This window comes from Mauremys reevesii, linkage group 17 (genome assembly GCF_016161935.1).
Source record: "Mauremys reevesii isolate NIE-2019 linkage group 17, ASM1616193v1, whole genome shotgun sequence".
NCBI classification, from domain to species: domain Eukaryota; kingdom Metazoa; phylum Chordata; order Testudines; family Geoemydidae; genus Mauremys; species Mauremys reevesii.
This window is the reverse complement of record NC_052639.1, coordinates 28,142,313-28,214,092: the sequence shown is the minus strand read 5'-3', so window position 1 is coordinate 28,214,092 and position 71,780 is coordinate 28,142,313. Positions and strand designations below refer to the sequence as shown.

The window sequence follows — 71,780 nt, the reverse complement described above, 5'->3', positions numbered from 1 at the left end:
TTTGAAACTACTTGTCTGATAATTCAGCACTAGCCATGCTACAGCATGTTCTAATTTACCATTTGGTATATGCTTTTTGAAAATACTGAAAGTACATGCCAGTGGTCAACTAAATCATAGAAAATCCAAGCCCTATTTTACATGATGGGTGAGACATTGAAAACTGCATGACTTAGAAATGCCAGTCCCATTAAAAGTTAATGAGACTTATGTTCCTAAATCACTTACTCTCTTTTGAAAATCTCACCCATTTTCGTTTCCAGGGCTACTGCTGCCAATCACCAGTATTTTTAAGATAGTACATTTTTTTAATTATCTGGCATAATAAAAGCACCAAAATTGTTTCCTGGAGAAAAACAAATCCAGAAACCCTAAAATACTGCAGCACTTCTGTTTCACTTTCTGTACCAATGATGAGAGGATTCTGCGAAGACAGACTTTTTTTAACAGGATCTGAAAAATTTCTATAGTAATCAAACATATATGCCCATATTAAGCACCATAGACTGCCAAATTCCAGAGAAACAGAAAACACTCTAGACTTGTGCATGGAATTGCTATTATGTGTTATTTCAAATGCCCTTCCTGAAGTTCTTATGGTGATCTGTGGAGGGAGGGGGGAAGAATTCTGAAGATAAAAGTCAATTCCAGTGCCATTTCTATGATTGTGGAACCATGGGAAGCCAGGGGCACTGAATTTATCACAGTATTTACATTACTGTTACAAATCCAAATGTTTCACCTATTTTCTAGGAATACTTCACCTTGGTTAACAAGAACCAAGCAAAATCACGGTGCAACGGTAATACAATTAGGGCATTACCGATGCACCCAAACTTGTAGATTGTGCAAGGAATATCAGGTTGCAACCTGTATAAGTGCAGGTAACTGTGCAAAAAGGGGCTAAAACTGTTTTTCTTTAATAATTGTATTCTCTACCATGCATTGTCAGGGACTGAAGAAAGCACATGCCCAGCTTTCATTATCTGAAGATAACCTTCCAAATGTAAACCAGTGCAGACCTGTCTTCCTGAGTCTGCAAACTGGCAGTTCCAGAGCTTCTATTCCGCCTCACAATGCTGCCAAGCACTAGCAGCTTTGGTCAGTTTCACTGCTGTTATTCAGAACACCCGGGGTGACGGTAAAACTGAGAAAAATGGTGCCTCTTTCAGGAAAAGTAAGTTCAAGCAGAATCAGGCACTGGAGCTATTCATAGAGAAGCTCAATGCCCGCTTCCCTCCTCCCATGGAGTAGGAGGAGGGAGGGGATTTCTCCCTTTGGGTCTTGAAAAAACAAGAGTGAAAAACAGGGTGCAGGGCTATGGGGGAGATCTGTGTGTGTCAGGGCACTGTGGGTCTGTGTGGGGCATTGTGCAGTTATGGTGTGGGGCTGTGGGGAAGGGCACTGGGATGGAGGAAGGAAGGGAGGGGAAATCTGTGTGTATTGGGAAACTAGAGAGTGGGGGTTTCTGTGTGGGGTGCTGGGCAGCTGTGGTGGGGCTGTGGGCAGGGGTGTGCTGGGCGAGGTGTGTGTGCACAGCACTGTGCATTTGTGGTGGAAGAGTTGTAGGGGGGTGCTGGGCAGGGGAGCTCTGTGGCACAGCATGGGCGCACCCCAATAGGAAAGGGCACGCTGGTAGCACAGGGCCAGACGGACCAGTGTGCCTCTGGCTCCCAACGGGGCTGCGCACCTGTGTCTGTCAGTCTCCCCCCCAGCTCCACCAACGTGGCCTGATAGTTCACGCTTGCGATCTGGTCACCCTCCCCCTCCGTCCATCCTTCACTCCCTTCCCTGCGTCCCCCCAGCCCTGTCCTCTGTCCCGTCCCCTTTCTCCATCCGTCCCTGCCCCCTTCGTCCCCTCCGCCCCATCCCTGCATCCCCAGCCCTGTCCTCCGTCCCGTCCCCTGTCTCCATCCGTCCCTGCCCCCTCCGTCCCGTCCCTGCATCCCCCCAGCCCTGTCCTCCGTCCCGTCCCCTGTCTCCATTCGTCCCTGCCTCCTTCATCCCCTCCGTCCCGTCCCTGCATCCCCCCAGCCCTGTCCTCCGTCCCGTCCTGTCTCCATCTGTCCCTGCCCCCTCCGTCCCCTTCGTCCCCTCCCTGCATCCCCCCAGCCCTGTCCTCTGTCCCGTCCCCTGTCTCCATCCGTCCCCTCCAGTTCATTTGCAGCCCAGCTCAGCCCCGGTCACTCTCGCCAGGTGGGGCCGGGCAGCTCCCCTGCGCTGCGATCCAGCACCGGGCACCGCGGAGCACCGGGCAGGCTGTGCAGGGTGGGGAGGGATACTCGCATTGCTGACACCTGCCTGCCTCAGGGCTTTCTCCCTGCCCGCCGCGAGGATCGCGAGGGAGGGGAGCAGCGTGCCGCTGAGAGCCGTGTCCAATTGGCCGGGTGGCTGCCTGCAGACAGCACGGGGAGAGAACCAGACAGCCCGGTAACGCCCCCGCTGCTCGGGACCCGGATCCACGCTCCTGTGCCACCGAGACCCATCAAGTGCCACGGGAGCGGGGACACCCCACCCCATGGAAGTGTCAGGGGCTGCTCGGGCTGGGAGCCCGGCGGAGAGTCCAGCTGGGGAGAGGCTCAAAGGGGGGGGGGGTTAAAAACGTTGCACCAAAAATATGAAAAAGTTGCCAGACAAAAACCCTTTAATTACAGCTCGGACGGGCCCCTCCGGAGCAGGGGGGGCGGGGCCAGCCGCGGTCCCGCCGCCGGGCAGCAGCAGCAGCAGCAGGAGCGGGCGGCGCGAGACGGCTCCCGGGGATTCCCTGCTCGCGCCGCTGCCGGGGGGAGCCGCTGGTGCGCGGGGGGTCCTCGCGGGCGGGGCTCGCGCCCAGAGCGCTGACAGTGTCCGTTCGGAACTGGGACGCCGCGCGACCGGGCCGCCCCACTTGTGACGTCACCGCCCTCTCCCCCCCCGCCCAACCAGCGTGGTCACCCGGGCTCCGCCCACTGTCGCCGCGGCAACCACTAAAACAAACGTTCTCCGCACACGTGGGGCAGGGAGGGGGGTAAGGATGGGCCGTGACGCAAACAAAGCAGCTGGCTGGAAGCGAGCGGCAATGACGTCACCGAGGAGGAGTCCGCCCCCCCCGCTCAGCGGCGGATGCAGGGACGGGACGGAGGGGACGAAGGGGGCAGGGACGGATGGAGACAGGACGGGACGGAGGACAGGGCTGGGGGGATACAGGGATGGGACGGAGGGGACGAAGGGGGCAGGGACGGATGGACAGAGGGGACGGGACAGAGGACAAGGATGGAGAGACGCAGGGAAGGGAGTGAAGGATGGACGGAGGGGGAGGGTGACCAGATCGCAAGCGTGAACTATCAGGCCACGTTGGTGGAGCTGGGGGGGAGACAGGCAGACACAGGTGCGCAGCCCCGTTGGGAGGCAGAGGCACACTGGTCCGCCTGGCCGTGTGCTACCAGCGTGCCCTTTCCTATGTGCCCTAAGGCATTCCTATGTTATTCCATAACATTCCTATGTGCCATAACATTCTTATGTGCTGAATAAGAGCACATAACATTCCTATGTTCCCCTCCCAACACCAGGAGGGGTGTGTGTGTGCCCTTTCCTATTCTTATGTGCTGATCAGTACTGTGGTAGCAGAACTGAAACTGAAAAGGGAGCAGGCAGGACTATGCACAAAGAGAAAGGGATGTAGACCTGCCCTTTGTACCCTGCAGGACCTGTGGTCACAGGCCCTTCCTAATTTGGGGGGAACCAAGGAATATAAAAAGTAATCTCTTGTAAATTGAACCAATGTTGTCTGACTGCTAGAGTTGGAATCTTGATACTAATTTTTCCTAATGATTGTAAGTTATTTACAGTCACCTGGCTGGCCTTTGAGGACTGACAAATCACAGCCAGAAGCTCTTTGATTTTTGGGAAGGCCCCAGATCATTTTGCAGCTGGAGTGGGCAGCACCACTCAGGCTACCGTTGATACACTAGGACCATCACAAGTTCTTCTGCTGAGCATCCAGCATGACGTTTGACCACAAAAAGGGCAGACAAATAGAAGAGGCAACATGGTATGTAGTGGGCTCAGGGATGAAAACAAGGGACTAATCCTAGCGTTGACACTGGCTCCCACTGTGGCCCTGGTCAAGTCACATAGGCCAAAATTTCCATACTTGAGTGTCTATAGTTATGTACATAAATCATTGACTTTAATAGGGTATTAGAGCAGTGGAAGCTACTCCAGCCATTGATCTTTTCCCATTTTGCATACTGAGGAGGGAGAGTGCTTCCTTGTGTCCCCCCTTGCAAGGATTCCTAGCACCCACGAGTTACTCATGTGGGTATTGAACATAAAATTTTCTACCATGCAAAAATACATTTTGTTTTCAAACAATCCAAGGACTTAGTTGACACAGAGAATTTTTTTAGAAAAAGGGCAAAATAGCTTGACATTTCAAAAGAAATCACTGTTTAATTTTCTTTATAGTTCAAACATTATTTTAAAGGGGTTGAACTCAGATGTTCCTGAGGTTTAACAATGACTTGTATACATAGCTCCCAGAATGGAACCTGTGCAAACAAAAAATAAACAATAATAGTGTCTTTTAAATTCACTGTATTTTTAAAGACACACAGAGGAGAATCAGCCAGGCTGATTCATTGTATTTTCCCAGTGCTGATGAAGGAATTAGAGACAATAACAGAGCTTGACAAAACCAGCTAAAGCCACCAAACCAACTGGAGGGTTAAATCTATCAATCAGCAGTAAATATGAAATATAGGGGGGTGGGATCAGGGCGATGCCCTGGGGAGAAGCCCAGAGAACTCCTCTTCCCCAAATGTCAGAAGAGGGAAGGTGCTGGGATTTTTATCCGAATGCCCTCCCTGAGTCGTATTTAGAGATTCAGGTTCTTTAACATTATAGCTGTCCCAAGTTTGCATAGTGCAATGCTTGAATAAACATGAAGAGAAAGTAGAGAGTAAGTAGTAAAGTTCTTCCAATTTTAAACTAGATGTATATTAAATTAAATCTGTGCTAATTAATCAGAGGCATAAAGAGTATTTAAGACAACAGCTCAGCCCCTCTCACCCACCCTCTCTCCATCACCATTGTCAACTTTCTCTGGATGTGTTTTTATGGATAAACTGAACTGATCTGACTGGCTGAATCAAACAATAAGTTGTTCTAAACGAATCACGATGCTTCAGGTCAATAACTGTTTGGGGAACATCTGTTACGTTACTGCTTCAACATTCAGCTGAGAAAATTATTAGATATATATTCTGATAATTTGAACAGAAACAAAGTCATCGTAACAGAACATTGAGAGAGGATCAAAGCCTTAGGTTTTGAAAATAAATATCACACGTCAACATTTTTTCCATAAATGCTTCGGCAGCGGGAGACCATTATCCTAAGATAACATTCTCCAGCAGAGAGATGATCTCTTAATTAGAGCAATATGTAAACTACTTTAGGATGCTTGATATAAATCCTGCAAACTGATTCATTGATACTTTTACTAAGATGAATTTTGATATCATGGGATGAAATCCTGGCCCTATTGTAGTTTATAGAACGAGGAGTACTCGTGTCACCTTAGAGACTAACACATTTATTTGGGCATAAGCTTTCATGGGCTAAAACCCACTTCATCAGATGCATGCAGTGGAAAATACAGTAAGAAGATATATATACAGAGAACATGAAAAAATGGGGTTTGCCATACCAACTCTAACAAGATTAATCAATTAAGGTGGGATATTATCAGCAGGAGAAAAAAAAAACTTTTTGTAGTGATAATCAGGATAGCAAACAGTTGACAAGAAGGTGTGAGTAACACTAGGGGAAAAATTAGCATGGGGAACTTTATTTGGAAAAGTTATTTTGTTGAAGAATTGCGACTTTTGGGTCTGTAATCAAGCGTCTAGGGAGGTTGAAGTGTTCTCCGACTGGTTTTTGAATGTTATAATTCTTGACGTCTGATTTGTGTCCTTTTATTCTTTTATGTAGAGACTGTCTGGGTTGGCCAATGTATATGGCAGAGGGGCATTGCTGGCACATGATGGCATATATCACGTTGGTAGATGTGCAGGTGAAGGAGCCCTGATGGTGGGGCTGATGTGATTAGGTCCTATGATGGTGTCCCCTGAATAGATATGTGGACTGAGTTGGCAACTGGCTTTGTTGCAAGGATAGGTTCCTTGGTTATTATTGTTGTTGTGTGGTGTGTGCTTGCTTCAGGTTGGGGGGCTGTCTGTAAGCGAGGACTGTCCTGTCTCCCAAGGTCTGCGAGTGAGGATCATCCTTCAGGATAGGTTGTAGATCCTTGATGATGCGCTGGAGAGGTTTTAGTTGGGGCTGAAGGTGACGGCTAGTGGCGTTCTGTTATTTTCTTTGTTGGGCCTGTCCTGTGGTAGGTCACTTCAGGGTACTCTTCTGGCTCTGGAACACCTGGCATTGGCCACTGTCGGTAGACAGATACTGGGCTAGATGGACCTTTGGTCTGAGCCGGTACGGCCGTTCTTATGTTCTTATACTTGGGGAAAATGACTAGCAACCTGGCTACCATGGCATGAGCTACCTTTGACAACTGATTGCCTCCTTATTACCAGAACATCATTACAGAAAGGAAGCTTGTAATGAAACAGGGCCAGATGTGGATAGCCGGATAGCCTCCTGCTGTGCTCATTTGGGTTTGTACTGTAGTACGGTGCAGTGTTTCTTTACAAAGGGCAATTGTTTGCTACTTTCCTTATTAGGGACTAGGTGAAAATAAGATGAAAAATTCCAGCTTTTTGTTGGATATTGTTTATCTGCTCCTTGCACATTCAGGGTAATAGCTTAGAACTTTCACTGAAACTGAAGTTGCATAAAATGAGTTTTGTTTTAATACAGTTTAATTTAATTACTTTCAATTCTCTGATAAACACAGCATTGAGTGGTGAAAAGGGACTGTCACAAAGATAAGAATGGCAATAAAATATATACTGAAAACAACAGATGAGTAAGAGCTTCATTGTTTAAACAGTACATAGAAAGAAAAAACTATTATATATTAAGAAAAAAATAGGGAAATTAACAAACCAAAAAAACCTTCATTTAACGTTACTTACGTTTGCTTTCATCAATAAAATAAACCATAAAATAATTAGGAAATACAAAGTCAAAATTTTCAAAAACGATTAAAAGGTTACGAAATTTTACGTTCTCTTGTTAGCAAATGTCCAAATAAGTGTTACCCTGGGCACCCTTAATTCAGTCCTGTTGTGCATTTCCATGATGATGCAGACTTTCATTACCTGATCCCAGAAAGAAGATCAGCAGGAAGAAATGGAATAAGAGGAAAGAGAAGATGAGAAAAGAGGAAAGGAGGAAGAGGGAAGCCCAAAAGGACAAATTTCAAACACCCGCAGCGAGTCACAGATTCATAAATTCCAAGGCCGAAAGGAACCACTCTGGTCTGACTTTCTATTTAACATCGGCCATTGAATTTCCCTGAAAATAATTCCCACAGAAATTAAAGCAGATTGTTTAGAAAATCACACAATCTTGATTTTTTTTAAAAAAGGCCAGTTGTGGAGGATCCAGCACAAACCTCGGTGAATGGCTCCAAACCCTGAGGTTAAAAATGCGCGCTTTCTCTCTAGTGTGAATTGGTCTAGGCTTCAACGTTCAGCCATTGTCTGCTCTTAACCTTTATCTGCTAAAGTGAAGAGCTCATTAGTAAATATTTCTTCCCTTAGGCTCACCGCTTAACCTTCTCTTTGAATGAGCTCCTGTATTCTGTCAGCACAAGGAGGGTTTGCTAATCCTTTCATCATTCATGTGGCTCTTCTGTGAACCCTGTCCAATGTGAGAGCATCTGTCTCAAACTGTGGACACCAGAAGTGGACACAATTTTCCAGGAGTGGTTGCACCAGTGCTCAGTACACAAATATGGAACCTCTCTATTTCTACTTGAGATTCTGCTCTTTGTATGGCTCCAAGAGTCACATTTGCCCCTTTGGCCACTGGGAACTCATGGGGAGCTGATTATCCCCCATGACCCCAAGTCTTTTTCAGAGCTGGTGGTTCCCAGGTTTGAATCCTCTATCTTGTACACAGAGCCTATATTTTGTCTTACTTTCTACACAGGTGATGACTTCTTTCGACAAAATCTAAACACAGAAATGAAAAAAACTCACAAAGAATCTCCTCCCCACCAATCCCCTTGGTCCTCACAGAGAGACAGCAAAGATGGAGGCTTGCTGCAACCAGGCTACAGGGGTCTCCGAGCTTCCCCCTGCCCCATCCCTGTCCTGCCTGGCTGTTGTCAAGGGAGCTCTGTGAGGTCACATCCGCCTCATCGTCTTTGCCCAATAGGCTGAATTCCTGCCAAAGGCCTCTGTGAAGTCACTGCCACACTCACCTTTCCCTTGCAGGCCTGATGTCTGCCCCTGGCCAGCCCGGTTCGATGTTTGAGTTGCACCCCAAGATCTCCCCACTTGGTCATTATTGATTCTGGGGAGCAAGCAGGCTACCCAGTAAAACAGCAGAGTCTGTTCCTCACCCCACAATGAGTTTTTCACAGAGGTGTCAGTTGAGAAACAATTTGATGGCCTAATCCGGCCTCTATTTCTCAGGCTATGAAATTTCACACACTTAGCACCATATTAAGCCCAATCGCTTGTAGGAATTCACTAAAAGGCACTTTCCAGAATGACAACAAGTTGTGATGTGAGGATAGCTGGAATGTGTGTGGCATCATCATTAATGCGTGTTCTATGTAGTTAGGTTATTGTCTTCTTTAGGAAATTTGGGGAAACAGGAGCCCTGGGAAACCCTGTTCCCCTCCTCCCCTCATACACACTGCACATTTGCTGCTACCTGGTGCTGGCTGAGCAGTAGCATTGTGACATCAGAGAGGATCCACCACTCAGCACCCGTCCCTCCAGTTCATTTGCATACTTGCGGAGAATGATTAGCAACCTGGCTACCATGGCAAGAGATACCTTTGATGACTGATTGCCCCCTTATTACCAGAGCATCATTACAGAAAGGAAGTTTGTAAAGAAACAGGGCCAGATGTGGATAGCCGCGATAGCCTCCTGCTGTGCTCATTTGAGTTTGTACTGTAGTAGGGTGCAGTGTTTCTTTACAAAGGGCAATTGTTTGCTACTTTCCTTAGTAAGGACTAGGTGAAAATAAGATGAAAAATTTCAGCTCTTTTTCTTGGATATTGTTTATCTGCTCCTTGCACATTCAGGGTTATAGCTTAGAACTTTAGCGGAAACTGAAGTTGCATAAAATGAGTTTTGTTTTAATACAGTTTAATTTAATTACTTTCAATTCTCTGATAAACACAGGATTGAGTGGTGAAAAAGGGACCTTCACAAAGATAAGAATGGCAATAAAATATATATTGAAAAGAACAGATGAGTAAGAGCTTCATTGTTTAAACAGTACATAGAAAGAAAAAACTATTATATATTAAGAAAAAAATAAGGAAAGTAACAAACCAAAAACCCCTTCATTTAACATTACTTAAGTTTGCTTTCATTAATAAAATAAACCAAAACATAATTAGGAAAAGAAAGTCAGGATTTTCAAAAATGATTAAAAGCTTACGAAATTTTTACACTTCAGCTGACAGCCATTGGTTCTTGTTGTGCCATTTTTGGCTAGATCGAATTAGCCCTTCCCCGTGAAATCCGATCAACCTGTCCTGCTGGACCCCCCAGCCAGGAGAACCCAGTAGGGGCCTCCTAGCTGTTTCTCTGCTCGGCTGGGGACAGGACTTCCTCTCCGTGGGGATATCAGACGCACTTGCAGAGGCAATGCAGAAGTGAGTGTGCTGCATGAGCCCGGTGTTGGGCTCAGGGCTTTGGCCTTGGCAGCTTCTGCTCCAGTCACATCTCTGGGTGCCCGGACTCAGAGCTTCTGACCCCCTGTGGCTGCAGCCAGGGCTGGGGCACTGGGCTCAGGACTTTCATGCCCTTCCCAACTCCTGACGGCACTCTGGGTACCTGGGCTCAGGGCTTCTGCCTGGCATCTGAAGTGAGAGCTCTGGGCTTCCCTTGCAGTTCCTTCTGGGGCTCAGGGGTCCATTTCTCTGAATGCCCCGAAAATGGTAGGAGCCGAGCTGTTCCCAAGTAATAGGTAGGAGCTGAGGTGCTACAACATGAAACCTCTCTGAGGCTCTTATCTGCTCCACAGGGACGTCTGTCTTCTCACTCAATTAGCAGTGGGAAAGGGGAAAACCCCAAGGAGGCTCCTCGTCGCGCTCACAGGATGTCGGGGGCAGAGAATTCACCCCAAGGCCACGCTTATGAGTCTGTATCATAACACGCATGCACAACAGCACTGCACAAAGTTTATAAACGTCACCTTAACTCTGATGGTTCCTAACGTTTAAAGGCCCCCCGGGGTGCAACTTGGAGCTGGGGTACCGCTGAGCTCTCTGTCTCCCCAGCCTGGGCTCCCTCTCACACTGCTGCTGGGAGAAGATGCAGCTCGCTCCCGTCCCTGCACTCACACAAACCTTTGCACAGGCAGGGACACACCCAGCTGCAGGGACCAGGAAGCTTCTCCCCAGCTCCCCAGCCTAGGTCCCCAGTGCTGCAGCGACTTGCCCTGGCCAAAAGCCTGACGGGATCAGTTTATTACCCAGTCTGCTCCTCCCTCCAAGTGGAGAGGATCATGCACCAGTCTCTGGTCCTGAGCAGGTGCCCCAACCACATCTAGCAAAACGAAGAGTTTTAGGGGGAAATAGAACACACATTGATTAACTATGCAAAGATAGGCTTGAAGGGATTGTAAGCAATGAGCGCACAGCTCAATGCAGGTTACCCAAGAACTGAACCAAAAGAACCCTCTGCTTTGGCCTCAGCGGCAGATCTGGGGTGGTGAGAGCTGAATTCCAAACTCACTTTCCTGCTCAGCCGCAGCTCTTTCCCCCAGGTCTCTCCCCTTGCCGGCAGGCTCCGGCTCAGCGGCTGGCTCCAGCCACCGCAAAGAGTCCGAACCCTCCCTGCCCCCCAGAGCTGGGCACAAGGGGCTAATGCAGATCTCTCCCCATACAGACCCGTCTGGGGCAGCAGCAGCAGCCCAGGCACCCACCGGCCCCCCAGCAGCCCCCACACTCCAAATGCCCTGCACCGCACACACCTGCCGGCCTCACAGCTCCTCCCCACCCTCCCATGGTCTCATGGGCTCATAGACTCGAAGGTCAGAAGGGACCATAATGATCATCTAGTCCCACCTCCTTCACAACGCAGGCCACACAATCTCACCCATCCACTTCTATAGCAAACCCCTAACCTATGTCTGACTTACTGAACTCCTCAAATTGTGCTTTGAAGACCTCAAGCTGCAGAGAATCCTCTAGCAAGTGACCAGTGCCCCATGCTGCAGAGGAAGGCGAGTAACCTCCAGGGCCTCTGCCAATCTGCCCTGGAGGAAAATTCCTTCCCGACCCCAAAGATGCTGATCACTTAAACCCTTAGCATGTGGGCAAGACTCACCAGCCAGCACCCACGAGAGAATTCTCTGCAGTAACTCACATCCCAACCCATCTAACATCCCATCCAGACCACTGGGCATACTTACCTGCTGAGAATCAAAGATCAATTGCCAAATTCATTGCCAAAATTAGGCTAGCCCATCATACCATCCCCTCTATAAATGTATTAAGCGTAGTCTTGAAGCCAGATATGTCTTTTGCCCCCAATACTCCCCTTGGAAGGCAAGTCTAAACTCCCTAGTGTCCACTTGATAGCCACTGGTTCTTCTTCTTCTGCACAGCATCGCTCGTGGAGAACAAGGACCTGCACATCTACAGTCGTACTCTATCTTTGTTTCAAGAATGAAAACAAACTACCGCCTCAGAGGACCGGAATGGATTTCAGCTGATGGACAGCTTTGCTCAGTGTTTGTACATTTTAACAGGAAGATATTGAATGATTAAATTCATTTCACGTCCCCGTTCAGCGGAACTCCTGAACATACAGGAGATGGATATGAAAATATAGATCAATTAAAAAAGAGGACATGTAAGAGAGCAGCTGGACTTGAACCAGAAACCTCTCGATCCGCCCTCAAATGCACCACCACTGAGTTCCCTGAGGCAGCTGAGTGTTGGAGCCAGTGATCTTGAAGAGTATGAAGGGGACACTTATTTCAAAGAGCTTCTCTTCCATTCCCAGACATGAGTGGTTTTAAAAATGGAGTTTCATTACATTTTCTATGTGCATGTAAACACCACAGCTTGAACAATCCCCACAACTCCTCAGTCTCACCAGAGCACAATAACTTTGGAGGCCCCACACCCAGCTACCCAGCTCTGCGGCCTTTAACCTCTTCAGCAGTTCTCCAATGCCTTAAAGCCACAGGGCACAGCATGGAATTTTACCCCATTAATCCTAAATCAATTTGGATGAAAAATCTTTGCAAAAATATTTCGTTTTCCAAACCAAAAGCATCTCCCGTTTGTGGCGTCCCCTTAAACTGTCTCTTCGGACACAAAGAGGAGACACTTCAATTTGGAAACGAGATAAGATGCTTCAGTCAGGGTAAGCAGTTGCTCCCCTTCATGATTGAAAGATCATAAAATGCCAGTAAAATTGACTTTCAGCCCTTACTCAGCAGACCCCACTGACGGCATCTCCCCGGGGCCGGGTGGAGCCAGGTCACCTTATCAAACCTTCCCATACCCGGGGGAACGGGAAAGTGCGAGGCTGCAGCGCCACCTAGCGGCCACAGGACAAATCGCCGGCTGCTGCACCTGTGGGCACTGGGAGTTCGCTTAACATGGAAAGCTGCCTAATGCAAGGTTGGCAAAACGGGGGTCTGCTGCACTACATCATCATCTGCAATGACTCAACCCGATAGGACACCTCCTGTGCTACGCTGCTACTAGTGACCCTCTCAAACAGCAACAAAGAATCCTGTGGCACCTTATAGACTAACAGACGTTTTGCAGCATGAGCTTTCGTGGGTGAATACCCACTTCTTCAGATGCAGTGTCTTGCATCTGAAGAAGTGGGTATTCACCCACGAAAGCTCATGCTGCAAAACGTCTGTTAGTCTATAAGGTGCCACAGGATTCTTTGTTGCTTTTACAGATCCAGACTAACACGGCTACCCCTCTGATACTTGACACCTCTCAAACAGGTCCCCATAGCTCCCCAGCCTCCCCCCACCAGGAGGCAGCTAGGAGAGGCTTGTTACACTGCTCTACAGCCAAAATGCTTCTGAAATAAATGGAGTCCAACTTTACTAATTCTGGGTCACTGAGAACGAAAATGATGCTTAAAATTCTTGATTGGCTCTAGTTTTCAAGATATGCTATTGAGTCAGTATTTATGACCCTTGACTTGGGAATGGGGGAGGATAAGTGAGTTATAAAGGGACGGGATCTCAATTTAAACCAGTAATGACTAAACTACATCTTTGACTGGATCTATGAATAAATCTATGAATGGCTTTGGACAGTACTTGCTTTTTAGGCAAAACAATGAAGGATACAATCTGAAGCTGGTATTGCCTCATACATGATATGAATTGCATCATGTTATTCCTAGAAGTCATGGATGATGCAATCATAATGAAGCTGAACCAATTGCCCTATATCAGCTCTAGAAATCATACAGTGTCTTGCTCTCTTATTTGTCAGTGTTTGATTTTGCAAAGGGACCCATTTCTCTTTAGCCAAAGTGAGCAGAGATGCCTCGTACTTGTGTGAACAGTGCAGATAACTTGTGCTATGTTTGTGGTGAGGTGACTTTTACATCACAAAAGTGCAGTATAAACACTATGGTTAAGAAAGCCTATCACTTTTCTTTTGGCTGCAAAATTGGAGATCAGGTGTGTGTTGGAAGCAATGAGTGTGGCAATCTCAGTGAGCCGACGGAGGGTGACGGTGGTCAGAGAGAGACAACGGAAGGTTAAAGGGGCAATGATGGGCATAACGGTGATGATTGTGTTGTATTTCATTCCTTAGATCTGGTGCCACGGCCGGCCCTTTAGCCTTGTAGTTTACCAAGAGTAAAACTAAATATCTGTTGAGATACAAGGGAGAGTCTGTGTCCATTCCTGCTAGCTGCACAGGGGTTTGACGTTGCTGCTTTCAATCCTCCGGCTCTGCCGAGACAAGGAACAATTCAGGCGGTCACTGAACTGAAGGAGGGAGACGATCTTCTGACAGGGAGGGACGGCTCCTCTTAAAGGTGTTTGGCAGGCAGCCTCCTTCCCAGGTCTGTCCCGACAACACCCAGTTGAAAGGGGACTCTCCTCAGCCCTCCTCAGCCCGGTGAAAAGGAGTGAGTGAGCGTGGGGGAGAGCGAGCGACGGAGGGAGATGGATTGAGTGGGCCGGGACCTCGGTGAAGGGGCAGGATGAGGGTGTTCAGTTTTGTTGGGTCAGAAAGTTGGCAACCTCAGATCCAGGGGAAACAACTCAAACACTCAACGAGTCTGGCCAGGGGCAGGACATCAGCTTTGAGGGGAGGGGTGGGTGTGGCAGTGACATCACAAAGGCCTTTTGCAGGAACTCGGCCTATTGGGCAAAGGTGGTGGGGAGGGGGTGACCTCACAGAGAGACCCCGACATCAGCCGGGCAGGACAGAGGTGCAGGGCCAGGCCAGTCTCTGAGACCTCCCGGCTTTGCTGCCGCAAGTCACCTTCGCGAGGTCTCTCCTCGAGGGCTGAGAGAGAATTAGGATTCAGAGTTGTGAGCATGAGGAGGAACCTCTGTGGAGTTTTCTCCTTTCCTACCACTGATTGTGCCGAAAACAAACTTCCCTTTGAGAAGGTAAGAGGCTCAGAGAGGTTTGGAACCTGTTCCGTCTGATCCACCTGGCGCAGGCAGCATTCTAGGCACAGACAGCGCTGGCTTCAGGTGGCAGAATTGATTTCCTCCCTAGGTTTTGATGATTGGAATCCCTGGGGACATTGGGGTGTATCCTTTTTGGTTCATCTTTTCCTCTTTCCTCCTATCTTTCTCCTCTTCTCTTGCTTCTTTTTTCCCTTTTCCAGCTTCCCTCCCTCTACCTAGGAGGGACGGGTCTGGAGTGCGGGCAGGGGAGGGGTATTGCTCTCATTGCGGGAGGTCCTCACCAAGAGGTGGGTCTGGGTCTGAGAGTGATCCCCTCTGATGGTGTCCTGGGCCGTCCTTTGGGACATCTGGTGAGATCCCTCAGCCTCCTGCCACTCAGAGTCTCAGTGCTGATTGGCTGAGCAGGGGCTATCGACACCAAGGAGACTCAGGTCAATTTGGTCTCTTTTCAAATCAGGCAAATAAGTCACAACCAATCCAATGTATGGAATTAATCTTGCTGCTTCTCTCCATTAATTGTCTCTTGGCAGGTCATGATTTTCAGTACTGTCCTAGGTCTTCTAAAATACTTGCTGAATAATTACTATGAACCACTGTTGGTCTCTAGCTCACTTGAGGGCACTTTATTCTGATCACTCAGTGTGTGAAATTCAAGATGTGAGAGAGAGGCTGAAAGTCAGGAGCAGTGTTTCCTCTAATTTGTTATGTCCATGTGTGGAATGAATTTTGTTTTGGGCACAAATATGGAGGTGAGGTGTGACACATCACCTGCATATTGCGCTCCTTACAAAATTCATTCTGCCCCCTCCAGCCCTCTCTCCCCACAGCAGCTCAGGGCCAGATGAGAGGGCTCCTGTCTCCAAGCCGCAGCAGCGCCGGTGGGGCTGGGTTGGGACTGAGGGAGGCGACAGGATTTATTTTTCCAAAGTCAAAAGGAGGAAGGGATGGAGTTATGCTTCAGTTTTTACCTCATAACCTTATTCCTGTCTAACCTACAGGACACTATGGGAATAAGACACTATGTCATGTGGTGACATCACAAGAGCAGAGGATGTGAGAACTACAGCAACTGAGAGGGTGGGGATTTAGAGTCGGATAGTTTCAAATGCCGCATTTGTGGGCTGACATTTAACAGCAACGCTTAGCTAACACAATGGAGAAAGGAATTCTCTGCTAAAGATTCAACCTGCCCCTTTGGCCAACTCCACCCCTTCCCTGACCGGAGTGTGCTCAGAACACCTCTCCCGCCAGCCTCCCCCCGCCACACACACACACAAGCCCACAGCTGGGCACCCAGCACAAAGCAAGGGAGGGGATTGCTTGGCTTGTTTTACTTTTTACTTTTCAAAAGGCTTTTTAAAAAGCATTTTCTGCCCCTGTTCCCCATGGTGAGGAAGCAGATGATTAGTTAAACAAAAGTTAAACAAAAGTTAAAAGGTAGAGTGACTAAAATGTAATCCCTGCAAGTTGCATGGGCCCTTTTTAAAGACACCATAATAGAGGCCCAACTTCAATGTATACCCCAAATTAAGAAACACAGTAAAAGAACTAAAAAAGAGCCATCGTGGCTTAACAACCATGTAAAAGAAGCAGTGAGAGATAAAAAGACTTCCTTTAAAAAGTGGACATCAAATCCTAGTGAGGCAAATAGAAAGGAGCATAAACACTGCCAACTTAAGTGCAAGAGTGTAATAAGAAAAGCCAAAGAGGAGTTTGAAGAACGGCTAGCCAAAAACTCCAAAGGTAATAACAAAATGTTTTTTAAGTACATTAGAAGCAGGAAGCCTGCTAAACAACCAGTGGGGCCCCTTGACGATCAAAATAGAAAAGGAGCGCTTAAAGACGATAAAGTTATTGCGGAGAAACTAAATGAATTCTTTGCTTCAGTCTTCACGGCTGAGGATGTCAGGGAGATTCCCAAACCTGAGCTGGCTTTTGTAGGTGACAAATCTGAGGAACTGTCACAGATTGAAGTGTCACTAGAGGAGGTTTTGGAATTAATTGATAAACTCAACATTAACAAGTCACCGGGACCGGATGGCATTCACCCAAGAGTTCTGAAAGAACTCAAATGTGAAGTTGCGGAACTATTAACTAAGGTTTGTAACCTGTCCTTTAAATCGGCTTCGGTACCCAATGATTGGAAGTTAGCTAATGTAATGCCAATATTTAAAAAGGGCTCTAGAGGTGATCCTGGCAATTACAGACCGGTAAGTCTAACGTCGGTACGGGGCAAATTAGTTGAAACAATAGTTAAGAATAAAATTGTCAGACACATAGAAAAACATAAATTATTGAGCAGTAGTCAACATGGTTTCTGTAAAGGGAAATCGTGTCTTACTAATCTATTAGAGTTCTTTGAAGGGTCAACAAACATGTGGACAAGGGGATCCGTGGACATAGTGTACTTGGATTTCCTGAAAGCCTTTGACGAGGTCCCTCACCAAAGGCTCTTACGTAAAGTAAGTTGTCATGGGATAAATGGGAAGGCCCTTTCATGGATTGAGAACTGGTTAAAAGACAGGGAACAAAGGGTAGGAATTAATGGTAAATTCTCAGAATGGAGAGGGGAAACTAGTGGTGTTCCCCAAAGGTCAGTCCTAGGACCAATCCTATTCAATTTATTCATAAATGATCTGGAGAAAGGGGTAAACAGTGAGGTGGCAAAGTTTACAGATGATACTAAACTACTCAAGATAGTTAAGGAGATTGTGAAGAACTTCAAAAAGCTTTCACAAAACTAAGTGATTGGGCAACAAAATGGCAAATGAAATTTAATGTGGATAAATAATGCACATTGGGAAAAATAACCCCAAATATACATACAATATGATGGGGGATAATTTAGCTACAACGCGTCAGGAAAAAGATCTTGGAGTCATTGTGGATAGTTCTCTGAAGATGTCCACGCAGTGTGCAAAGGCGATCAAAAAAGCAAACAGGATGTTAGGAATCATTAAAAAGGGGATAGAGAACAAGACAGAGAATATAGTATTGCCCTTATATAAATCCATGGTACGCCCACATCTCGAATACTGTGTACAGATGTGGTCTCCTCACCTCAAAAAAGATATTCTAGCACTAGAAAAGGTTAAAAAAAGGGCAACTAATATGATTAGGGGTTTGGAGAGGGTCCCATACGAGGAAAGATTAAAGAGGCTAGGACTCTTCAGCTTGGAAAAGAGGAGACTAAGGGGGGATATGACAGACGTATATAAAGTCATGAGTGACATTGAGAAAGTGGATAAGGAAAAGTTATTTACTTATTCCCATAATACAAGAACTAGAGGTCACCAAATGAAATTAATAGGCAGCAGGTTTAAAACAAATAAAAGGAAGTTCTTCTTCATGCAGCGCACAGTCAACTTGTGGAACTCCTTACCTGAGGAGGTTGTGAAGGCTAGGACTATAACAATGTTTAAAAGGGAACTGGATAAATTCATGGTGGCTAAGTCCATAAATGGCTATTAGCGAGGATGGGTAAGAATGGTGTCCCTAGCCTCTGTTTGTCAGAGGATGGAGATGGATGGCAGGAGGAAGATCACTTGATCATTGCCTGTTAGGTTCACTCCCTCTGGGGCACCTGGCATTGGCCACTGTCGGTAGACAGATACTGGGCTAGATGGACCTTTGGTCTGACCCGGTACGGCCTTTCTTATGTTCTTATGTTTTCCATTGCCCAGGAGACCCAGCCAGGGACTGATGTACTGGAAATATGTTGGGAAAAGGAACTGTCTGAATTGCAAAGGCAGGAAGCCAACAATCTACAGCAACATCATTAACCACAAACTCACTCTAAGCATGCTCCAGCCAGAAGGGAAATGGGCAGGAATTCTTGCTGTTCAGCCATGGCCACACATACAGAGATGCACAGCAGTGAGGGTGCTGGGCAAGCTGGTCTGAGCGAACAATTGGAAATGATCCTTCCGTTAGAACAGAACCAGAGTGTAGAAAGGCCCCTGTGTTAAGTGGTTGAGGCTGAGGCCTTAGGAAGCTGGCCTACGATACCATAGGGATCTTTCTGTGGAGGTTTGATTCTTGCCAGCTAGGGGAAGCTGGTGTGTGGTGTCTTTGTGGCTGCACTGTCAGTGATGCAGGTTTCTCTATCCCATTGTTCCTGGGTCATCCTACTAGATTGCCAGCTGCTTTTCAGCTGCAGTGTGGAGACTGTTTTTGTGTGTGGAGAGACAGTGTTTGTGTGTGTTGGGGAAGAGTGAGTGTGTTGAGGTAGGTAGGAGCGGATCATTATTATCCCTACTTGAAAGAGGGAGACGCTCAGGCTGAGAAAGGAGAATTGACTTGTCTTAGGTCACAAAGCCAGTCAATGGCTGAATTGGGAATAGGACCCCCAGAGCCCTGATTTTCAAATTAACCGTCGGATCTTGAATTTCATACATTGAATGACCTCAATAAAGTGCTCTTAGATGAGCTCCAGTCCAACAAGTGTGCACAGTAATTATTCAGCCAGTATTTGAGGAGAACTGAAATGTTAGAGAGAATCATGAACTGCTCAGAGACAATTAATGCAGAGAAGCAGCAAAATCCATCAAACATATAAGTGGTTATGGCTTATTTACTTGGTCTTAAAAGAGAACAAAAAGGCCTTGAGTCTCCTCCCTGTCAATAACCCCCTGCTCAGCCAATCAGGGTAGAGACTGAGGAGGGGAGGCTGAGGGGTCTCACCAGAGAGCTAAAAGGATGGCCCAGGTCACTGGCGGGGATCACTGCCCCAGCACTACTGCAGCTCCACAGTTTTGGGTGGACCTCCCACAGTGAGAGCTGCCGAGCACTCCCCCGCAACACACACACACACACACACACGCACACACCTCCTGGTGTTGGGAGGGGAACAGGAGAAAGGACAAAAGAAGCAAGAGAGGAAGAGAAAGGAGGGATGGATGGATGGAGGAAAAGTTGAAACAAAAAGGACAAACCCTAATGTCCCCAGTGATTCTAAGGGACAAGATCCCAGGTGTGGAATAAAATTCTGCCTCCTTAAGATCATGTTTTCCATGAATTCAACTGTCACCAGAATGATCAGACCGAACAGTTTCAAACCTCGAAGAGGCTCTAACCCTCTAAACAGGGACATCTGTTTTATAGTATAATCACTAAAACTGAAGGAGAAAACTCAAAAGAGGTTCCTCCTGGCGCTCACGTCCGTGAACCCGAATACTCTCACTCCTCAAAGAGAGACCTGGAGAGGGAGACTTGCTGAAGCAAAGCCACAGGGTCTCTGAGGTTTCCCTGGCCCCTCGCCCCTGTCCTGCCTGGCTGACGTCAGCATCTCTCTGTGAGGTCACCACCTCCCCACCACCTTTGGCCAATAGTCTGAGCCCCTGCAAAAGGCCTTTGTGATGTCACTGCCACACCCCTCCCTTGCTGGGCTAATGTCCTGCCCCTGGCCAGGCACTTTGGAGGTTTGAGCTACTCCCTGTGGATCACCCCACTCAAGGAGCGCTCGTTCTAGGAAGCAAGCCAGCTAGACAGTAAAACATCAGACGCTGCTCCCAATGCTACACTTAGTTTTTCAGAAATTAGTTGACTTTATGGCCAGAAGAGACCATTAGAGCATCTAATCTGACCCCTGCGTATCACAGGCCTCCTGTATGACACAAGAGCTACTTTGGGGGTAAAAACATTCCAGAAAGGCATCTAGTCTTCATGAAATGACGTCACGAGATGGAGAATGCACCAATTTCCTTGGTAGCTTGTTCCTGTGGTGAATGATCCTCACTGTTCAATATTTGTGCCTTAATTGTAATATGAATTTGTCTCTTTTCACCTTCCAGCCATTGGGTTTTTTAATGCCTTTCTCTGCTACATTAAAGAGCCCTTTAATAGCCAATCTTTTCTCTCCATTAAGGCACTTCAACGTTTCAATGAAGTCACCTTTCAATCTTCTTTTGAGAAGCTAAACAGGTTGAGCTCTTTCAATAGCTCACTAGAAGGCATTTTCTCCAGCCCTCAGAATATTTGGTGGCTCTTTGCTGCCTCAACTCCAATTTCACACCATCTTTTCAAATGAGGACACCAAAACTGGAGGCAGTATTCCAGTATCAGTATGAGTTTGTGGTTAATGATGTTGCTGTAGATTGTTAGCTTCCTGTCTTGGCAATTCAGACAGTTCCTTTTCCCAACATATCTGCAGCACATCAGTCCCTGGCTGGGTCTCCTGGGCAGTGGAAAACATAAGAACATAAGAAAGGCCGTGCAGGTCAGACCAAAGGTCCATCTAGCCCAGTATCTGTCTACCGATAGTGGCCAATGCCACGTGCCCCAGATGGAGTGAACCTAACAGGCAATGATCAAGTGATCTTCCTCTTGCCATCCATCTCCATCCTCTGACAAACAGAGGCTAGGGACACCATTCTTACCCATCCTGGCTAATAGCCATTTTTGGACTTAGCCACCATGAATTTATCCAGTTCCCTTTAAACATTGTTATAGTCCTAGCCTTCACAACCTCCTCAGGCAAGGAGTTCCACAAGTTGACTGTGCGCTGCATGAAGAAGAACTTCCTTTTATTTGTTTTAAACCTACTAATTTCATTTGGTGAACCCTAGTTCTTGTATTATGGGAACAAGTAAATAACTTTTCCTTATCCACTTTCTCAACATCACTCATGATTTTATAGACCTCTATCATATCCCCCCTTAGTCTCCTCTTTTCCACCTAGAGGAGAAGGTGCCATTGTTAGAGGGCTTTCCTTCCCCTGCCCACTTCCTGGTTCTTGTCACGCAGGCAGCAAAAGACCAGAAGTCGGAAGCACAGACAAAGTGAAGTTTACTGGGGTTAATTTCCAAGCAAGCAGATTCCGAAGCCCTTCACACCAGTCAGGCTTATCTCTATACAGTGATAGAGTCTGTTCCACATTGTTCCCTTCCCAGCTCTGACACTGCAGAGCGTTTACCCCACATCCCTACAGACAATTCTTCCCTGGGTGCTGGCTGGTGAGTCTTGCCCACATGCTCAGGGTTTAGCTGATCACCACATTTGGGGTCAGGAAGGAATTTTCCTCCAGGGCAGATTGGCAGAGACCCTGGGGGGTTTTCACCTGCACCCTGAAGTCTTTAAAAGTCGAGTTGAGGACTTCAGTAGCTCAGACATAGGTCAGGGGTTTGTTACAGGAGTGGGTGGGTGACAGTTTGTGGCCTGCGTTGTATAGGAGGTCAGACTAGACGATTATAATGGTCCCTTCTGACCTTAAAGTCTATGAGTCTATGAACTCTGACACTGCAGAGTGTTCACCCCACGTCCCACTTCCCAGCTCTGACACCACAGAGCCTTGCCTGTGTCCCCGTTCCCTAGTCCCATCCCCCCCGTTAGCACCCCCGTCCCCCAGCCCGAGCTGACAGAGTGGAGCAGGCTGGGGCCAGGTCACTCCACTTCCCGCCGCCCGGGAATTGCAGGGCAGGCCCGACCCCACACTCACAGGGAGGAGGGAAGTGGAGTGATCCGGCCCCAGCCCGCTGCACTCTGCTCCCAGCTGGAACTTGGGGGTGGGGTGAACCCCCAACAATCACCAGCGGTGCAGCTGGGAGCTGGTGGAGCAGAGCGGGCTGGGGCCAGGTCGTTCCACTTCCCACCGCCCGGTGAGTGCAGGGTGCACCTGATCCCTCCTGCAGTCCACCGGGATGTAGCTCAGGGGAAGGGGCGGAGTGGGGATATGGGATGGAGCTGGGGTGGGACGCGGCCGGGTCGGGGCTTTGGGGAAGAGGCAGAGCAGGGGCAGCTTTCCTGGCCGGCTCAGCCAGTCGGGGGATCGGGCTGGCCGCTGGAGCAGTACGGAGCTGCATAGGGCACCAGGAAAAATGGGGCAATTTGGTGCCTCCACATCCCTTCACCAGGCAGTGTCCCTGTTGTGTGGGCTGTCTTCATAGGTCCTTTCTCGATCTTTCTCACCCTCTTGTCTTGAGTCTCCTGTGTCTCTCTTTTCAAGCACAGACTAACTCTGGTTGTTCAGAGGAGGAGGACCATGCCTATGCATGGCCAGCAGACAGCGACAAAGACCCTGGCCAGCCTGCTCCCTGCCATGCCAAACCCCACTGAAGGCCACCCACAGATCAGCATGCGCAGCGGCTGCTGATGGTCTGTGGCCAACATCAGAAGACGGTAGGAAAGCAGGGCCAGCCACCGGTGGGGCCTCTAACCGTTCCCACTCTCCGTGCTCACTTTTGCAGTGGGGCAGGAGATTTTATCCAAAGAGGCTTTTCCCAGCTGGCGAGAAGCAGAGAAACACCCAAGCTCCCACGGTGCTATTTAGCAAACCCCTCAAGCACAGGGACAGATGCACATTTGGAAGAGGGAAACTGCTCTACATGCTAGCCTGGGCAGATGCCCATTTACTTTGGCAAGTCAGGAATGGCAAAGGCGAGACTGGAAGCACCTGGGGCTCATGCCCCAGCCTTTGTGACGCCCACCCCCCAACTCCTTCCCGGGGCTCTAGCTGAAGCCAGAGCATTGGCCTGAGTGGCCAAGAAGAGGTTCCAGCCCTGAAGGGAGCAGGACTTTCAGCATGAAGGTAAAACTGCACAAGCACAACGGGACTTGACCCCTCAATCACCTGATCCAAAGTCAGATACTTTATCCATTAGGCCACATGGTCACATAAGAAAACTCTCCAAGTACTTCTTTGGAGAAGACAGACACTATGTTTCTCAGACTAAGATCATCTACTGAGGGGGCTGAGACTCTCTGGGCACAAGAAGTTGAGATCCCAAAGACATATGAGACTTAATTCTATGGGGTCAGGAGCAGGACTTTGGCAGGGAGGCTTAGGTAAGGGGGACTGACATCACGGAATCTCCCTCCCACGTCAGAAAGTAGGAGCCCTTCCCCACATGAGGAGGAAGCTAGTGAGTTTCTTGGGGGTCTCTGGCAGAGGTGACAGCACCCACCAGACACCCACTGAGGGCTGCAAGGAGACCCCCCTACACAGCCCCCTGCTACGAGGGGCTGCGGGGTGCCCAGCCAGGGTCAGGAGGTGAGATGGGGTCGCAGTGGCAGGAAGGGGGCAGAGCTGGGGGTGGTGCCAGGTCGTTGCTGGCTACACAAGGAAAAACCACACCGCTCCATTACGTATTTCCCAAGGTGATAGCTGAATACAGGATTTGGAATGACTTCAGGGAAATATTTTGTTTCCAAACAGACTCCATATACCAAATGATGGTGCTAATATGCTCCCCCTGAACCCTCCCCCATGACTCCAGGATCCCAGCATCTTCCTAATTTGTAGGGTAGTTCTCCTCCCAGGCTCGTGCGAAGGCGGGAAGCACCACATAGCCCCATTTCCCGCACGGGAGAACTGAGGCCCAGAGAGGCTGAGTGATGTGCCCAAGGACACTTGGAAGTCTGTGGCAGAGCAAAGCAGGTTTATGCCTCCCCCGTCCCGGGTCTGGCCTGCTCCTGGGTCACTGGGTGGTGCAGGGGCGGGAGCTTGGGGGAAGGGGCAATGTGAGGGCAGAGGAGGGGTGTATTGGGGAGGGGCAGTGCGGGAGTGGGGATTCGGGGGAAGGGGCAGAGTGAGGGTGGGGCATTGGAGGAAGGGACAGGTGATGTGAGGCAGGGACCTCGGGGGCAGGGGCAGCGTGAGGGCAGGACCTCGAGGGCAGGGGCAGGGCTTTGGGGGAACGGGCGGAGCGAGGGGGGGCTCGGGGATGAGGAGGGTTAATTCAGTTCAGTGGCAGCTTTGTCTGTGGGTGACACTGTTACTGCCGGGGGGGTCCAACGCCGGGCCCGCCCGCGGGCGGCGGACGGGGGGGGGGCTGGGGAGGGACAGCGGGAGTGAGGGGCGCTGACCAGTAGCCGGGTACAAGGCTCCTCAGACACGCACAGAAACCAGCTCACCCCGGGTTAGCCCCAGCAAACAAGGGGCGCTGGGACCATCCCCGCGGTGCAGACACAAGTGTAAAGTCACCGGACGGAGACAGACCCGGCACTCACCTGCCCGCACAGACCTGCCCCCGCCAGGTTTGGGGGCGGGAGCTGGCCGCCCGGTCCTCGCCCCTCCCCGCCCCGCTCAGCTGCTCTGTGCAGGGGCGAAGCAGCGCGCACGTTCCTACGCGGGCAGGTCAATACACTGCACGGGGTGGGGGAGAGGTGTCAGGTTGACCCAGGACCCGCCCTTCCCTGGGCTCGAGAGGATGGGGCGCCCGGGGCAGGCTGGGAGTTGTAGTTCCTGGCTCTTCTCAGAGCGGCAGGGACGGCCTGGTTGCTCAGACAACGCTCCTCCCAGTGCACACTGGGTAGTGTAGTTCTCCTCTGGCAGGCGGCCTCTAGTGGAGGAGGGGCCCTATCCCGTCACTTCGCCGCACCCTCCCGCTCCCGGATTGGCGGAGAGAGCGCGGGACAGAGACTCGGCGCGAGGGGTAATGCCCGCTTCCTCGCCCGAGGCCGCCGCCCGCCCGCCGCCCCGGGCGCGCTGCGGCCGTTGGGATTTGAATCCCGCTCGCGGCCAGGGGCGGCCCCAGCCCCGGGGAGCCGCTCGGGGGGGGGCGGAGTTGCGCGGCTCAGTCCCCGCGGGCGGCACCAGTGGGACTCCCGCCCCGGCGCTGCTGGGGGCTCAGCGGGGCGGGGCAGCCGGCGGCCGGGGCGGGGCAGGTCCGAGGAGCGCTGAGGCGGGATGGTGAGTGGCGGCTCCGCACGGGCTGGGGGCTCAGACTCCCAGTGCCAGGCGCCAGGCCCAGCCCGTGCCGCGCCCCTGCCCCGGGAGCCGGGCTGGGGCGGGGGGGGGCCATAGGGCAGAGGCAGCGCGGAGTGAAAGGGCTTCACCCCCCCCCCGCGGGGCTTGGGGGGCAGCAGCAGGTGGGGCAGGGGCTGAGCTGCCGGGGAGCAGCCCAACGAGCGGCGGCCTGGGGCCGCGGGGCCGGGCGAGGTCCCGTCCCGTGTGCGCAGGGACCGAGGGGCAGAGTCAAGCTGTGCGTTGTCCGGCAGTTCCGGGGCTGCAGCCTCTTCGAGCCCACGGGCACTTTGTGACCCTCAGAGCAGCCCCGGATCTGCCGTGGCCCCTCCCCGAGGCCCTGCCCTGCTCACGCCGGCCCCCTCCCTCCCCTACCCACACTCACTGTCACCAGGCGGGGGGGGGCAGGCTCTGGGCTGGATTAACATGGGGGCAAATAAAATCAGGACATGCCTCTGTGGGGAGGGGGTTTCAGTTGTTGCTAAAGGTGGGGGAAGCCCTCAGTCTCTGTCTGATTGTGTGTGTCTCTCTCTCTCCTCAGGAGATTGGCGTTGAGTTTCCTGGGTGAGACGCTGCTGATTCAGAAAAGGATTAGACATTTATATGGACCATATCATCCAAACTTCGCTGGTATACAAAATGTAGAAGGGATATAAATCCTTATGCTTCAGGATATAAGCCTACCACCAACTGATAGGGGTCAGGAAGAAACTTCTCCTATGGGCAGGTTAATCCATAATTGTTTGATATTGTGTTTCTCAGACTTTCCTCTGAGGCAGCTGGGCCTGTGACTTGCCCTGAAAACTAGATCATTGGTGGGCCTTTATATTCTGCGGCTGAGCATTTTTTGTTTTATGGTAGTGTTTAGATGTCCCAACCAAAATTCAGGGTCCCATTACAAAAACATAGTAAGAGATTGTCCCGTGCCTCAAATACAATCTAAACAAATAGACAAGATAGGCAAACAGTAGGATAAAGTATTATTAACCTCCATTTATAGATGGGGAACTGAGGCAGAGATGAAGGACCAGTGTTTCAAAGATATTTAGGTGCTTAAGATGCAAACAGATGCTTAAAGGTGCTTTTGAAAATTGCACCAGCAGATTAGGTGCATAACACCCACTGATTTCAATAGGAGTTAGGCGCCAAACCTAACTTAAGCATGACTGGTCTATTTCCCATTCCAATTTTCACCAAAACCAATACAGTTCTGCTCACTGATGCCTAGAACATTCCTGGAATTTTGGAATTGCTTGGATGTGGTGTTCACAAGTTCATGTTACAAGCAGAGAAACGCTATCAAGTAGAGTGAAGAACTCACATTACCCAGTAAACAAGTTTTCAAATGTTTTCCTCATACAGATCACTTCTTCAGATAAAGAATATTTCTTCTCCCAACCCGCCCTGCCTCACACCTACAGTACCCCACAGCAAGAAGAGAGCTTAGTGACATGAAAAGGTAATTTTAGGACAGGATTAAGGGCATGGGTGCAAACCAAGTGGTTTAAAAGTGGTGGGTGCAGTCAGTCATTACATGATGATGTACACAGTCTGTGACATCACACTCCATTGCCAATGAAACAATAGTGACATCTCGTGCAGAGAAGTGTAAACAAGAAGCAGGCAGCATTATCTTCTGCAGATATAAACAACTTCTTTGTCTGAGTGATTGGCTGAATAAGATATTATATTAGGCCCATAACATCACAGGCCATAGGTGGTCAAAACACCTGACTTTATGGTCACCGCTGTGGTGATGGCACTTCCATATCACTGCTACCTGATGGCCATAGATGGTCAGACCTTTTGGGATTTTTCCTTATATGCATATTCAGAGCCACAAGTAACAGGTCACCCATCTCAGGCGAGTAATAAAGAGATTGTGTGACACACCAGCCAGCCTCTGCCTATAAAAAGGCTGGAGCTGCCAGCAGGGCCAGCTTTAGGCCAATTCAACCAATTCCCTGAATCGGGCCCCACCCCTAGAGGGCCCTGTGCCCAAGCCCCAGTACAGTGTACTGGCAAGAGCTGCGCTGTACCGGGTGGCCCGGCTGTAGGGATATTAAAGAAGGTTTATATTAAACATGGTTTATAAAAGAAATGATTTATTAATTTATTGTTAATTAATACTTTATAACTTAAGGTTTATGTTAGAAGTAAATTTGTGATTCCCAACATTTAGCCTCTAACCTGCAAGCCACCAGCTGTATCTGTGTGAAGCCTGCTCAAAGAGATACTTGGTATAAAACTTGTTAAGCTCAAAGAAATACTTTGTATAAAACTTGTTAAACATTAATTATCTCTAAGTAAGCCAAAACAGTAGCTGTTATAGTGTATAAATAGAGATCCCCACCCTCTGTAAGTTTTCATCTCACTTTATCTTTGCTTGTTAAAAGACAGGAGGGTCACATAAATTGGTAACACCCTAAAGGTAAAAAGACAGTGAACTAGATGTAATTAAGATAGAGAATGTATGTGAATGCATGCCTAGTTTAAACAATGAATGAATGGTTAGGGAGTTACCAGCCTGAAGAATTCAGTGTCGCTGAAGAAGGTGTCAAGTGGGATCAACCAGATGACCCCCAGTACCTCAAAGGAAGGAAAAACAAGCATCTGACAGAATGGAGCCAGCCACCTGCTGATTGATTTAGCAACAGCAAAATGAACAGTCTCATGGACTGACATAGGAATAAATTCCTATCAAACTGGACTCTAAAGACTGAGGACTTTGAGGGCTTGGCTACACTTACAAATTTGCAGCGCTGCAGCAGGGTGTGAAAACACACCCTCTCCAGCGCTGCAAATTGCGGCGCTGCAAAGCGCCAGTGTGGTCAAAGCCCCAGCGCTGGGAGCGCGGCTCCCAGCGCTGTCCATTATTCCCCACAGGGAGGTGGAGTATGGACAGCGCAGGGAGAGCTTTCTCCCAGCGCTGGTGCTTTGACTACACTTAGCGCTTCAAAGCGCTGCCACAACAGCGCTACCGCGGCAGCGCTTTGAAGTGCTAAGTGTAGCCACAGCCTGAGTCTATGGTTCTGCTGCCAGCCTCCAGGAGCATCAAATGCATCTGACACAGACTTGGCTCCATCCTCATGACCAAGATACCTGGCCAGTAACTTGGCATGAGCAATATCTAGGCTGGTAACTATAACATCTGTACAGAACCTGAATGAATGATTGTGTGAATGAATATGTGTGTGTGTGTGTGTGTGTGTGTGTGTGTGTGTGTGTGTGTGTGTGTATAAGGAATAAGTAGTGATAGAAATAAGTAGTAAAACAACGTTGTTTACTGTTGTCTTTTGTTTTGTTATGGTATTTACAATAAATGTGGCATCTTTGCCTTATCCCTCTTAATTAGATCCTGTTGGTTTTTATTATATTGGTATAACACGGCTTCCCCCGGGCGGGGGGTATTTAAAGGGCCTGGGGAGATCTGGGGAAGTGGTGCAGCTTTGGCGGCTATTTAAAGGGCTGGGGCGGTAGAAGCAGGGGAGCCCTGGGCCCTTTAAATAGCCCCTGAGCCTGAGCTGCTGCTGCTGCTACCCTGGTGGGGGAGGGAGGAAGAGGGGGCAACCACCGTACAGGGTGGGCTGCACCCCCTGTCCGCAGCCAGCCCCTGTCCGCAGCCAGCCCCTGCCTGCACCAGCCCTGCCTGACCGGCCCGTCTCCAGCCAGCCCCGCATTCCCTGCCCTGCCTCCAGCCCCGGTCTCCAGCCAGCCCCGCACTCCCTGCCCTCAGCCAGCCTGTCTCCTGCCCGCCCCTGCCGCACACCCTGTCCTGCCCGCACCAGCCCTGCACCTGTTGCCCTGCCTGCAGCCAGACCCTACCTCCAGTCAGCCCCTGCCCTGCCTCCAGCCAGCCCCATGTCCACTGATGCCCTGCAGTTCCCAGGGCAGTAACCCTGCACACCTGCTTCAGTGAGGGGAGCAGGAGCAGCTGGGACCCACACATGTGGGTGACCAGATGGCAAGTGTGAAAATCAGGACAGGGCGTGGGGCGTAATAGGAGCCTATATAAGAAAAAGCCCCAAATATTGGGACTGTCCCTATAAAATGGGGACATCTGGTCACCTTAGCTGGAACATTTTTACAGTTCTTGGTAATAGCAACACATTAGTTACAAAAATTACCATTAGCGATAACAACAAATTCATTCCAAGGGTCCACCTACAATCATTTTTGTCATCATGCCACACCTTTGGCTCAATACCATTGGGGTTTGCGCCTTTTAGGGTTAACCCGTGCATAGGCGGCAGGTTATATACACCTGCATTGCCCGGGCTCCAGGAATATTCAGGGGCCGGGTGCCCTGCTCCAGCAATATTTGGAGCTGGGTCTCTCCCCCGGCCCTGCCTGGATAGGGCCCCGGCCCTTACCCTGAGCCTCTCCAAAGCCCCAAACCCTCCGCCCCAGACAGAGCCCTCATCCCCCTGCACCCTAATCCTCAGCCCGAGCCGGAGCCCTCATCCCCCCGCACCCTAATCCTCAGCCCGAGCCGGAGCCCTCATCCCCCTGCACCCTAATCCTCAGCCCGAGCCGGAGCCCTCATCCCCCCGCACCCTAATCCTCAACCCCAGCCAGAGCCCTCATCCCCCCACACCCTAATCCTGAGCCCCAACCCTCATCCCCCTGCACCCTAATCCTCAGCCCCATCCCTGAGCGCCCCTGCAGCATGAACTCCTCATCCTCAGCCCCAAACCTCATCCCCCTGCACCCTAATCCTCTGACCCAGTCCTGAGCCCCCCCACATCATGAATCCCTCATCCTCAGCTCCACAGCCCTCACCCCTGTACTCCCTCCTATCCCCAAACTCCCTTCCCAGAAGGTGCACCCCCCCTTCCCACACACCCCTTCCCAACCCCAAACTCCGTCCCAAAGCCTGCACCCTTCACCCCCTCCTGCACACCCACCCCCTGCCCCAGCCCAGAGCCTGAACCCAGCACCCAAACTCCATCCCAAAGCCTGCACCCTGGACCCTAATCCCCAGCCCAGGATCTGCACCCCAGACCTCCCCCGCCGAGACCCCTCTCAGAGCCTTAGGCAGGTGGGGGCAGAGTTGGGGGCGGGTTCTGAGCACCACCAAAATTTCTACAGACTTGCCACCCATGAACCTGTGGCTTCCTTTGCAAACTTCCTCCTTGTTCTGAAGGATCAAACCCTGATTTTTCTTGCTTAACAGAATTTACTGGCTGATGGGGTGGGCTCTCTTTGCTAACAGCCATTAGCAAGTCTTCTCCTGCCAGCCAAGTAATTTGCATCAACACAGAAGCACAGACTGCTCACTTAAAGAATCAGAATGGAGACATTCCTGTTCCAACACCATTGTCTTCCCAACCAGCTGGCCAAACACAGCCACTTGCTTATAGAGCTGCTCAACTTTCTTAACAGCCCTTACTCCATCTGAGACCTTTTCAAAGCTATCCACACGGGCTCTTTCAAAAGGAAAGTGGGTGGATTTTTACATATCTTCCTAACCAGTCTTTAAAGGGTTAAGTCAGTCTGTGAGTTAATTAACTCTTTCTGGCCCTGTCGCCTTCCAATGAGAGATTATATTACACCCATAACGTCACAGGCCATATATGGTCAAAACAGCCGTGGCCAGGCTGGGACCGGGCTGGGCCTGGGGTACTCAGCTGGGGCCAGGCAGGGGCGGACGAAGCCAGGCCGAAGGGAGCCGCTCAGTCGGGAACGGACTGGAGGGAGCCACTCGGCTGGGCTGGGCTGGGCCTTGCCATGCCTCCCTGGAGCCCTCCTCACACTCCTTTCCCCTGGTCCAGCCTTTGTTCCAGCTCAGGTGGTAGCTAGTGGATTTCTCACGATGGCTGCCCCATTTGTTCCCTTCCACTCAGATACAGATAAAAAAGTGATACATTTATACAAATAGGATGACCACACTCAGTAGATTATAAGCCTTGTAATGATACCTTACAAGAGACCTTTTGCATGAAGCATACTGCAGTTACATTATATTCACACTCATTAGCATATTTTTATAAACTCCTATAGAATGGAACATGACAACAGCAAAGACGACGACAGCGGCGAAACCTCTGAAGAAATGCCCTAGAGCCCTTGGGCCGTCACGCTTCAGGAATGTGCGTGAGGTGCTAGGAGACCTGGAGATGGGGGGTGTCCTGCTGGCCGTAGGTGAGTGTTGTGAACCCCAGTTGCTAGGCTGAATTTATCCATTCCTGGCAATAAAACATTGTCTTGTTTTCACAGCCACTTTCGGTCTCCTGGCTTCTACCCTCTACCCTACTGGCAGGGCATTGTGCAGCACCCTTTCCAGCCCACCTGGGTGGAGGAGATTGAGGAAGAGAGCATCTGCCATCCAGCTCCATCTCATCTAGAGCAAGTGAGTGGAGGTCTCCAGAGCCATCGCCAGTGTGGTGGGAATGGCCCAGCAATAGGGCTCCCAGCCTTTCCCTTGCAGGAGATTGTTCCCAACGTCGAGAGTCTTTCGGGAGGGCAGAACCTGCCAGGTGCTGAACACCCACAATGGCAAGCAGTGAAATCAGTGGGAACTGAGGGCGACTCCTCCCTCCTGGGATTGGCACCGTGTGAACGAACTTTCATTTAGGACTATCCGGGTTCCGCTCTTTCTCTGGCCTGGGAGGGAGCGGGGTCTACTGGGGTGGAGGGAGCGGCTTGTCCAAACTAACGGAGAGCCCCATTGCTCTGAAAGAATGAGACTCTCCCAGTTTCACAGGGCCCTATTGGGTGAGGGGGAACATTGGGAGCAGCCTGTGCTGTGAGCTGCTGCCAGTGCGTGTGGACGGCAGCCCCCCTGCCCTGGGGTGGGGTATGTGGTGAGGAGGAATTGCCTCAGCAGAGGGGACGTAGGCAGGGGAGCAGGCAGGCCCATTAATGAGAGCTGCCTTGAGCCCAGACTCATGGCTGCTCCCCACTCAGTTCCAGGATGGAGCGGTGGAAGCGGATGCTGAGGAGGAAGGCTGGGCAGGTGGCTCTGGAGCCAGTAGGGAGCAGTGTCCGTCTTGCCCAGGAGGAGAGTGGCCCCTCTGTCCCCGCGGGCGAGGAAGAGGCCAGTGGGCAGGCAAAGTGGAGAAGCTCCCTGACCTTCTGGAGGAAGAGGAAAAGACCAGCTCCCTTAGCAGGCCCTGAGGCACCTTCTGGTCCCAAATGGAGATGGCCCCGGGTGATGCTATGTAGGAGGGACCCAGGCGAGGGCAGGAGCCGGGCAAGGTGGCTCTGCGGCTTCCTTTCCAGGAAGCAGAGGAGCCAGGAGCCCAGCCCCAGGGCCCAGCAGGAGCTATCCACCAGCCTGGCCACCGAGGAGCCCCCAGCCAACCGAGCAGGAGCTGGGCGGCTCCGGCATGGGGACCGGCAGCTCTGCCTACTCCTGAGGGGCCAGCACCTCCTCTGTGGGGTCTGACAGCCCTGAGGCTGAAGGCTCCCTCTGTGCAGGTGAGGGAGACCCAGGGACAGGGGACGGCTGGGGGCAGTAGGGGACTAATAACACCCTGTACCCATTGGGTCACCAAGACGCCAGGACTGAGACATGGGAGCCCCACTAACACCAGTGGGGGTGGCACAGCTGCACCCTGTAGCAGGGGATGCTGGGCAGAGTCCGGGGAGCTCCAGCCTCCCCTGATGATGTTGGGGGGGGGGCCTGACGGCCACGGGGCCCTGAGGCTGATGGGCCTGAGGGTGTCTCTGGGAGGGGCAGGGTGCGGCCCTCTGTGCCATGGGGCTCCTTGTTGAGGATGGGGGACATTGAGCCATTTCTCTACACTGCATCCCCAGTGGCAGCAGGGATTGTCCTTTCTCCTGCTCTCCCTGGTGCAGAGACCCCCAGTGCCCAGCAGCAGTGGGCTGAGGAGGAGGAAGAAGAGAAGGAGGAGGAGGAGGTGACCCCTGAACAAGACACCATCAGGGTCATCCAGGAGAACCTCCAGGGCAGAGCTGAGGTACAAAAATCTTACAGCTGCGCTGCCCCTGAGTCTGCCCTGCCCCTTCTTCCATCCCCACCCACACAGGGGGGTCTTGTCCCAGAGAATCCATCACCCCTAATGGGGGGAACTGCTCCCTTGTTACCTGGCACCCCAAAGTGGGGGCATTTGTCTCATGCAGGCCAAGGTGTCCGCTCCCCACAGACACTGTCCCAGTTACAACCCCAGTCTGTGCAGGGCGACACTGGTTTCGGGAAGCGGGGCGGCTTTCCCTGTCCAACTCCATGGGGTTCCTGAGCCATGGAGCTGGTGTAGGTGGGTTGGGGAGGTCCCTACCTAACTGTCTCTCTCTCTCCCCCCACCCCACTCCTAGTTGATGGCCAAACAGCTCCGCTTCCTCCGTAGTGTCCCACGTCTGTGCTTCTTGGCACAGCAGCAGGGGCTGAACACTCTGGAGCCCCACATCTCCAAAGCGGCCCTCGTGGAGAGCATTGCAGTGAGTGGGACCCCGTGTCTGGCCCCTGGGGCGAGGGACCCAGAAACGAGAGAAAGAGTTGGTGGGGCCAGAGGGGGAAGCAGAGGACAGTGGTTCCTGTGGCTGAGGGCTGGGGAGCAGGGAAGGGAGAGCTTCTGACACCAATTGGGAGCTGGCAGTGGGGGAATTGTAAGGCCGGAGGGGAGGGGGAAGGAAGTTTGATGGATGGGAGGAATGGGGGGCCCAGCTGGTTGGGGTTGGGAGTGACACTGGCTGTTTCTGCAGAGCACTTTGGCCTCCTCCCTGGAAAGTGCCTGTGGGTCTGCGGGGCCTGAGTCTCACATGCAAATTTATCTTCTTGGGGTCTCTCAGGAGCTGATTGAAAATCTGCCCATGGTGCCAGAGCCAACCTCCATCATCTCCAGCTCCATGGCTGCAGTTTGCAGCCTCAGGTACCAGGACCGTCCCATCCAGCTGCCTTAACCCTGGTGCTGATCGGGTCTGGAGCCGGGAGTCCCAGATCTTCTCCGGCCTAGATTACCCCCAGCTGTGGCTGTTCCCATCCCCCAGCAGAGGAGGCGGGAACGTCTCCACTTTCCTGGCTGGGGGGTGATTTCACTCCAGGAACGTTACAGCGGCCGTAGGGAGGGGATCACTGCGGGGGAGGGGGTCATGGCCATGGCAGTGCCAGCGCCACTCCGGTGCCGCCAAGGATAACACGGGCTCCTCTCTCCCCGCAGCAAACTGAAGCCGCTGCTTGCCCTGGAGCTGGAATCACGCCTCCTGCGGGCTCTTCTTTACACCATCTTCACGATGGGCACTGGGCAGGATACCACCCACTTCCAGGTAGGTCACGATCCTACTTCCCTGTCCCAGGAGCAGGAGCCGCCTCTGGTCCCTGCTCCCTTGGTTTGATGGAGCTGCTGAGAATAGGGGAGGAGTGAGCAGAGCTGGGAACAGGCCCGAGACAAACTGGCAGGGAGGGCCCCTTCCCTCCAGGGGGGATTGTATTACCCCTCTGTGGCTGATCCCAGCCTTCCCTCTCCTCATTCTGTGTTCTGCTGCCTGGACTCTCCCGGGGATCCTTCTTCCCACCCATTGCAGTTTGGCTGGTCCCTAGTCTGCTGGGTACCAGCCCCTGCACAGAGAACTGCTAAGGCCAAGGATTGAGGAGCCAGCAGGCATCCAACTAGGAACTCTTGCCAAGTGTCCTTGGAATGATGTGAATGGGAGAGGCCAGGATGTGCCTTTTGGGTCTGGCCAGGGCTCTCAGAGAACCCCCCTGGTCCCGTGACTGGTGTAGCCCCATGTCCCATGACTGACGGGTGTTCCCGCTTCTTGCAGGCTCTGCACAACACCTATTTACAGAGGCTGGACGCCATGGTCGGGTGCCTGCTCACTGAGACCCCACCCCAGCTAAGCTGCAGCACCTCTTGGAGGTGAGTAGAATGGGCCGGTCTGGGGCGGAATTTCCCTTAACCCCGTCATGGGGCTGCAAAGGAGAGACTAGAAGTTTCCCGTTTCCGTTGTGTCCTCCCAGCTTGAACCCAAGCCGCCCCACGTTCCCAGAGCTGTCAGTGCAGTGCAATGTTGGGACCCTTACGCCTCCTGGGGCGGGGGCGCAGGGGAGCAGAGGGAAGGAGCTGGGACTCTCAGCCAGAGCTCTGCACGGTTGCATTAAGCACTAACAGTGAAAACCAGGCCTGGCTGGGGCCTGAGAGACTGAAACCAACACCTGTGAGATGCAGGACATGGGACCCTGAGAAAAGTCACTGGCTCCTTTCTAGGGAGACCCTGAGATACAGGAGGAGCCTCAGGGAATCAGCTCTTCTGTCCTAGGTGTAGTAACGGGAAACAGAGACGGTGTTGCAGTGAGGCGTCCTGGTATAGTCCCAGACCGCTGCTTTTATTCTCTTTCTTACAGACTGGTTCTCAGCATTACATGATTGACATCACACAGGTTACTTATTACTATATGATTGATACACCTGTTTACTTCATTCTGATTGGTAAAGGCTGGTTCTCATCACTGGCTTCACCGGGCCATTGTCTAGTGACTAATGATAGCATAACAGAAAGTGCATACTATACTGTTCTAATGAACGGTTCAATGCAGATACAGTGTGGCTTGCCAGCACTTGTACCTACATCTCACCCTTTTTTGTTTTGTTAACATGACTAATACTTACGAGGGGGCCCTGGGTTAGTCCACGGACAGCCCTTAATGAAGAGAGAAACTAATGAGGGGACGCACTGAATGCCACAGCAAAACAGCACGAGTAACAGTACAGTGAATCCCCCAAAGGTGACAAGCTGATGCAACCACCCAGTGTTAGGAAGCCATGAGGAGAGTTAATCCCACCATCCCCCGAAGGGGTCTGGATTGTATCTGATTTGATCTGTTAAATTTTTAATTATCTTGAGTTGATTTTCAACTGAATGATGATGATCAGAAATATTAAAGCAACACATATCATTAACCTTTTCACATCCATAATGATGCAGCATAAGTAAATAATCTATAGCCGCTCCAATACATGTTCAGCTTACTGTGATAAAGCTTTGACTTGTCCCCAAGTTATGGCAACGTTGGGTGTGCCACGCTTTCGGGCCTTGTCAATCTTGTCCACCCTATCCGTCAGGGTTAGACTGAAGTCCGGAATGGGATTCTTTAGCCCCTGATGCCAGGCCATCTCTCCACGGCTTCACAAAGCGAGCGGGAACCCACACAGGGCCGGTTTCAGTTGACACTGCTGCGTAGCCCCGGCCCCAGGTGATGAGTGGCACAGGCAGGCTCCACTCTGGTCCTGGCAACTTGCGATATATCACCTTCGGCGCCGGAAGGGGCTCGGTCTGTCTATAATGGCGCTGGGCTCTAGATAAAAACTGATTATTAAACAAGGTTAAATTTAAATGATTCAGTGTAAACAAGACACGAGCCAGCCATTCTTCCTTATCTGGCAAGGATAGGGGCACTCCTCCTTTTTGTTTTTGTTTAGTAAGGGCCTCCTTCAGGGTACGGTTAGCCCGCTCAACAATGGCCTGACCCCGGGAATTATAAGGAATGCCGAATTTGTGGAGAATGCCCCACCGGGCACAAAATGCGGCCATGGCGGAGGAACAGTAAGCAGGGCCATTGTCGGTTTTCAACTCAGCGGGGCTGCCCATTACCGCAAAACTGCGAATCAAGTGATTACAAACATGTTTGGTAGCCTCCCCTTTTTGGGCAGTTACCCAAGTGTAACCAGAAAACGTGTCGACGACAACATGCAGGTATTTCCAAGGGGAGAAAGGGGGAAAAAGGGTGACATCCATCTGCCAAAGTTGATTGGCTCTGAGACCACGGGGATTTACCCCTATGGGAGGACCCTGTGGGTTAAGGGTGCATTGAGGACATTGTTGAACAATACCTCGAGCATCAGAAAGAGGGATCTGAAATTGTTTAGCCAATGCCTTGGCATTTTGATGATGTAGGGCATGACTTTCTATAGGAGTACAAGGGAATGCCCTAAGTTGGGCATCCGCCTGGGCATTGCCTTCTGTCTACATGCCAGGAAAGGTTGGTGGCTTCGAATATGAGCAATAAAAACTGATCGGTACGGAATGAATGAGATGTTGCAATGCTAAAAACAAAGCTAGCAAATTTTTATCTAGTGCTGGTGATACATAACTGCCACTAATATTTGAAACAACATTGGCTACATATAAACTATCAGTAATAATATTAAACGGTTGCATAGAAAAACGATTAAAGGCTAAAATTACTGCAGCCAGCTCAACACGCTGGGCGGAGCTTTGGGGTAGGGTAAACAGAGAACACCAGTGGGTAGTAGATGGGTCACACCAAGAGAGAACCCCACGGTGTGGACTTCCATCCGTAAATACTGTAAGCACATCTGGCAGCGGGGTTGGGGAGAGTAAATAGCAAAAGTTAAGGGGTATTCGCTGCATCATGCTGAAACGGGGGTCCTTCAAAGTGTGACAGGAGAAGACCCCAGTAAAGGCTGAGCATGCACACTGAACCTCGGGGTTAGTTTCACAAAGAGTTTGCCATAAATGCAAGGGGATCGGAAGTACTATTTCAACGGGATCAATGCCTAAAAGGACTCATGCTCGCTGGCGTCCCTTGGTGATAAGGAGGCAAGCATGGAGGGGGGAGTAAGGGTATTTGCTGGGGTGTGGGCGAGATAAAGCCATTCAAGGATCTGTACCGGCCCAGCCTCTGGTGCTTGAAAGAGGGCGGCACAAGGTTGGGTTACCCCTTGAAGACAAGCGAGACGTGGAGGCTCGTTGTCCACGGCACGATCCACCCACACCTTTGCAAGTGACTGATTTACCTGCTGAATGGCATCTAATTGTGTTTTCGAGAGAAATGATATCGGAGGTGACGCCCTGCCGAAGAGCATCAAATAACGGACTTAACATGTCGGTATCAAGACGATAATAGGGACGTACCCAATTAATTATGCCGAGAACTTGCTGAAGGGTAACATAATTAATGTTGGTTTCAAAGCAATTTGCGGATAATCGGAATGGAATAAGCGGCCATCATTTTGTGGCCCAGATAAAGGAAAGGTTCTATACATTGTACCTTTTCTGGGGCTATTTGAAGGCCGTATTCCTGGAGCATATTTTGCAAGTCAGTTTGCCATGAAGGAGGGAGTTCTGGTCCTGCTATGAGGATATCATCCATATAATGATAAACCTTAAGCATAGGGTACCGTTTGCAAAAAGGTAAGAGAGACTGATTTACGTAGTATTGACAGAGGGTGGGGCTGTTTAGCATACCTTGGGGAAGAACTTTCCAATGGTAGCGTTCTATTGGTTGACTATTATTCAAAACAGGGATAGTAAAGGCAAAATACTTTCGATCACGGGGGAGGAGAGGAATAGAGAAAAAACAATCCTTAAGATCGATTACTGCTAACTGATAATCATGTGGTATAACATTCGGATTCGGGGTCCCACATTGAAGGGCTCCCATAGGTTCCATAATTTTGTTTATAGCTCGGAGATCATGTAATAATCGCCAGCGGCCAGATTTTTTCTTAATAACAAAGACCGGAGTATTATATGGGCTAGTAGTAGGCTCAACATGTCCCTCGGTTAACTGTTCCTGAACTAATTCCTTAAGGGCTATTAATTTTTCCTGAGGGAGTGGCCATTGCTCAACCCACACTGGGACGTGGGTTTTCCATTCCAGGGGGAGGGCAGTGTGTGAAGAGCATTGACGTGTCATGGCACAACTAGGGAGGCTCCCAGCTGAGACAATAAGTCTCGCCCCCAGAGATTAATGTCAATTGGCAAAATGCACGGACGAATTTTTGCAACCTCTCGCCCCTCCTCACTATCCCATACTGAGAGCCAATTGGTGCTTTGTCGGGAAGATTGTGGGCCCCCCACTCCCCAAACAGAGGGGGAAACTTCGGAAGGCCAGGAAGGGTCCCAATGCTTTTGTGCAACTACTGAAACATCCGCTCCAGTGTCTAGCAACCCATAGAGCTCCTTACCGTTGATGATATACTTACGGGTCGGCTTGTGGGTTCGAATGTGTTGTAATACTGCAGCAATCTGTGGATGAAAAAGGAGACCTTGCTCCAGATTAACGCGAGTAGAAACAAATCCGCCGGCACAACTCGCTTGGCTGGGTCCGCCGGCGCTGTGTAAGGTAAGATTAGCAGTTGAGCTCAAGAGTCCCCGCCTTTAATTTGAGGAAGGTGACTCAAATTTGAACATAGATAATGCCGGTGTAATTAGAATCGATGACTCCAGGCACAATCATAATAGACTGACTACTGGCAGATGAGCGAGGCAAAATTAACCCAAATGTGTCTGGGGAAGCGGACCAGAAAGCTGCGAGGCATGAGGAGTACGTCACCAGGGAGAGGGGATTGCATATCTACTGCATTAATAAGATCCAAACCAGCACTGCCTTTTGTGGCTGGTCGAGCAGCTGTGGCAGGCAAAGCTCCTCCTTTAAACCGGGGCTGGAGGGGGGGCCCGGTCGAAAGTTTCCCGAATTATCTGGGGTTGAGGAGCGACATTGATTAGCCCAATGATATCCTTTATTACATTTTGGGCACTTTTTAGAAGGACGGTCCCCGGTGGTGTTTGTTCCGCCCTTATGAGCACCACCTCCTGGGGCCCTGCACTCCTTTTTGAAGTGTCCAGGTCGCTGGCAGTTAAAGCAGTTACCTGTAGGTTTGTTACCTTGACGGATTGCTCCCGCCAACAGTGCCATAGCGTGGGTCTGAGTGCCTACTTCGGCACATGCCTGCAACATGTCAGCGAGTGTGTAATTAGGGCGGTGAATGATAGTTTGGAGAATTTTCCGACAGTCAGCATTGGACTGCTCATACGCTAAGCGTAAAAGGAGTTCCGTCTGAGCGTCCGGATTGTCAATTTGGCGTTGAACAGCCTCCTTGAGGCGATCAACGAAATGATGATAAGGTTCCGTAGCTTGTTGTTTAACATTTGTGAATGATCGAAGGGGCTTGCCAGAGGCTGGAACACGCCTAAAGGCTCTATGAATGCACATTGCCGTGCGGTGAAAAGATTCCATGGGCAATATAGATTGTTGTTCTATGGTGGCAAAAGCTCCTGTCCCATATATTTGCTCAGCAGTATTCTGCGCGTTACCGAGTGCTAGGGCTGCCAACCTAAACTCATTATCCCATACCACGTACTGTGCAGGGGAAAGGATCATACGAAATAGATGTTTCAATCCTCCGGGATCATAGTATAACTATTAGCGATCCCTTCTATCATACCCTGCACATAAGTGGAACGCAGCCCAGACTCACGTACCGCTTTGTTAAGTTCCCTAAGAATAGAGTACGGGAGGGTGGAGTGCCGAGCTACCACTTCACCTGCCTCATTGGGAGGGTCATAAGACAGGGGAAACATCAAAGGGATTTCTCCCTCCCATTCTTCCAATAAGGGGTCCTGCCCGCTCGCCGCCGCAAGGGCGGCACAGACAGCACCCTGATGAAGGGACTTCTGCCCCAGGGTGTCCACCACTGGTGTAGAAGTTTTTGGTGCTAAAAAAGGGGCTGGAGGGAGCACTCGGGGATAGCCGGGAGGTGCCTCCACCGAGAGCAAGGGAGGTGCGGAGGGGGACGCCTCTTTTCGTAATCTCCCCACCGCAGCTGAACAGTGCTGCCACAACAGAATATGTTGGATCTCGGCTCGAGGTTCCCTAAACAATGCCTCTCCGATCTTTATCCAATCGGAGTGATCTAGGGAGCCTCGGTTCGAGTACCATGGGCACTTATACTCAATCACTCGGAGCAATTCCTCCAAGTGCCGTAACGATACTGCAGTACACCCGTCCTGTTTGATAAGTTTCAATAACTCCTTTGCATGATCTTTTTGCTCAATAGATAAATCCCCCCCCATACTCACGAGGGAGCGCGTTGCGCTGTGGTGCACCAAGGCTAAGCCAGCCGATGAGTCGGGGGTCCTGTGTCTGGATCACGTCGGGGTCACCAGATGTAGTAACGGGAAACAGAGACGGTGTTGCAGTGAGGCGTCCTGGTATAGTCCCAGACCGCTGCTTTTATTCTCTTTCTTACAGACTGGTTCTCAGCATTACATGATTGACATCACACAGGTTACTTATTACTATATGATTGATACACCTGTTTACTTCATTCTGATTGGTAAAGGCTGGTTCTCATCACTGGCTTCACCGGGCCATTGTCTAGTGACTAATGATAGCATAACAGAAAGTGCATACTATACTGTTCCAATGAACGGTTCAATGCAGATACAGTGTGGCTTGCCAGCACTTGTACCTACACCTAGGGACACTGCAGTTCCTGTCCTCACGGCCACTCCATCCATCCTACCAAGGCTTCTGCAGCTGGGGTCTGGGGTCCAGGACATGTGCCTTGATCCTGATGTGCTGTTCATGGATCAGAGCACATGATCTGAGGGTTCAGAGCAAATAGACCAGCCCCAAGACCGACCATTGTCCCAGCCTGGCGAGACAATGACAGCTTGTGCCCAGTGGAGGACAGGACCAAACAGCTCAGCTTCCGCCATGCTGTCCCACGTCTGTGCTTCTTGGCACAGCAGCAGGGGCTGGACACTCTGGAGCCCCACTTCTCCAAAGTGGCCACGCCATCAGGGGCTCATTCACCTGCACATCTACCAAAGTGATCTATGCCATCATGTGCCAGCAATGCCTCTCTGCCATAGGTACATTGGCCAAACCGGACAGTCTCTATGCAAAAGAATAAATGGACACAAATCTGACATCAGGAAGAATAACATTCAAAACCCAGTAGGAGAACACTTCAGCCTCTCTAACCACTCAGTGACAGACTTGAAGGTGGCAATTTTGCAACAAAAACTTCAAAACAGACTCCAAAGAGAGACTGCTGAACTTGAATTAATATGCAAATTAGATAAAATTAACTTAGTTTTAAACAGAGACTGGGAATGGTTGGGTCATTGCACTAATTGAATCTATTTCTCCACGTTAAGTGTCCTCACACCTTCTGTGGGTCATCTTGATTATCACTTCAAAGGTTTTTTTCTCCTGCTGATGATTGCTCATCTCAGTTGATTGGCCTCTTAGAGTTGGTATGGCTACTTCCACCTTTTCACGGTCTCTGTATGTATAAATATCTTCTTTCTGTGTTCCATTCTATGCATCCGCTGAAGTGAGCTGTTAGCCAGTGAGTGGCCCATCGAACGGACACTTAATTCACAATGGACCATGGGAGGCACCCATCTACACTGAACGGACTTTTCTGTGAATGTTCTATCTGACGTATCCTGCAAAGTATCCATCCTGCAATGACTGAGCAAAATGGGGCATGGACAGGACTTGCCCATGTGACTCCAAGCTCCCATCTTTCACCTGTGATTTTCCACTAGCTGTGCTGAGGACTTTGAAACAATGGGTTTCCCTTCATATGGCAGAAGTTAAAAGAGGCCCTGGAAACATCTCCACTGTGCCTCTAGCCTGCTCCAGCCTCTTTCCTGCTCAAACATCTGGACTATGGACTTATACTAATGGGAGCATCTAACCAAGGGAGAGGCACTTCCAGTGACTTGGAAGCACCCAAAGACTTATCAAGCCAGCAGTTTATTCTATCACTGCTATAAGCCTGAACCAAGAACTTTGCAATTATTGTATTTGATTCCTTTAACCAATTTTAATTCTCACCTTTCTTTCTTTCTTTCTTTCTTTCTTTCTTTCTTTCTTTCTTTCTTTCTTTCTTTCTTTCTTTTTATAAATAAACCTTTAGCATTTAGATACTGAAGGATTGGCATCAATGTGATTTTGGGGAAATATCTAAGTTATATATTGACCTGGGTGGGCGGCTGGTCCTGTGAGATCAGATATAGCCTCTTAGGGTATGTCTTCACTCCCCGCCAGATCGGCGGGTAGCAATCGATTTCTCGGAGTTCGATATATCGCGTCTCATCTAGATGCGATATCGAAAACCCGAACACGCTCCCGTCGACTCCGGAACTCCACCAGAGTGAGTGGCGGTAGCGGAGTCGACGGGGGAGCCGTGGACGTCGATCCCGCGCCGTGAGGATGGGTAAGTAATTCTAGCTAAGGTACTTCGACTTCAGCTACGCTATTCACGTAGCTGAAGTTGCGTATCTTAGATCGACCCCCCCTAGTGTAGACCAGGCCTTAGTTGAAGACATTGATTTTAAAGAACCACTCATTTCTCAGTCTAGTGTTTTTGGTGGTAATACAAGGACTGGAATTCCCAAGGAAACTGCTTTCATGACTTCTTGTTAGCTGGTGTGGTGAAGCAGAAGTTTCCTTTGCAGGTTGAAGGGGAAAGGACGGACATTACTCATCTAATCGTAATCACACTGAGACGCTGAAGGAAGCAGAGCGAGGATGTGCTACTAGCAGTAATCCAGCCCAATGGGGAGGAGTTAAATATAAAGAAGAGGGTCATGTGGAGAACAGGGTTTGCTCTCAGAGCTTTGGAGAGAAAAGAAATCTGCCACTTTTTCTCTGTGAACTCCATTTGCTTTTCTTGTTCCTTTCCGTTACAGTAAAGATACAGAGAATGGAAGTGGTTAAACTTCTCCTGAGGCAATGAATCACTTGGCTTGGTTTCCTCTCATCATTGCCAGTGCAGACAGGAGGGACAGGATTTGTTTTAAACGAGTCATGGACAGTTGATATTTTCATTGTTTTCTTTCTAAGCATTTAGCTTGGGGTCAGCCTCAGAGCCCAGTTAGTACTGAGGAGAATTAATCATTAAAGGGCAAAACCCTTCCTTAATGCAGAGTTAAGATTGGCTGGAGCAATATCAGCCCCTTGCAGAACCTCTGCAGCCGCAAACTCAAACTTCTGAAAAGCAGGAGACGCAGTTACAGTTGCCTGCACCACCTTCATCCTGTCCTCTGTCAGCAGCGTCCCTTTAAAACACACACATTTACTCTACCAACACCCTGCTGGCTGAAATCTACAAACTGTTCACAACCTTTTACAGCCCTTCCAACCAGAGCTCCAACCCCATCTTGGCCTGACAAGGCCCAACCCCTGGGCAAATCAGACTGGGGTAAGGATTGGGCGGGGCCATGAGAGTGGCTGCAGAGCAAGACCCCTGACCCCTACTCAGATCAGCCCCACCTCACTGATCTCTCCTCACTCAGACACACTGCACCCCTCCCCAAATTCCTGAAAGCCTGGGTAGGGGAGCTTATTTTCCCTTGTGATGGTCTGAGCTCTCCCTCCCCACCCGGCCGCAGCTGGAGCTAAGATAGATGCCCCCTCCATTGCTCCCCTTTGGGAAACACACTGTTAATTTAGACAAATCTGATAAGGCTCAGACGTCCAATGTCTGATCTCCGTTCACATTCTCCACAGTTCCAGCCCTTGTTGCTTATTGAAAGAAATGACTCAATATCCCAGTTTCATGTTTTATTAACATGAACAAATACAACCAAGAACATACATCGCTAAGGCTAAACGACTAGCTAATGAAAGGTTAAACAATACAGTGATAAAGTTCAGGTCAAATCAGTAAATCAACGAGTTAACTAGGATATTGCGTTGGAATCAAGTCATCAATTTAGTCAAACCATCAGAAGAATACAGCAGAAAATCAACCCTTATAAATTCTAGAAGAGCAACCCAAGGAGGCAGGTGCATATTTAGTGGTACCAAAACCCCAATCAGAGGTTTTCAGGTACAGGAGACTAGTGCAGGCTGCACAGCCTGTCACTGTTGTGCTTCATTCCCCAGAGGGGATCAGTCCTGGGATCCTGGAAGTCAGTCTCCCTTAGATGACTTACATAAGAACACAAGACAGGTCATACTAGGTCAAACCAATGGGCCATCTAGCCCAGTGTGCTGCCTGAGAGTGACCAGTGCCAGATGCTTCAGAGAGAATGAACAGAACACGCTTGTTGAGCTGAAAGCTGAAGGACTCCCACCCTTACCTTTTACTTTATCGTTGTAGATTCCAGCTTACCCCATCTTACCACACCTCCTGCGAGGTGTCTGGGCAAATCAGGTGTGAACCAATCCTTCGATACAGACATGTCCCACTCTAGATGAAGTGAGGCAGAGTTTGGGCCAACGTCAGTTTGGAAGAGCCCGACTGAGCCCGGCAGTTTTCTCAAAGTATCTGCTGCCGTAAACCGCATGCAGTGTGGACGTGTGAACGCCAAAGGTATCAAACGTGAAAGAAACAAAGGCCAGTTACGGGGAGGTTTCCGTGGCCAGGCCTGAGGGGTAAGCAGCTGGGCTCTAACAGCTGCCTCCTCAAAAGGAAAAACGGTCTCAGCACCCATAAAAATAACTGGTTGCAAAAATCAATCATCCTGCATCCATCACCATTTTAAATTCTGACCTCTTCCGCCCAATGTCTCTTTGTTTAGCAAACAAGCAAATTGGGGACTCTGTGGCTGTTACCCTCTAACTCAGTAGAAGGTTACACATCTTGACTCAAGCAATTTTCCTCTTCACAGAATATTTATTTTAAAGTTTATCAAAATAAATTCCATTTGAAAGAGAAATAATTACAGTCTACACTGGGGCTCTATTTTCATACATGCTATTTCTCCCACATGTTCCCCCGCTCTAATTCCTTTGGAGTGAGGTTTTACTTTTCAGGATTAGCCACCATTTCCAATATAGTAGGAGGGGCGGGGAGAGAACTAGAAGAAAACCTGAATTATATAGTAACACTGAAAGTTATCACATAATCAGCCTCTTACTTTACACTAATTAACTTCATGTTTAATTTCATTGTCACTGGTAACAACTTATTCAAAGATTACAAAATATAAACCTATAGGGCAGTTTTCTTAATTCCCATTTCCACCATTGAGTTTTGTGTGAAGTCACATTCTACAATAACCTAGGAGCCTTCCATTTATGTGAGTTCATTTCGCCCATAAGTGTAGGTGGAAGGGCTCTCACGCTACGTGGGAAGGCTGCATCATGAGAAAAACACCTGTGTTCTATTATCACATTTTCTAATCTTTCAGAGTAGCAACAGGTGGAGAAGTGATACAAATGCATAAGACTTAATAGCAAAACTAAGAGACCAAACCACAGAGTCAGGACTCAGCATTCATGTATCCTGCAGTCTGAACTTGGAATCTGATACATTCCCTCATTAGCTACCATAATTTGCCCAGCATGGAACTGCTTCTTGTCCAACAAGGCAGCCAGATTGGGACCCATAGGCATGGATTGGCTCTGAAGCAATCAGATGTTTCTCTCTGTGCTTCATGAAACTTTGGATCCAAATGGTAAAAGACAGTTGTTCCCAATTTAATAATGGCATCCTTTAGGAGTGAGACCAATGCCACTTAACTAGGAGCAGCATTCTAAAAATAGTTTACCTGGGCCACAGGTCACCATAGCTTCCATCACTGGGGCGAAAAATCAACCACTAGTACATGCGATTTCTACCTGAGTCCTTGTCAAACCTTTGACTTTTCTTGGAGTAATTTTATACACCAAGCACATAAAAGATCAGTAGCAATAGTGAAGTATAACTCCTCCTCCCCAAATATGCCCTTTATTTCTTTAATCTGGTGGCACAGATTTAAATTAGGGACTAAATTCAGGTGTGGCTTAGAATCCTTGTAAAACACCAAATGTCAGGTATCTATGGAAAATAGGTCTCTTTCTGCAGCTATATCACATTCAACACGGATTTCATTTTCTACATATTTGCAGCATCGCCCAGGGGTGACTGAACAGAAACATCACTTCCATTTTTCCCTTCCCTACCTAGATGGGAATTGCATTTCCCAAATAACAGGCAACCCGCACCTGATTAGGAAGGAGATCTCTTCACGAGCAAACTCCTGCAGGGCCTGGGCCACAACTGCTTTGGGGGCCAAATGCATGGGTATCTTATAGTCTCATAGAGTTTAAGGTCAGAAGGGACCATTATGATCATCTAGTCTGACCTCCTGCACAATGCAGGCCACAGAATCTCACCCACCCACTCCTGTAACAACCCCCTAACCTTAGTTCCAAGTCATTTACCAGGGAATCTTCTTCACAGCCCTTTATAAAATATATTGACCTTCCCAACTGAATGGTTTGGATGGTGATAGGGAAGCCCTCTGACTTACCCTAGCTTCTTCTGTTGTTAGAGAGGGTGAAGTGACATTTTCCCCTATCCCTGCCCTGTTCATAGAATATCAGGGTTAGAAGGGACCTCAAGAGGTCATTGAATTCAACCCCCCTGCTCAAAGCAGGACCAATCCCCAGATTTTTGCCCCAAATCGTCCCTTCAAAGGCTGAACTCGTAACCCTAGGTTTAGCAGGCCAATGCTCAAACCACTGAGCTCTCTCTCCCAGTTCCATCTCTTTGTTATAGTTCAATATATTTTAAGTGAGAAAAGTGGTAGTAACAATTTGTTCTCCAGCACAACCTGAAGCAACATCAGAGCAACTGGGAACGAAACAATTTGTTGATGACTAACAATTGCTTTGAAATGGGGGAACAGTATAACCGTAATGCTCAGGGTTTGTTTAGACTAGGAAAAGTGATGGAGTTTAGGGCAGGTCAAAGGGAAAGCTAATGCCAACCACTGCACCTGGGCTGCAGCTGCAGCTGCACTACAACTATAACTGTCTTTTTACACCAAGGTCACTAACTTGAGCAGCCAACACCATGTGCAGCCCTAGTGGATGGAAGGCCCAGGTAGTTTTTGCCTCAGTGTAGCTTGTTGGGATCAAACCTCTCTCTCCCCCCACCTGGAGCTGATGAACATTCCTAGCTGGAGGGACACACACTCCTACGACTCAAAAGTGAAAAAGTTGATAGAAAAGAACGCAGGATTGACCCCAAAGAAGGGTCAGCTGCAAAAGGCAGAAGCAGGCAACCCATCTGCAGGAGCTGAGAGACCACGGTGAAGATGATGTGAAGATCACTTTGTGGGGAATTAACAAATGTGATTTTAAAAAAATCTTTGGCCAACCCTAGTCAAGGCATTTATTACAGTTCTCTCTCATGTGAATTTTCTGATGTCTAATAAGGCTTGAGCTCTGATTGAAGGTTTTCCTTCCTTCCTGGTCTACACTACGAGTTTATATCGAATATAGCAGTGTTTTAAACCAAATTAACGCTGCACCCGTCCACACAATAAAATCCTTTATTTTGATATAAAGGGCTCTTAATATCGATAGCTGCACTCCTCCCTGATGAGGGGAGTAGCGCTGAAATCGGTTTTGCCATTTCGAATTAGAGTTAGTGTGGCTGCAATCTAACGGTATTGGCCTCCGGCGCTATCCCACAGTGCACCATTGTGACCGCTCTGGACAGCAATCTGAACTCGGATGCACTGGCCAGGTAGATAGGAAAAGCCCCAGGAACTTTTGAATTTAATTTCCTATTTGCCCAGCGTGGAGCACTGATCAGCACAGGTGACCATTCAGTCCCAGAATCAAAAAGAGCTCCATCATGGACCGTACGGGAGATACTGAATCTGATCTCTGTATGGGGAGATTAATCTATTCTACGAGAACTCCGTTCCAAAAGACAAAATGCCAAAACATTTGAAAAATCTCCAAGGCCATGATGGACAGAGGCCACAACAGGAACTCGGCCCTGTGCTGCGTGAAACTTAAGGAGCTGAGACAAGCGTAACAGAAAGCCAAAGAATGAAATGGACGCTCACGGAGGAGGAGCGACTGACGACTGTAGCTATCCCACAGTTCCGCACTGTCCGAAAACCATTTGAATTCTTGGCTGAGCTTCCAAAGCCTGAAGTGCCAAAAACATTGTTGCGGGTGGTTCAGGGTATATGTCGTCAGCCCCCCAACCCTCCCTCTGTGAAACCAAGGGAAAAAAATTATTTCCCGCCTTTTTTCAATGTCACCGTATGTCTACTGGATGCTGCTGGCAGATGCGGTGCTGCAGTGCTACACAGCAGCATCCCCTTCCCTTCCCTTCCCTTCCCTTGCAGATGGTGCAGCATGACTGATCTCCGTCATCGTCGTCCCCTGATTGCTCCTGGCCGCCTCGTGAGATCGGCCGGGCGCCTGGGCGAAAATGAGAATGATTCCCCAGGTCATTCTCTTCTTTAAGTTTTGTCTCCTGAAGATTCACTCCTGCCTGGAATATCATAGCAGCTGAGGCTGCCCTCCTCCCTCCTTGGAACGCTGCGTGCAGAGGCAATAAAGTCAGTGTTGTTTCAAATTCATGCATTCTTTATAACTTCATCACAGAAATGGGGGATAACTACCACGGTAGCCCAGGAGGGGTGGGGGAGGAGGGAAGCAATGGGTGGGATTGTTGCAGGGGCACCCCCTAGAATGGCATGCAGCTCATCATTTCTGCGGGATATCTGGGGCTCTGATCTGGAGCGCCATTTGCCTCTCTGGTTTTTAGTAGGCTTGCCTGATATTCTAGGCAGGACTGACTCTCCCTTTAGACAAAACTTGAAGAAGAGAATGACCTCGGGAGTCATTCCCATTTTTGTCCATGCGCCCCCAGCTGACCTCACCGAGGCCGGCCAGGAGCACCCATGACAGCAGCAGACGGTACAGTATGACTGGTAACAGTTATTGTCAACTTGCAATGCAGCAGACGGTACAGTAGAGCTGGTCACCCTCTTGGCTAATTTGCAAAAGGCAAGGGGATGATGCTGTGTAGCGCTGCAGTACCGCATCTGTTAGCAACATCCAGTAGACATACGGTGACAGTGAAAAAAGGCTGAATGGGCTCCATGGTTGCCGTGCTATGGCATCTGCCTGGGCAATCCAGGGAAAAGGGTGTGAAATAATTGTCTGCCATTGCTTTCACGGAGGGAGGATTGTCTGATGACATTTACCCAGAATCACCTGCGACACTGTTTTTGCCCCATCATTCATTGGTATCTCAACCCAGAATTCCAATGGGCAGAAGAGACTATGGGAACTATGGGATAGCTACGCACATTGCAACGCTCCAGAATTCGACGCTAGCTTCGGTACATGGATGCACACCGCTGAATTAATGTGCTTAGTGTGGCCACGTGCACTCGACTTTATACAATGTTTCCAAAAATCGGTCTCTGTAAAATTGGAATAATCCAGTAGTGTAGACATACCCCATGTGGATTTTCTGATGTTTAATAAGGTTTGAGCTCTGATTGAAACTTTTCCCACACTCAGAGCATGTGTAGCGTCTCTCTCCTGTGTGGATTCTCTGATGTGCAATCAGGGTAGAGTTCTGATTGAAGCTTTTACCGCACTCTGAGCATATGTGGGGCTTCTATCCTGTGTGGATTCTCTGATGTGAGTTGAGGTCTTATCTTTGAATGAAGTGTTTACAACACTCAGAGCATCCATGAGGTTTCTCTCCTGTTTGGATTGTCCTATGTTTGATAAGGTTTGAGATCTGATTGAAGCTTTTCCTGCATTCAGCGCATGTAAGGCGTCTCTCCTGTGTGGATTCTATGATATGAGATGAGGGTTGAACTATCAATGAAGCGTTTCCCACACTCAGAGCATTCATAAGGTTTCTCGCCTGTGTGGATTGTCTGATGTGTGGTAAGGTGTGGCCTCTGACTGAAGTGTTTCCCACACTCAGAGCATCCATAAGGTTTCTCACCTGTGTGGATTCTCCGATGTGTGATCAGGGCAGAGCTCCGAATGAAGCTTTTCCCGCACTCAGAGCACATGTAGGGTTTCTCTCCAGTGTGGGTTCTCCAATGTGTGAGAAGAGTTGAGCTCCGATTGAAGCTTTTCCCACACTTATGGCATCTGTAGCGTGTCTCTTCCAGGTTGATTCTCTTGCATGTAATAAGGTCTGAGTGGCTACTGAAGTTTTCCTCTGGCCTGTGCTGAGTCTCACAGGCTTTTGCTTTTTCTGGGAGTGCACAACTCCGTAAACATTCCCTTTGGATCTTCCTGATAATGTTCCACGTGGTTCTACTTGTTCAGCATCTTCCTGCTGGGGTTTCTCCTCCTCATTCTCACTCACCATCCCATCACCTGATGGCAGATAGAGACAATCCAGACATAGGTCACTCCCTATGCTGAGAGAAAGGAATCTCAGAGAGAGGAATGGAAAAGGGATGAACAAACCAAAATATGTGCAGGAGAGATCAAACCTATCAGGATCTGATTTTTCCCAAATCCTTCCCCAGAGGAGAGAGGAAGTGATCAGTTTTGGTCTGTATCTTATGAGATCATTCAGAGAAAGTGAGATTGGGAGGGACCTGTTTCCAGTTGTCAGTCAGAATAGATGGGAAGCCTTGAGTGACATCTGCCATAATGGTTCCACATCTGCAGAGAACAATCCTGAACTTGGAGAGCTCACAAGGTCTTTGTAGGTATTTGTATTTGTCCAATCTTCCACTTCTTGTAAGCTGTTTTTGTGTTTTCACTGTTAAGCCAAGCTGGTCGCCTGCCATATTTACTTTTCTTCCTACACATCGGGATGGTTTGTTCCTGCAACCTCAATAAGGATTCTTTAAAATACTTTTAAAGTATTTCTCGACTCCTTTCCCCGTCATGTTATTCTCCCAGGGATCCTGCCCATCAGCTTCCTGAGGAGTCAAAGTCTGCTTTTCTGAAGTCCAGGGTCTCTCCTTTCTTCCTTGTGTCAGGATCCTGAACTCGACCATCTCATGGTCACTGCCTTCTAGGTTCCCATCCACTATTGCTTCCTCTACTATTATTTTCCTGAAGGGGTTTGATTTGGGGGTGCGGCGGGGCAGACCAGGGAAAAGGTGGGGTGGTGCTGTGGGGAAGAGGTGGAGTGGGGAGGGGCCTGGGGCAGAGCAGGAGTTGAGCACCCACTGGCCAGAGGGGAAGTTGGTGCCTACTGAGGGGATGGACAAAGGACTGACAGACTCAGAGAAGATGAGGGTTGAAAAGGACTTCAGGAGGTATCCAGTCCAACCCCCTGCCCATGGCAGGACCATGGAGGAGTCCGCCCCCCCGCTCAGCGGCGGATGCAGGGACGGGACGGAGGGGATGGAGGGGGCAGGGACGGATGGAGACGGGACGGGACGGAGGACAGGGCTGGGGGGATGCAGGGACGGGACCGAGGGGACGGAGGGGGCAGGGACGGATGGAGACAGGGGACGGGACAGAGGACAGGGCTGGGGGGATGCAGGGATGGGACCGAGGGGACGAAGGGGGCAGGGACGGATGGAGACGGGACGGGACGGAGGACAGGGCTGGGGGGATGCAGGGACGGGACGGAGGGGACGAAGGGGGCAGGGACGGATGGACAGAGCGGACGGGACAGAGGACAAGGATGGAGAGACGCAGGGAAGGGAGTGAAGGATGGACGGAGGGGGAGGGTGACCAGATCGCAAGCGTGAACTATCAGGCCACGTTGGTGGAGCTGGGGGGGAGACAGACAGACACAGGTGCGCAGCCCCGTTGGGAGGCAGAGGCACACTGGCCCGCCTGGCCGTGTGCTACCAGCGTGCCCTTTCCTATGTGCCCTAAGGCATTCCTATGTTATTCCATAACATTCCTATGTGCCATAACATTCTTATGTGCTGAATAAGAGCACATAACATTCCTGTGTTCCCCTCCCAACACCAGGAGGGGAGTGTGTGTGTGCCCTTTCCTATTCTTATGTGCTGATCAGTACTGTGGTAGCAGAACTGAAACTGAAAAGGGAGCAGGCAGGACTATGCACAAAGAGAAAAGGGATGTAGACCTGCCCTTTGTACCCTGCAGGACCTGTGGTCACAGGCCCTTCCTAATTTGGGGGGAACCAAGGAATATAAAAAGTAATCTCTTGTAAATTGAACCAATGTTGTCTGACTGCTAGAGTTGGAATCTTGATACTAATTTTTCCTAATGATTGTAAGTTATTTACAGTCACCTGGCTGGCCTTTGAGGACTGACAAATCACAGCCAGAAGCTCTTTGATTTTTGGGAAGGCCCCAGATCATTTTGCAGCTGGAGTGGGCAGCACCACTCAGGCTACCGTTGATACATTAGGACCATCACAAGTTCTTCTGCTGAGCATCCAGCATGACGTTTGACCACAAAAAGGGGCAGACAAATAGAAGAGGCAACATGGTATGTAGTGGGCTCAGGGATGAGAACAAAGGACTAATCCTAGCGTTGACACTGGCTCCCACTGTGGCCCTGGTCAAGTCACATAGGCCAAAATTTCCATACTTGAGTGCCTATAGTTATGTAACTAAATCATTGACTTTAATAGGGTATTAGAGCAGTGGAAGCTACTCCAGCCATTGATCTTTTCCCATTTTGCATACTGAGGAGGGAGAGTGCTTCCTTGTGTCCCCCCTTGCAAGGATTCCCAGCACCCACGAGTTACTCATGTGGGTATTGAACATAAAATTTTCCCCATGCAAAAATACATTTTGTTTTCAAACAATCCAAGGACTTAGTTGACACGGAGAATTTTTTAGAAAAAGGCAAAATAGCTTGACATTTCAAAAGAAATCACTGTTTAATTTTCTTTATAGTTCAAACATTATTTTAAAGGAGTTGAACTCAGATGTTCCTGAGGTTTAACAATGACTTGTATACATAGCTCCCAGAATGGAACCTGTGCAAACAAAAAATAAACAATAATAGTGTCTTTTAAATTCACTGTATTTTTAAAGACACACAGAGGAGAATCAGCCAGGCTGATTCATTGTATTTTCCCTGTGCTGATGAAGGAATTAGAGACAATAACAGAGCTTGACAAAACCAGCTAAAGCCACCAAACCAACTGGAGGGTTATATCTATCAATCAGCAGTAAATATGAAATATAGGGGTGGGATCAGGGCGATGCCCTGGGAGAAGCCCTCCAGAGAACTCCTCTTCCCAAATGTCAGAAGAGGGAAGGTGCTGGATTTTTATCCGAATGCCCTCCTGAGTCCTGTTTAGAGATTCAGGTTCTTTAACATTATAGCTGTCCCAAGTTTGCATAGTGCAATGCTTGAATTTACATGAAGAGAAAGTAGAGAGTAAGTAGTAAAGTTCTTCCAATTTTAAACTAGATGTATATTAAATTAAATCTGTGCTAATTAATCAGAGGCATAAAGAGTATTTAAGACAACAGCTCAGCCCCTCTCATCCACCCTCTCTCCATCACCATTGTCAACTTTCTCTGGATGTGTTTTTATGGATAAACTGAACTGATCTGACTGGCTGAATCAAACAATAAGTTGTTCTAAACGAATCACGATGCTTCAGGTCAATAACTGTTTGGGAAACATCTGTTACGTTACTGCTTCAACATTCAGCTGAGAAAATTATTAGATATATATTCTGATAATTTGAACAGAAACAAAGTCATCGTAACAGAACATTGAGAGAGGATCAAAGCCTTAGGTTTTGAAAATAAATATCACACGTCAACATTTTTTCCATAAATGCTTCGGCAGCGGAGACCATTATCCTAAGATAACATTCTCCTGCTTAGAGATGATCTCTTAATTAGAGCAATATGTAAACTACTTTAGGATGCTTGATATAAATCCTGCAAACTGATTCATTGATACTTTTACTAAGATGAATTTTGATATCATGGGATGAAATCCTGGCCCTATTGTAGTTTATAGAACGAGGAGTACTCGTGTCACCTTAGAGACTAACACATTTATTTGGGCATAAGCTTTCATATAAAACCCACTTCATCAGATGCATGCAGTGGAAAATACAGTAAGAAGATATATATACAGAGAACATGAAAATGGGGGTTGCCATACCAACTCTAACAAGATTAATCAATTAAGGTGGGATATTATCAGCAGGAGAAAAAAAACTTTTGTAGTGATAATCAGGATAGCAAACAGTTGACAAGAAGGTGAGAGTAACACTAGGGGAAAATTAGCATGGGGAAATTTTTTGGAAAAGTTATTTTGTTGAAGAATTGCGACTTTTGGGTCTGTAATCAAGCGTCTAGGGAGGTTGAAGTGTTCTCCGACTGGGTTTTGATGGTTATAATTCTTGACGTCTGATTTGTGTCCTTTTATTCGTGTATGTAGAGACTGTCTGGGTTGGCCAATGTATATGGCAGAGGGCATTGCTGGCACATGATGGCATATATCACGTTGGTAGATGTGCAGGTGAAGGAGCCCCTGATGGTGGGGCTGATGTGATTAGGTCCTATGATGGTGTCCCCTGAATAGATATGTGGACTGAGTTGGCAACTGGCTTTGTTGCAAGGATAGGTTCCTTGGTTATTATTGTTGTTGTGTGGTGTGTGCTTGCTTCAGGTTGGGGGGCTGTCTGTAAGCGAGGACTGTCCTGTCTCCCAAGGTCTGAGAGTGAGGATCATCCTTCAGGATAGGTTGTAGATCCTTGATGATGCGCTGGAGAGGTTTTAGTTGGGGCTGAAGGTGACGGCTAGTGGCGTTCTGTTATTTTCTTTGTTGGGCCTGTCCTGTGGTAGGTCACTTCAGGGTACTCTTCTGGCTCTGGAACACCTGGCATTGGCCACTGTCGGTAGACAGATACTGGGCTAGATGGACCTTTGGTCTGAGCCGGCACGCCGTTCTTATGTTCTTATACTTGGGGAAAATGACTAGCAACCTGGCTACCATGGCATGAGCTACCTTTGACAACTGATTGCCTCCTTATTACCAGAACATCATTACAGAAAGGAAGCTTGTAATGAAACAGGGCCAGATGTGGATAGCCGGGATAGCCTCCTGCTGTGCTCATTTGGGTTTGTACTGTAGTACGGTGCAGTGTTTCTTTACAAAGGGCAATTGTTTGCTACTTTCCTTAGTAGGGACTAGGTGAAAATAAGATGAAAAATTCCAGCTTTTTGCTGATATTGTTTATCTGCTCCTTGCACATTCAGGGTAATAGCTTAGAACTTTCACTGAAACTGAAGTTGCATAAAATGAGTTTTGTTTTAATACAGTTTAATTTAATTACTTTCAATTCTCTGATAAACACAGCATTGAGTGATGAAAAAGGGACTGTCACAAAGATAAGAATGGCAATAAAATATATACTGAAAACAACAGATGAGTAAGAGCTTCATTGTTTAAATAGTACATAGAAAGAAAAAACTATTATATATTAAGAAAAAAATAGAGAAATTAACAAACCAAAAAAACCTTCATTTAACGTTACTTACGTTTGCTTTCATCAATAAAATAAACCATAAAATAATTAGGAAATACAAAGTCAAAATTTTCAAAAACGATTAAAAGGTTACGAAATTTTACGTTCTCTTGTTAGCAAATGTCCAAATAAGTGTTGCCCTGGGCACCCTTAATTCAGTCCTCTTGTGCATTTCCATGATGATGCAGACTTTCATTACCTGATCCCAGGAAGAAGATCAGCAGGAAGAAATGGAATAAGAGGAAAGAGAAGATGAGAAAAGAGGAAAGGAGGAAGAGGGAAGCCCAAAAGGACAAATTTCAAACACCCGCAGCGAGTCACAGATTCATAAATTCCAAGGCCGAAAGGAACCACTCTGGTCTGACTTTCTATTTAACATCGGCCATTGAATTTCCCTGAAAATAATTCCCACAGAAATTAAAGCAGATTGTTTAGAAAATCACACAATCTTGATTTTTTTTAAAAAAGGCCAGTTGTGGAGGATCCAGCACAACCTCAGTGAATGGCTCCAAACCCTGAGGTTAAAAATGCGCGCTTTCTCTAGTGTGAATTGGTCTAGGCTTCAACTTTCAGCCATTGTCTGCTCTTAACCTTTATCTGCTAAAGTGAAGAGCTCATTAGTAAATATTTCTTCCCTTAGGCTCACCGCTTAACCTTCTCTTTGAATGAGCTCCTGTACTCTGTCAGCACAAGGAGTGTTTGCTAATCCTTTCATCATTCATGTGGCTCTTCTGTGAACCCTGTCCAATGTGAGAGCATCTGTCTCAAACTGTGGACACCAGAAGTGGACACAATTTTCCAGGAGTGGTTGCACCAGTGCTCAGTACACAAATATGGAACCTCTCTATTTCTACTTGAGATTCTGCTCTTTGTATGGCTCCAAGAGTCACATTTGCCCTTTGGCCACTGTGAACTCATGGGGAGCTGATTATCCCCCATGACCCCAAGTCTTTTTCAGAGCTGGTGGTTCCCAGGTTTGAATCCTCTATCTTGTACACAGAGCCTATATTTTGTCTTACTTTCTACACAGGTGATGACTTTTCGACAAAATCTAAACACAGAAATGAAAAACTCACAAAGTATCTCTCCCCACCAATCCCTTGGTCCTCACAGAGAGACAGCAAAGATGGAGGCTTGCTGCAACCAGGCGACAGGGGTCTCCGAGCGTCCCCCTGCCCCATCCCTGTCCTGCCTGGCTGGTGACAAGGGAGCTGTGTGAGGTCACATCCGCCTCATCGTCTTTGCCCAATAGGCTGAATTCCTGCCAAAGGCCTTTGTGAAGTCACTGCCACACTCACCTTCCCTTGCAGGCCTGATGTCTGCCCCTGGCCAGCCCGGTTCGATGTTTGAGTTGCACCCCAAGATCTCCCCACTTGGTCATTATTGATTCTGGGGAGCAAGCAGGCTACCCAGTAAAACAGCAGAGTCTGTTCCTCACCCCACAATGAGTTTTTCACAGAGGTGTCAGTTGAGAAACAATTTGATGGCCTAATCCGGCCTCTATTTCTCAGGCTATGAAATTTCACACACTTAGCACCATATTAAGCCCAATCGCTTGTAGGAATTCACTAAAAGGCACCTTCCAGAATGACAACAAGTTGTGATGTGAGGATAGCTGGAAACAGAGAATCCACCTTTCCCCTAGGTAATTTGTTCCAGTGGCTAGTGTCTCTCACTGTCAAAAATGTGTGCCTTACATTTCATTTGAATTTCTCAGGCTTCAGCTGACAGCCATTGGTTCTTGTTGTGCCTTTCTTGGCTAGATTGAATTAGCCTTGCCCCATGAAATCCAATCTCCCTGTCCTGCTGGGAGCCCCTCAGGCAGGAGCACCCCAGTAGGTGCCTCCTAGCTGTTTGTCTTCTGGATTTGGGACAGGACTTCCCCTGTATGGATGCTCTCCGTAGGGATATCAGATGCACCTCCAGAGGCAGTGCAGAAGCAAGTGCACTGCATCAGCCTGTCATTGGGATCAGGGCTTTGGCCTTGGCAGCTTCTGCTTCAGCCACATCTCTGGGTGCCCAGGCTCAGGGCTTCTGACCCCTGTGGCCACCTCCACATTTGGGAATGTCTTGTAGTTTCAGAACGGTTGGTGGCTCCTTCCCTCCAAGCCCAGGTCTGAAGGCAGGACGGCAGTGAGGGTGGCAAGGCTGTGACTCTCCTACAACAACCTTTGAACTCTTCCACTCTTCCATTTTGGTGGGGAAGCCCACCAAACAACATCTCATTGAGATGGACGTGTTCCCAGGGAATGTCTCAATTACAAGGAATCAACATTTCCCAGCTGAAATAAATGTTGTGCTGGAAAACTTTCTTTTTTTTTTCCTTTCGAAAGGACTTTTGGCTTCAGATTTTTTTTTTTTTTTTAGACTGTGGCTTTTCTGTTTTGTGGCACACAAGCAGACAAGTTAGAGAAAACATAAAATATTCTTGCTGAAAGTTTGCAATATCTTGTCAATTTGTTTATTAAGACCAGAACAATAGCACATAAGAACCCAAAAATCAGAGGGAGAGAACATAGGCTACTGCCTATAACAGAGAGGCACAACTCACTGGGTACCTGCTGACTGACTGGTGCTAAGTCCCAAGTTTGTTCTGCCTTACTGAGCTGCCTAGCATGCAAGCACGTACAGAAACGCTGCCCAACATGTAACGTCACAGTATTCAATTTTAACACAACTGCAAATACATCAGAGCATCAACATTTTCTGTTTTACAAGGTCTCTCCTTTTTTGGAACCCTTGTTTCTAAAAAAGCCATGCGAGACTTGAATCAAATTTCAGAGACTAATTATCATGTGTGTGGCATCATCATTAATGCCTGTTCTATGTAGTTAGGTTATTGTCTTCTTTAGGAAATTTGGGGAAACAGGAGCCCTGGGAAACCCTGTTCCCCTCATACACACTGCACATTTGCTGCTACCTGGTGCTGGCTGAGCAGTAGCATTGTGACATCAGAGAGGATCCACCATTCAGCACCCGTCCCTCCAGTTCATTTGCATACTTGCGGAGAATGAATAGCAACCTGGCTACCATGGCAAGAGCTACCTTTGATGACTGATTGCCCCCTTATTACCAGAGCATCATTACAGAAAGGAAGTTTGTAAAGAAACAGGGCCAGATGTGGATAGCCGCGATAGCCTCCTGCTGTGCTCATTTGAGTTTGTACTGTAGTAGGGTGCAGTGTTTCATTACAAAGGGCAATTGTTTGCTACTTTCCTTAGTAAGGACTAGGTGAAAATAAGATGAAAAATTCCAGCTCTTTTTCTTGGATATTGTTTATCTGCTCCTTGCACATTCAGGGTTATAGCTTAGAACTTTAGCGGAAACTGAAGTTGCATAAAATGAGTTTTGTTTTAATACAGTTTAATTTAATTACTTTCAATTCTCTGATAAACACAGGATTGAGTGGTGAAAAAGGGACCTTCACATAAGAATGGCAATAAAATATATATTGAAAAGAACAGATGAGTAAGAGCTTCATTGTTTAAACAGTACATAGAAAGAAAAAACTATTATATATGAAGAAAAAAAAATAAGGAAAGTAACAAACCAAAAACCCCTTCATTTAACGTTACTTGTTTGCTTTCATTAATAAAATAAACCATAAAATAATTAGGAAAAGAAAGTCAGGATTTTGAAAAACGATTAAAAGGTTACGAAATTTTTACACTTCAGCTGACAGCCATTGGTTCTTGTTGTGCCATTTTTGGCTAGATCGAATTAGCCCTGCCCCGTGAAATCCGATCTCTCTCTCCTGTTGGACCCCAGCCAGGAGAACCCAGTAGGGGCCTCCTAGCTGTTTATCTGCCTGGCTGGGGACAGGACTTCCTCTCCGTGGGGATATCAGACGCACTTGCAGAGGCAATGCAGAAGTGAGTGTGCTGCATCAGCCCGGTGTTGGGCTCAGGGCTTTGGCCTTGGCAGCTTCTGCTCCAGTCACATCTCTGGGTGCCCGGACTCAGAGCTTCTGGCCCCCTGTGGCTGCAGCCAGGACTGGGGCACTGGGCTCAGGACTTTCATGCCCTTCCCAACTCCTGACGGCACTCTGGGTACCTGGGCTCAGGGCTTCTGCCTGGCATCTGAAGTGAGAGCTCTGGGCTTCCCTTGCAGTTCCTTCTGGGGCTCAGGGGTCCATTTCTCTGAATGCCCCGAAAATGGTAGGAGCCAAGCTGTTCCCAAGTAATAGGTAGGAGCTGAGGTGCTACAACATGAAACCTCTCTGAGGCTCTTATCTGCTCCACAGGGACGTCTGTCTTCTCACTCAATTAGCAGTGGGAAAGGGGAAAACCCCAAGGAGGCTCCTCCTCGCGCTCACAGGCTGTCGGGGGCAGAGAATTCACCCCAAGTCCACGCTTGTGAGTCTGTATCATAACACGCGTGCACAACAGCACTGCACAAAGTTTATAAACGTCACCTTAACTCTGATGGTTCCTAACGTTTAAAGGCCCCCAGGGGTGCAACTTGGAGCTGGGGTACCGCTGAGCTCTCTGTCTCCCCAGCCTGGGCTCCTCTCACACTGCTGCTGGGAGAAGATGAAGCCTGCTCCCGTCCCTGCACTCACACAAACCTTTGCACAGGCAGGGACACACCCAGCTGCAGGGACCAGGAAGCTTCTCCCCAGCTCCCCAGCCTAGGTCCCCAGTGCTGCAGCGACTTGCCCTGGCCAAAAGCCTGACGGGATCACTTTATTACCCAGTCTGCTCCTCCCTCCAAGTGGAGAGGATCATGCACCAGTCTCTGGTCCTGAGCAGGTGCCCCAACCACATCTAGCAAAACGAAGAGTTTTAGGGGGAAATAGAACACACATTGATTAACTATGCAAAGATAGGCTTGAAGGGATTGTAAGCAATGAGCGCACAGCTCAATGCAGGTTACCCAAGAACTGAACCAAAAGAACCTCTGCTTTGGCCTCAGCGGCAGATCTGGGGCGGTGAGAGCTGAATTCCAGACTCACTTTCCTGCTCAGCCGCAGCTCTTTCCCCAGGTCTCTCCTTGCCGGCAGGCTCCGGCTCAGCGGCTGGCTCCAGCCACCGCAAAGAGTCCAAACCCTCCCTGCCCCCCAGAGCTGGGCACAAAGGGGGCTAATGCAGATCTCTCCCCCATACAGACCCGGCTGGGGCAGCAGCAGCAGCCCAGGCACCCACCGGCCCCCCAGCAGCTCCCACACTCCAAATGCCCTGCACCGCACACACCCGCCGGCCTCACAGCTCCTCCCCACCCTCCCATGGTCTCATAGACTCATAGACTCGAAGGTCAGAAGGGACCATAATGATCATCTAGTCCCACCTCCTTCACAACGCAGGCCACACAATCTCACCCATCCACTTCTATAGCAAACCCCTAACCTATGTCTGACTTACTGAACTCCTCAAATTGTGCTTTGAAGACCTCAAGCTGCAGAGAATCCTCTAGCAAGTGACCAGTGCCCCATGCTGCAGAGGAAGGCGAGTAACCTCCAGGGCCTCTGCCAATCTGCCCTGGAGGAAAATTCCTTTCCGACCCCAAAGATGCTGATCACTTAAACCCTTAGCATGTGGGCAAGACTCACCAGCCAGCACCCACGAGAGAATTCTCTGCAGTAACTCACATCCCAACCCATCTAACATCCCATCCAGACCACTGGGCATACTTACCTGCTGAGAATCAAAGATCAATTGCCAAATTCATTGCCAAAATTAGGCTAGCCCATCATACCATCCTCTATAAATGTATTAAGCGTAGTCTTGAAGCCAGATATGTCTTTTGCCCCAATACTCCCCTTGGAAGGCAAGTCTAAACTCCCTAGTGTCCACTTGATTGCCACTGGTTCTTCTTCTTCTGCACAGCATCGCTCGTGGAGAACAAGGACCTGCACATCTACAGTCGTACTCTATCTTTGTTTCAAGAATGAAAACAAACTACCGCCTCAGAGGACCAGAACGGATTTCAGCTGATGGACAGCTTTCCTCAGTGTTTGTACATTTTAACAGGAAGATATTGAATGATGAAATTCATTTCACGTCCCCGTTCAGCGGAACTCCTGAACATACAGGAGATGGATATGAAAATATAGATCAATTAAAAAAGAGGACATGTAAGAGAGCAGCTGGACTTGAACCAGAAACCTCTCGATCCACCCTCAAATGCACCACCACTGAGTTCCCTGAGGCAGCTGAGTGTTGGAGCCAGTGATCTTGAAGAGTATGAAGGGGACACTTATTTCAAAGAGCTTCTCTTCCATTCCCAGACATGAGTGGTTTTAAAAATGGAGTTTCATTACATTTTCTATGTGCATGTAAACACCACAGCTTGCACAATCCCCACAACTGCTCAGTCTCACCAGAGCACAATAACTTTGGAGGCCCCACACCCAGCTACCCAGCTCTGCAGCCTTTAACCTCTTCAGCAGTTCTCCAATGCCTTAAAGCCACAAGGCACAGCATGGAATTTGACCCCATTAATCCTAAATCAATTTGGATGAAAAATCTTTGCAAAAATATTTCGTTTTCCAAACCAAAAGCATCTCCCATTTGTGGCGTCCCCTTAAACTGTCTCTTCGCACACAAAGAGGAGACACTTCAATTTGGAAACGAGATAAGATGCTTCAGTCAGGGTAAGCAGTTGCTCCCCTTCATGACTGAAAGATCATAAAATGCCAGTAAAATTGACTTTCAGCCCTTACACAGCAGACCCCACTGACGGCATCTCCCCGGGGCCGGGTGGAGCCAGCTCACCTTATCAAACCTTCCCATACCCGGGGGAACGGGAAAGTGCGAGGCTGCAGCGCCACCTAGCGGCCACAGGACAAATCGCCGGCTGCTGCACCTGTGGGCACTGGGAGTTCGCTTAACATGGAAAGCTGCCTAATGCAAGGTTGGCAAAACGGGGGTCTGCTGCACTACATCATCATCTGCAATGACTCAACCCGATAGGACACCTCCTGTGCTACGCTGCTACTAGTGACCCTCTCAAACCGGTCCCCACAGCTCCCCAGCCTCCCCCCACCAGGAGGCAGCTAGGAGAGGCTTGTTACACTGCTCTACAGCCAAAATGCTTCTGAAATAAATGGAGTCCAACTTTACTAATTTTGGGTCACTGAGAACGAAAATGATGCTTAAAATTCTTGATTGGCTCTAGTTTTCAAGATATGCTATTGAGTCAGTATTTATGACCCTTGACTTGGGAATGGTGGAGGATAAGTGAGTTATAAAGGGACGGGATCTCAATTTAAACCAGTAATGACTATAATACATCTTTGACTGGATCTATGAATAAATCTATGAATGGCTCTGGACAGTACTTGCTTTTTAGGCAAAACAATGAAGGATACAATCTGAAGCTGGTATTGCCTCATACATGATATGAATTGCATCATGTTATTCCTAGAAGTCATGGATGATGCAATCATAATGAAGCTGAACCAATTGCCCTATATCAGCTCTAGAAATCATACAGTGTCTTGCTCTCTTATTTGTCAGTGTTTGATTTTGCAAAGGGACCCATTTCTCTTTAGCCAAAGTGAGCAGAGATGCCTCGTACTTGTGTGAACAGTGCAGATAACTTGTGCTAGATAGTGCAGATAACTTGTGTCAGAAAGTGGGCAACCTCAGATCCAAGGGAAACAACTCAAACACCCAACGAGTCTGGCCAGGGGCAGGACATCAGCTTTGAGGGGAGGGGTGGGTGTGGCAGTGACATCACAAAGGCATTTTGCAGGAACTCGGCCTATTGGGCAAAGGTGTTGGGGAGAGGGTGACCTCACAGAGAGACCCCGACATCAGCCGGGCAGGACAGAGGTGCAGGGCCAGGCCAGTCTCTGAGACCTCCCGGCTTTGCTGCCGCAAGTCACCTTCGCGAGGTCTCTCCTCGAGGGCTGAGAGAGAATTAGGATTCAGAGTTGTGAGCATGAGGAGGAACCTCTGTGGAGTTTTCTCCTTTCCTACCACTGATTGTGCCGAAAACAAACATCCCTTTGAGAAGGTAAGAGGCTCAGAGAGGTTTGGAACCTGTTCCGTCTGATCCACCTGGCGCAGGCAGCATTCTAGGCCCAGACAGCACTGGCTTCAGGTGGCAGAATTTGATTTCCTCCCTAGGTTTTGATGATTGGAATCCCTGGGGACATTGGGGTGTATCCTTTTTGGTTTATCTTTTCCTCTTTCCTCCCTCCTTTCTCCTCTTCTCTTGCTTCTTTTTTCCCTTTTCCAGCTTCCCTCCCTCTACCTAGGAGGGATGGGTCTGGAGTGCGGGCAGGGGAGGGGTATTGGTCTCATTGCGGGAGGTCCTCACCAAGAGGTGGGTCTGGGTTTGAGAGTGATCCCCTCTGATGGTGTCCTGGGCCGTCCTTTGGGACATCTGGTGAGACCCCTCAGCCTCCTGCCCCTCAGAGTCTCAGTGCTGATTGGCTGAGCAGGGGGCTATCGACACCAAGGAGACTCAGGTCAGTTTGGTCTCTTTTCAAATCAGGCAAATAAGTCACAACCAATCCAATGTATGGAATTAATCTTGCTGCTTCTCTCCATTAATTGTCTCTTGGCAGGTCATGATTTTCAGTAATGTCCTAGGTCTTCTAAAATACTTGCTGAATAATTACTATGAACCACTGTTGGTCTCTAGCTCACTTGAGGGCACTTTATTCTGATCACTCAATGTGTGAAATTCAAGATGTGAGAGAGAGGCTGAAAGTCAGGAGCAGTGTTTCCTCTAATTTGTTATGTCCATGTGTGGAATGAATTTTGTTTTGGGCACAAATATGGAGGTGAGGTGTGACACATCACCTGCATATTGCGCTCCTTACAAAATTCATTCTGCACATGGATGGTGTGTGGCAGGGGTGAGGCTGAAAGGTTTGGAGTGTGGGAGAGGCTCGGGGGGGGGGTTGGGGCGCAGTGATGTGAGGGCTCCGGCTGGGGGTGCAGGCTCTGGAGTGGGGCTAGCGATGAGGGTCTCAGCATTGGAGCAGAGGGTAGGGTGCAGGGGGTGTGGGCTCTGGGGGGGGGCTGGGAATGAGGAGATTGGGGAGCAGGTTGCCCCAGGAGAAAGAACTGCCCCCTCCAGCCCTCTCTCCCCACAGCAGCTCAGGGCCAGATGAGAGGGCACCTGTCTCCAAGCCACAGCAGCGCCGGTGGGGCTGGCTTGGGACTGAGGGAGGCGACAGGATTTATTTTTCCAAAGTCAAAAGGAGGAAGGGATGGAGTTATGCTTCAGTTTTTACCTCATAAACTTATTCCTGTCTAACCTACAGGACACTATGGGAATAAGACACTATGTCATGTGGTGACATCACAAGAGCAGAGGATGTGAGAACTACAGCAACTGAGAGGGTGGGGGATTTAGAGTCGGATTGTTTCAAATGCTGCATTTGTCGGCTGACATTTAACAGCAACGCTTAGCTAACACAATGGAGAAAGGAATTCTCTGCTAAAGATTCAACCTGCCCCTTTGGCCAACTCCACCCCTTCCCTGACCGGAGAGTGCTCAGAACACCTCTCCCGCCAGCCTCCCCCCCCCCCCCACACAAGCCCACAGCTGGGCACCCAGCACAAAGCAAGGGAGGGGGTTGCTTGGCTTGTTTTACTTTTTACTTTTCAAAAGGCTTTTTAAAAAGCATTTTCTGCCCCTGTTCCCCATGGTGAGGAAGCAGATGGTTAGTTAAACAAAAGTTAAACAAAAGTTAAAAGGTAGAGTGACTAAAATGAAATCCCTGCAAGTTGTATGGGCCCTTTTTAAAGACACCATAATAGAGGCCCAACTTCAATGTATACCCCAAATTAAGAAACACAGTAAAAGAACTAAAAAAGAGCCATCGTGGCTTAACAACCATGTAAAAGAAGCAGTGAGAGATAAAAAGACTTCCTTTAAAAAGTGGACGTCAAATCCTAGTGAGGCAAATAGAAAGGAGCATAAACACTGCCAACTTAAGTGGAAGAGTGTAATAAGAAAAGCCAAAGAGGAGTTTGAAGAACGGCTAGCCAAAAACTCCAAAGGTAATAACAAAATGTTTTTTAAGTACATCAGAAGCAGGAAGCCTGCTAAACAACCAGTGGGGCCCCTTGACGATCAAAATACAAAAGGAGCACTTAAAGACGATAAAGTCATTGGAGAATCTAAATGAATTCTTTGCTTCAGTCTTCACGGCTGAGGATGTTAGGAGATTCCCAAACCTGAGCTGGCTTTTGTAGGTGACAAATCTGAGGAACTGTCACAGATTGAAGTGTCACTAGAGGAGGTTTTGGAATTAATTGATAAACTCAACATTAACAAGTCACCGGGACCAAATGGCATTCACCCAAGAGTTCTGAAAGAACTCAAATGTGAAGTTGCGGAACTATTAACTAAGGTTTGTAAACTGTCCTTTAAATCGGCTTCGGTACCCAATGATTGGAAGTTAGCTAATGTAACGCCAATATTTAAAAAGGGCTCTAGAGGTGATCCCGGCAATTACAGACCGGTAAGTCTAACGTCGGTACGTGGCTAATTAGTTGAAACAATAGTTAAGAATAAAATTGTCAGACACATAGAAAAACATAAATTATTGAGCAGTAGTCAACATGGTTTCTGTAAAGGGAAATCGTGTCTTACTAATCTATTAGAGTTCTTTGAAGGGGTCAACAAACATGTGGAAAAGGGTGATCCAGTGGACATAGTGTACTTGATTTCCTGAAAGCCTTTGACAAGGTCCTCACCAAAGGCTCTTACGTAAATTAAGTTGTCATGGGATAAAAGGGAAGGTCCTTTCATGGATTGAGAACTGGTTAAAAGACAGGGAACAAAGGGTAGGAATTAATGGTAAATTCTCAGAATGGAGAGGGGTAACTAGTGGTGTTCCCTAAGGGTCAGTCCTAGGACCAATCCTATTCAATTTATTCATAAATGATCTGGAGAAAGGGGTAAACAGTGAGGTGGCAAAGTTTACAGATGATACTAAACTACTCAAGATAGTTAAGCAGATTGTGAAGAACTTCAAAAAGCTCTCACAAAACTAAGTGATTGGGCAACAAAATGGCAAATGAAATTTAATGTGGATAAATGTAAAGTAATGCACATTGGGAAAAATAACCCCAAATATACATACAATATGATGGGGGCTAATTTAGCTACAACGTGTCAGGAAAAAGATCTTGGAGTCATTGTGGATAGTTCTCTGAAGATGTCCACGCAGTGTGCAGAGGCGATCAAAAAAGCAAACAGGATGTTAGGAATCGTTAAAAAGGGGATAGAGAACAAGACGGAGAATATAGTATTGCCCTTATATAAATCCATGGTACGCCCACATCTCGAATACTGTGTACAGATGTGGTCTCCTCACCTCAAAAAAGATATTCTAGCACTAGAAAAGGTTCAGAAAAGGGCAACTAATATGATTAGGGGTTTGGAGAGGGTCCCAAATGAGGAAAGATTAAAGAGGCTAGGACTCTTCAGCTTGGAAAAGAGGAGACTAAGGGGGGATATGACAGAGGTATATAAAGTCATGAGTGACATTGAGAAAGTGGATAAGGAAAAGTTATTTACTTATTCCCATAATACAAGAACTAGAGGTCACCAAATGAAATTAATAGGCAGCAGGTTTAAAACAAATAAAAGAAGTTCTTCTTCATGCAGCGCACAGTCAACTTGTGGAACTCCTTACCTGAGGAGGTTGTGAAGGCTAGGACTATAACAATGTCTAAAAGGGAACTGGATAAATTCATGGTGGCTAAGTCCATAAATGGCTATTAGTGAGGATGGGTAAGAATGGTGTCCCTAGCCTCTGTTTGTCAGAGGATGGAGATGGATGGCAGGAGGAAGATCACTTGATCAATGCCTGTTAGGTTCACTCCCTCTTGGGCACCTGGCATTGGTCACTGTCGGTAGACAGATACTGGGCTAGATGGACCTTTGGTGTGACCCGGTACGGCCTTTCTTATGTTCTTATGTTTTCCACTGCCCAGGAGACCCAGCCAGGAAGTGATGTGCTGGAGATATGTTGGGAAAAGGAACTGTCTGAATTGCCAAGGCAGGAAGCCAACAATCTACAGCAACATCATTAACCACAAACTCACTCTAAGCATGCTCCAGCCAGAAGGGAAATGGGCAGGGATTCTCGCTGTTCAGCCATGGCCACACATACAGAGATGCACAGCAGTGAGAGTGCTGGGCAAGCTGGTCTGAGCGAACAATTGGAAATGATCCTTCCGTTAGAACAGAACCAGAGTGTAGAAAGGCCCCTGTGTTAAGTGGTTGAGGCTGAGGCCTTAGGAAGCTGGCCTACGATACCATAGGGATCTTTCTGTGGAGGTTTGATTCTTGCCAGCTAGGGGAAGCTGGTGTGTGGTGTCTTTGTGGCTGCACTTTCAGTGATGCAGGTTTCTCTATCCCATTGTTCCGGGGTCATCCTACTAGATTGCCAGCTGCTTTTCAGCTGCAGTGTGGAGACTGTTTGTGTGTGTGGAGAGACAGTGTGTGTGTGTGTTGGGGAAGAGTGAGTGTGTTGAGGTAGGTAGGAGTGGATCATTATTATCCCTACTTGAAAGAGGGAGACGCTCAGGCTGAGAAAGGAGAATTGACTTGTCTTAGGTCACAAAGCCAGTCAATGGCTGAATTGGGAATAGGACCCCCAGAGCCCTGATTTTCAAATTAAGCGTCGGATCTTGAATTTCATACATTGAATGACCTCAATAAAGTGCTCTTAGATGAGCTCCAGTCCAACAAGTGTGCACAGTAATTATTCAGCCAGTATTTGAGGAGAACTGCAATGTTAGAGAGAATCATGAACTGCTCAGAGACCACTAATGCAGAGAAGCAGCAAAATTTGTCAAACATATAACTGGTTATGACTTATTTACTTTGTCTTAAAAGAGAACAACAAGGACCTGAGTCTCCTCCCTGTCAATAACCTCCTGCTCAGCCAATCAGGGTAGAGACTGAGGAGGGGAGGCTGAGGGGTCTCACCAGAGAGCTAAACGGATGGCCCAGGTCACTGGTGGGGATCACTGCCCCAGCACTACTGCAGCTCCACAATTTGGGGTGGACCTCCCACAGTGAGAGCTGCCGAGCACTCCCCCGTAACACACAGACACGCGCACACACACACACACACACACACACACACACACACACACACACACACACACACCCCTCCTGGTGTTGGGAGGGGAACAGGAGAAAGGACAAAAGAAGCAAGAGAGGAAGAGAAAGCGGGGTGGGGGGGGATGGAGGAAAAGTTGAAACTAAAAGGACAAACCCTAATGTCCCCAGTGATTCTAAGGGACAAAATCCCAGGTGTGGAATAAAATTCTGCCTCCTTAAGATCATGCTTTCCATGAGTTCAACTTTCACCAGAATGATCAGACCGAACAGTTTCAAACCTCGAGGAGGCTCTAACCCTCTAAACAGGGACATCTGTTTTCTAGTAAAATCACTAAAAGGAAGGAGAAAACTCAAAAGAGGTTCCTCCTGGCGCTCACGTCCGTGAACCCGAATACTCTCAGTCCTCAAAGAGAGACCTGGAGAGGGAGACTTGCTGAAGCAAAGCCACAGGGTCTCTGAGGTTTCCCTGGCCCCTCGCCCCTGTCCTGCCTGGCTGATGTCAGCATCTCTCTGTGAGGTCACCACCTCCCCACCACCTTTGGCCAATAGTCTGAGGTCCTGCAAAAGGCCTTTGTGATGCCACTGCCACACCCCTCCCTTGCTGGGCTAATGTCCTGCCCCTGGCCAGGCACTTTGGAGGTTTGAGCTATTCCCTGTGGATCACCCCACTCAAGGAGCCATTCTAGGAAGCAAGCCGGCTAGACAATAAAACATCAGACGCTGCTCCCAATGCTACACTTAGTTTTTCAGAAATTAGTTGACTTTATGGCCAGAAGAGACCATTAGAGCATCTAATCTGACCCCTGCATATCACAGGCCTCCTGTATGACACAAGAGCTACTTTTGGGGTAAACACATTCCAGAAAGACATCTAGTCTTCATGAAATGACGTCACGAGATGGAGAATGCACCAATTTCCTTGGTAGCTTGTTCCTGTGGTGAATCATCCTCACTGTTGAATATTTGTGCCTTAACTGTAATATGAATTTGTCTCTTTTCACCTTCCAGCCATTGGGTTTTTTAATGCCTTTCTCTGCTACATTAAAGAGCCCTTTAATAGCCAATCTTTTCTCTCCATTAAGGCACTTCAACGTTTCAATGAAGTCACCTTTCAATCTTCTTTTGAGAAGCTAAACAGGTTGAGCTCTTTCAATAGCTCACTAGAAGGCATTTTTCTCCAGCCCTCAGAACATTTGGTGGCTCTTTGCTGCCTCAACTCCAATTTCACACCATCTTTTTCAAATGAGGACACCAAAACTGGAGGCAGTATTCCAGTATCAATCTCACTGATACCATGTCACCTCCTGTGACGTTCTTGACATAATCTGTAACTGTATAGATCACCGTTCCAACCACTGTTCTATATTTGCAGCCAATATTGTATAAAGGTGGTCACATAAAGGGTCTATGGAGAGGTTATGATTGGCTGATTATAATTATGCTATCTCTAGATATGTAACATTTTTGTAGTTGACATTATGAATATTGGCTCTATGCTGCCTGTATTTCCAACTTGTGCTATGCTTCTGGGGAACACCCCAGCCAGACAAATTGGTGTCAGCTCTGCCTAGCCTGCTTGATGGCCCATTAAGGACCATCAGCTATACAACTGACCCATTGAGAGAAGGCAGATATGCCTTGTGGCTCAGCAAGGTGTGCAGGGACCTGCCTATGGACAGAACTCTAAGGTTTTTCTATGTCGCGTGCTGGATAGAGTGTCCTTGGGACAAAGAAAGCAAAGACCACATGGCAAGAGACTATAAAAGACTGATGCCTCATCTCCATCTGGTCTTCAGTCCTGCTTCATACCTCTGGAGGGACTTGGCTACAAACTGAAGCTCTGTACAAAGGACTGAATGGCCCATCCCAGTTGTGGATGTACTCCAGAGACTTGATTTGAACCTGCAGTTTATTCCATCACTGCTACAAGCCTGAACCAAGAACATTGCCAAAGTACAAGTTTTGCCCAGGGCACCGTTTCCCCTAACGCTGGTCCTTGGTAACATTTCTTGATGGGGGGGGGGGGTGAAGGGAGAGAGACGAGGCGTTTTCTCTCTGTTTCTTTCCTCTCCATTTTCTGCTCCTTCCTTCAATTCCAGAAACCTCCCTTGTGTTTCAGACTGTGCAGTGACACCCTCCCCACCCCAGGACTATGGAGCCTTTGGAGCAGAAAGATCCTAGGAGCTAAGGATGAATCCAGGGGTGAGTAGCTGGCAGGAAGGAGTCCTAGCAACTCTTCTGGGAGTGCAGGGGAGGAATGACTCCCCCTTCTCTACATTCTCCCCATGGGGCTCTGAGGAGCAGGGAGGGTTGTGTGATAAATTCCATCCAATATTCCCCTTTGATCCAAGCCGAGAGACATCTCAGCTCTGCACGATCCCCTTGGCAGC

General features: G+C 48.7%; 3 long non-coding RNA genes across 3 annotated transcripts; 2 read left to right on the top strand and 1 right to left on the bottom strand.

Moving 5' to 3' along the window:
• The first annotated feature begins 26,864 nt into the window (after positions 1–26,864).
• On the top strand, positions 26,865–31,735 carry LOC120385055. Its single transcript, XR_005589237.1, has 3 exons — positions 26,865–26,915; positions 31,460–31,600; positions 31,676–31,735. It is a non-coding gene; the product is annotated as an uncharacterized LOC120385055 (long non-coding RNA).
• A 2,500-nt stretch (positions 31,736–34,235) lies between these two features.
• On the top strand, positions 34,236–35,250 carry LOC120385044. Its single transcript, XR_005589228.1, has 3 exons — positions 34,236–34,290; positions 34,579–34,684; positions 35,183–35,250. It is a non-coding gene; the product is annotated as an uncharacterized LOC120385044 (long non-coding RNA).
• Positions 35,251–36,209: 959 nt separating this feature from the next.
• Positions 36,210–41,576, bottom strand: LOC120385127. The gene is made up of 3 exons (XR_005589284.1): positions 41,243–41,576; positions 39,367–39,409; positions 36,210–36,724 (listed from the first exon to the last, which is right to left on the bottom strand). It is a non-coding gene; the product is annotated as an uncharacterized LOC120385127 (long non-coding RNA).
• Between the last annotated feature and the right edge of the window lie 30,204 nt (positions 41,577–71,780).